The sequence below is a fragment of the Apium graveolens genome, chromosome 9 (genome assembly GCF_009905375.1).
Source record: "Apium graveolens cultivar Ventura chromosome 9, ASM990537v1, whole genome shotgun sequence".
In the NCBI taxonomy this organism is placed as follows: Eukaryota; Viridiplantae; Streptophyta; class Magnoliopsida; order Apiales; family Apiaceae; genus Apium; species Apium graveolens.
Genome location: NC_133655.1, coordinates 212809314 through 212881402, shown reverse-complemented (window position 1 = coordinate 212881402; position 72089 = coordinate 212809314). Strand labels below are relative to the sequence as shown.

Here is a 72089-nt window from a genome sequence, read left to right as displayed (position 1 = left end):
AATTTGGCTAGAGAGAGTAGGCTGTACTATTATTCAATATTGGTACATTTTAGTGTTGTTATGACTTAATTTAGTAAATACAAGTCTTTGTTCTCAGTGCCAAAGGATCATTAAACATATCTCATTATGCAGATTATAAACTATTACCTCTAATATTTGAAAACAAATAATAAATGGGAGTTATGCAACATTTGCTAGGGTATATATCGTACATGTCAGTAAGCAGGCGGTTGTCGTATAGTCTATATAAATAAGAGCCGTTGTTACATTTGTAAAGATCGGCGGCGCGATAAAAGCTGCAAAAGGTTCAATAAAAGGTTTAGTAGTCAACTCATGGCAGCTGCGGCATTTGCTGCTATTTCAGGATTAGAATCAATATCATGCTTCCAAGTAATGGTCGAGCAATTAAAATGTGGTGAGTTAATAGATTGCGCACATGAAATAACTACTTTATTTTTAAAATGACTTAGTTGCAAAACCAATTAAAGGAGTTTGAGGAAATGTAATCCTCAAACAGAAATTAGATACGTGATAACTACAGGAATAACATTAAAGATGAAAATTTGTAGGGTGCCATCAAGTGGATCAACAAATAAAAGGCAACTTAAATTAATCTCATGATTCACCTGTCGCAAGAATTAAATTATTATAATCACATGAACGTAAATCATTATTAATCTAATGACTTTACCCAATATTTTATTTTTTGGATAGTAAAATTATTTCGACGCAAGTGAAGACTTAAGGATGAAAGTTTTCTTAGTTATCTCGATCCACAAACCCAATAAATAAAGGTTCAGGCTAGATACGATTGAATAATGAAATCTTTAACAGCGTTCAGTATTAGTTTATCCACTTCATCTGAGAGTGTGTCACCCAATAGAATGTTAGGTCCCTAAATGTATAATAAACTTCAAATTTAAGTTTGACAACAGAACAGATGCTAGGCTAACTTAATGGAAAGAAAAAGTAAAAAAAAATGTTTATTAGCAATTTTACATCTACGGCTTAAAGTGAAAGATAACCCTTCTGCATAATTTTGGCATATACCTGTTTATCAAGCCCAAATACCCAAATTGACCGTGCAGCAAGCAAATCCCAGTCATACTCTGATTTGAAAAAATCACTCAATTTCTTACGCGGCAAGACAATGCTGACAACACCATTCTTAATGTCTTTGGCAAGCCCACTATCTAATGGCTCAGCAATCTAATATGATGCTATCAATTAAACTATGTTCCTACATTACATAAATAAATCAAAATGAATTGATAAAAGAAAAATACTATTAACATTTTATACCATTGTTATCTTACTTTTCTCGTTAGGTGTTTCAGCAAAAAAATTCATTGATGACTTAATCACTGTCTCATAACAGGATGTGCCACCTGAAATATGTGCACAAAAAAATTATATTTGTGAAGAAAAAGTAGCCCTAGGAGTACTAAATTTTATATTTGTAAAGAAAAAGCAGGAGTACACTTCCCTACCAAATAAGTAGAAACCAAAATATAAGAAATTAAATGATAAATTCATTAGATACCTTCACTTCCACTTCTGAGCAGAGCTCCCTCGGATCCTTCATTACAAAATCCAAGCCCCAACAACGCCTCTACCTCCCTCAGGATGAGAAAAAAATAACATCACTTGTTGTCTCGTAATTCAGAGAGCTGAATTTTCAGCCAAAATCTTGTCATAGCAAGCCCCAACAACGCCTACCTCATGCAAGAGATAATTACAATAAGAAAGTTTATTATTGTTTACAATCCAGTAGCTAGTAAAATGATAAAACCATAAAAAAGATAAAAGATTAAAAAAAGGTATTCACTCTAGTAGATATTTGCATTGGTTAATTCATTAATCTTCTCCAACAACTCCTCATTTGTCCTTGGTCTGATAAAAATAGAAACTCCAAAAAAGTGAATTAGTCTGTACCTAAAAATAATTTGCATAGTTGTAAACATACGAGATACATGAATTTAACATTTTTAAATTCAGTATCTCCGTGATTGCAGCTTAGGTCTTCATAGATTCCATCAACAGTTGCCTTTATTGGGTCGCCGGAGTATTTGACGTGTATCTACAATAAATAGACTAAAGAATATGACCATCTTGCACAAATAAGATAAACAAAAATTGTTGGAAGCGTAAACATATATATTCATTGTGCTATGAACAGTACTCGCCTATATTCTTCTACATTTCGGCAGTTTGGCTATATTTGAAGCCACGATTTCTATGGTAAGTCTATTTCTGATTTCCAAATATATAATTATGTACCCGATCTGTGTACATTGAATAACCCACGTTTTATCATCGCTATTGAATATGACCTAAAATTTCATGAAAAGTTATTCGTCGTGTAGTTATAGACTATGCTAATTTCAGATGCACAAACCTGGTACATTATTAAAACCTCCTTGCATCTTGTTTTTTAACTGCCAAGTAAGCAAAATCAAAGAACTTAATAACAATAATGGGAATTAAAGCAGACAATGGAAACATGATTAAAGCGTGTCATCAAGATCCCAGCTTTATAAGCTCAATGCAATGAAGAATATGTTCCTAATTTTTTTCACAACATTCACCATGTCAAAATATTAGTCCTAAAATACACTATCTACCTTTAAAATTTAATTTGAAGAAGAATATTTCATTACACATTTGCAGATAATAATCCATTAATTCGCTAACTTTTAATAACACTTAATTAAAAACCCACATTTTAAAATACAACAACTCATCTACAATCACGAGATTTCAGTTGCGAAACACAAACAATGGCAACAGAATAAAAGGGACTTATCAGGATCTTAGATTTTTAAGCTCATGAAAAGATATTTGTTTAGTAATATTGTTTAGTATTAATACTAAGCACTCATAAGTCACAAGCAATCCAAGAGCCAAACAATGTAACCAAGACAAGTTACTAAACATAAAAAAGGGCTTAAACACTCAATCAAATAACTCAATACATTAATTCAAACATGAACAATCAAGTTAATATCATAAAAACATGAGCTTTAGTACATTCATTATAAATTATACACACATAGTGCACATAATAGATACATATACACACATGTGTGTTTATTTCAGAAAAAGTGCTTACCCAATCCTGAAAAGATGTGTATAAGATGTGTGTTTATTGCAGGTGCCTTTTTCTATATTGTGAATGAAGATGTGCAATCGAAAAGAATTGATCTATTGCCTGCAAACAAAATCAAAATATGATGAACCATAACAATGTTAAAGTAGACGAAACATAAACAAAACACTCGTTCATCCTCCTTTATATACACATGCTCCGCCCAATTAAGGGAGGCAGAGAGTCCAAAACCGAATTATAAGGGTCGGCTGTTGATTTTCTAGGTTGTAATTGGAGTGTAGTTGCAAAGAGATGCTGATACAAAATAAGATAAATGAATGGGGCTTAAAAATGTAGAGAAAATAATTTAGACATGAGTGGGAGGTGCCACGTTAGCCGCATGTGATTTAATAATGTACCACGTCAACCTGGTACATTATTAAAACCTCCTTGCATCTTGTTTTTTAACTGCCAAGTAAGCAAAATCAAAGAACTTAATAACAATAATGGGAATTAAAGCAGACAATGGAATCATGATTAAAGCGTGTCATCAAGATCCCAGCTTTATAAGCTCAATGCAATGAAGAATATGTTCCTAATTTTTTTCACAACATTCATCATGTCAAAATATTAGTCCTAAAATACACTATCTACCTTTAAATTTTAATTTGAAGAAGAATATTTCATTACACATTTGCAGATAATAATCCATTAATTCGCTAACTTTTAATAACACTTAATTAAAAACCCACATTTTAAAATACAACAACTCATCTACAATCACGAGATTTCAATTGCGAAACACAAACAATGGCAACAGAATAAAAGGGACTTATCAGGATCTTAGATTTTTAAGCTCATGAAAAGATATTTGTTTAGTAATATTGTTTAGTATTAATACTAAGCACTCACAAGTCACAAGCAATCCAAGAGCCAAACAATGTAACCAAGACAAGTTACTAAACATAAAAAAGGGCTTAAACACTCAATCAAATAACTCAATACATTAATTCAAACATGAACAATCAAGTTAATATCATAAAAACATGAGCTTTAGTACATTCATTGTAAATTATACACACATAGTGCACATAATAGATACATATACACACATGTGTGTTTATTTCAGAAAAAAGTGCTTACCCAATCCTGAGAAGATGTGTATAAGATGTGTGTTTATTGCAGGTGCCTTTTTCTATATTGTGAATGAAGATGTGCAATCGAAAAGAATTGATCTATTGCCTGCAAACAAAATCAAAATATGATGAACCATAACAATGTTAAAGTAGACGAAACATAAACAAAACACTCGTTCATCCTCCTTTATATACACATGCTCCGCCCAATTAAGGGAGGCAGAGAGTCCAAAACCGAATTATAAGGGTCGGCTGTTGATTTTCTAGGTTGTAATTGGAGTGTAGTTGCAAAGAGATGCTGATACAAAATAAGATAAATGAATGGGGCTTAAAAATGTAGAGAAAATAATTTAGACATGAGTGGGAGGTGCCACGTCAGCCGCATGTGATTTTCCTTTATATAGATATATAAAATGATAAAACCATAAAAAAGATAAAAGATTAAAAAAAGGTATTCACTCTAGTAGATATTTGCATTGGTTAATCCATTAATCTTCTCCAACAACTCCTCATTTGTCCTTAGTCTGATAAAAATAGAAACTCCAAAAAAGTGAATTAGTCTGTACCTAAAAATAATTTGCATAGTTGTAAACATACGAGATACATGAATTTAACATTTTTAAATTCAGTATCTCCGTGATTGCAACTTAGGTCTTCATAGATTCCATCAACAGTTGCCTTTATTGGGTCGCCGGAGTATTTGACGTGTATCTACAATAAATAGACTAAAGAATATGACCATCTTGCACAAATAAGATAAACAAAAATTGTTGGAAGCGTAAACATATATATTCATTGTGCTATGAACAGTACTCGCCTATATTCTTCTACATTTCGGCAGTTTGGCTATATTTGAAGCCACAATTTCTATGGTAAGTCTATTTCTGATTTCCAAATATATAATTATGTACCCGATCTGTGTACATTGAATAACCCACGTTTTATCATCGCTATTGAATATGACCTAAAATTTCATGAAAAGTTATTCGCCGTGTAGTTATAGACTATGCTAATTTCAGATGCACAAACCTGGTACATTATTAAAACCTCCTTGCATCTTGTTTTTTAACTGCCAAGTAAGCAAAATCAAAGAACTTAATAACAATAATGGGAATTAAAGCAGACAATGGAAACATGATTAAAGCGTGTCATCAAGATCCCAGCTTTATAAGCTCAATGCAATGAAGAATATGTTCCTAATTTTTTTCACAACATTCACCATGTCAAAATATTAGTCCTAAAATACACTATCTACCTTTAAAATTTAATTTGAAGAAGAATATTTCATTACACATTTGCAGATAATAATCCATTAATTCGCTAACTTTTAATAACACTTAATTAAAAACCCACATTTTAAAATACAACAACTCATCTACAATCACGAGATTTCAGTTGCGAAACACAAACAATGGCAACAGAATAAAAGGGACTTATCAGGATCTTAGATTTTTAAGCTCATGAAAAGATATTTGTTTAGTAATATTGTTTAGTATTAATACTAAGCACTCATAAGTCACAAGCAATCCAAGAGCCAAACAATGTAACCAAGACAAGTTACTAAACATAAAAAAGGGCTTAAACACTCAATCAAATAACTCAATACATTAATTCAAACATGAACAATCAAGTTAATATCATAAAAACATGAGCTTTAGTACATTCATTGTAAATTATACACACATAGTGCACATAATAGATACATATACACACATGTGTGTTTATTTCAGAAAAAGTGCTTACCCAATCCTGAGAAGATGTGTATAAGATGTGTGTTTATTGCAGGTGCCTTTTTCTATATTGTGAATGAAGATGTGCAATCGAAAAGAATTGATCTATTGCCTGCAAATAAAATCAAAATATGATGAACCATAACAATGTTAAAGTAGACGAAACATAAACAAAACACTCGTTCATCCTCCTTTATATACACATGCTCCGCCCAATTAAGGGAGGCAGAGAGTCCAAAACCGAATTATAAGGGTCGGCTGTTGATTTTCTAGGTTGTAATTGGAGTGTAGTTGCAAAGAGATGCTGATACAAAATAAGATAAATGAATGGGGCTTAAAAATGTAGAGAAAATAATTTAGACATGAGTGGGAGGTGCCACGTTAGCCGCATGTGATTTAATAATGTACCACGTCAACCTGGTACATTATTAAAACCTCCTTGCATCTTGTTTTTTAACTGCCAAGTACGCAAAATCAAAGAACTTAATAACAATAATGGGAATTAAAGCAGACAATGGAATCATGATTAAAGCGTGTCATCAAGATCCCAGCTTTATAAGCTCAATGCAATGAAGAATATGTTCCTAATTTTTTTCACAACATTCATCATGTCAAAATATTAGTCCTGAAATACACTATCTACCTTTAAAATTTAATTTGAAGAAGAATATTTCATTACACATTTGCAGATAATAATCCATTAATTCGCTAACTTTTAATAACACTTAATTAAAAACCCACATTTTAAAATACAACAACTCATCTACAATCACGAGATTTCAGTTGCGAAACACAAACAATGGCAACAGAATAAAAGGGACTTATCAGGATCTTAGATTTTTAAGCTCATGAAAAGATATTTGTTTAGTAATATTGTTTAGTATTAATACTAAGCACTCACAAGTCACAAGCAATCCAAGAGCCAAACAATGTAACCAAGACAAGTTACTAAACATAAAAAAGGGCTTAAACACTCAATCAAATAACTCAATACATTAATTCAAACATGAACAATCAAGTTAATATCATAAAAACATGAGCTTTAGTACATTCATTGTAAATTATACACACATAGTGCACATAATAGATACATATACACACATGTGTGTTTATTTCAGAAAAAGTGCTTACCCAATCCTGAGAAGATGTGTATAAGATGTGTGTTTATTGCAGGTGCCTTTTTCTATATTATGAATGAAGATGTGCAATCGAAAAGAATTGATCTATTGCCTGCAAACAAAATCAAAATATGATGAACCATAACAATGTTAAAGTAGACGAAACATAAACAAAACACTCGTTCATCCTCCTTTATATACACATGCTCCGCCCAATTAAGGGAGGCAGAGAGTCCAAAACCGAATTATAAGGGTCGGCTGTTGATTTTCTAGGTTGTAATTGGAGTGTAGTTGCAAAGAGATGCTGATACAAAATAAGATAAATGAATGAGGCTTAAAAATGTAGAGAAAATAATTTAGACATGAGTGGGAGGTGCCACGTCAGCCGCATGTGATTTTCCTTTATATAGATATATAGATATAGATATATAGATATATAGATTAAATTTAAATTTAAATATACAAACAAAATTGAGAAACTTCTTACAAGTGTGCTGTGCTGTGAACATCAGTTGCCTTTTTGTATTGGCTTATTTCCAAACACAAAGTCCGGTTGGGGGCTGTGTCTCAGCATCCATGGGGAAATGTTAACAACCTTTGACTTGTTTAGGCCGTTATTCGATAAATAAATATCTTTGACATCGAAAAATTCAATTGAGATCAAAAATTCATTTTTTATTATATTGAAACCGAGAAAAAAATACTTAACCATATCATTCATTTTTCAAGATTTTACTAAAATTTTAGTGTAATCTATTGTAATCATTTCACTTACTAAGGTAAATAATAACTAATGATCTGTAAATGCATGTACTTCTCTCAATAGCGGATCTAAGTAGGGAACAACGGGGATCTTAAATCCGCTGAATTTAAGAGGAAGACTCGTATTTATGGTTTCAAAACTATATAAGGCAGTTGAGATGGAAATGAAATGAAACATGTTTAAAAATTATTAGAGGTGTGTTAATATACAGCAAAATACAACTCAGCAAAGGCCCACATCAGATTCAGAATGAGCGGGAAAATTAGTTAGTATATTGTGGTGCTAGTTCGTGATATAAATAGTCTCAATTCAGGAGAATATAGATCTAGTTTTTTCATTTTTTTTACACATTCAGATTTCTGTAACAAACTATGTGTAAAATAGATACAAACTCTTAGCTTACTACAATCATTTTCTTCTTGAATGTCAATTTAGAAGATGAATCTATATGAAATTATCATGGTATCAGAGCAATCCGTAATCATCTTTATGTTCTTCCACATCATCATCTTCTTTGATTGATTCATTCTCAAATCTCTCTTTCGATCTGAAATCTCTCTCAATCTCATCTCTCTCAAACTTACATTTCTCTTTTTGTGCTTATCAATTACTTGATAACAGAAGTAGATTTCACTTAAATAAAGCTAATTTCTGAGAAATTGTTTTGATTGAAGACTAATTTCTAGGGTTTGAGATATCGATTTGTGCAAATGACGACTTATGCTAATGTTGTTGCTAGTAATATTGGTTCTTCAAGTGCTGTTGTCATTGATTGTAACCATCCATATCATCTATCTTCATCAGATCATCCAGGTATGATTCTTGTGACTGTTACTTTGTCCGATCACAATTATAATCAATGGAGTAGATCGATGAAAATTGCCTTGTCGCCAAAGCTTAAGCTAGGATTTGTTGACGGTACCTTGCCTAAACCTGTCTCTACATCTACTTCATTGATTTACTGGAATAGATGTAATGATATTGTTACCTCATGGATCTTAAACACTGTTTCACCTGAGATTAGGCAGAGTATTATGTATATGGAATCTGCATTTGAGATTTGGAAGGATCTTGCTACTCGATTCTCTCATACTAATGTGCCTAAATGTTTAATTTGCGCAAAGAAACTGCCTATCTCAGTCAAGGAACTTTATCTGTCTCTGCTTACTTTACAAAGTTTAGATCTCTGTATGATGAACTTGAAACTCTTTCTGAATTGCCTAAGTGTGTATGTGTTAAGTGCACCTGTGGAATTAATACCAAACTGATGAACTATACAAAGACTATCATGTTATCTCATTTTTTGATGGGTTTAAATGACCAATTTTACGGTGATTCGGGGTCATATCTTGATGATCACACATCCACCTTCTCTGAGTGAAGCTTATGGTATACTTCTGCAAGAGGAACAACAGAGAGATAGGACCTTATCTATAATGTCTCCTGAAAATGCAGCTATGGTTGTTAAACAGTACAATGAGTATGGTAATAGAAATTACAAGTCTGTTAAAAAGACAGATAATGCAAACCTGTTCTGTGATTTTTGTCAAACTTCTGGGAATAACGAAGACAAATGCTTCTGTCTTCACGGTTATCCTGAATGGCACAAGATGTTTGGTAAACCGAAACCTAAACCTCGCAATCAATAAGCTAAAGGACAATTTCAAGCTCATAATGTAACAACTGTCAATGTGACACCTGCTAAAGTGTCATCTAAACAGTCCTCTCAGTCTCAAGGACAACAAATATATCACCCGAAGCTTCCTCTTCCTCTGGTTTTTCTGACTCTCAATGTCAACAACTTATGCAGATGATTCAAGCCAGCTTTAGGGAACTTAATCAAGCTTCCTCTCCTGCTTCATGGTCTACTGCCAATACTGCCTATACTACAGGTATTCATAATCATTTTGTTGGTTATCTACACTCAAGCACTACACCAGAATCACAACTGTGGATAATTGATTCTGGTGCTACTGATCATATCACTCCTTATATGCATCTTCTCAGTAATGTACATTCAGTGGATTCTGCTTTGCACCTCCCAAATGGTCAAACAGCTCAAGTCACTCATGTTGGTCATATTACTTTGGCTAACAATTTACAACTTGATAACGTCTTGTGTGTTCCTTCTTTTTCTTACAATATTCTCTCCATTACAAAGTTCACACAGACAAACAAGTGCTCAGTCATGTTTGATCAAAATCAATGTTATATACAGGACCCTGTTTTGAAGACTCTCAAAGAGATTGGTAAACATCATGGTGGATTGTACTTACTTAAGTCAGATTTGGTACCAGCAATCTCAAGCTCCTCTATCTGTAACTCTACTGCACATCAGCTTACAGAATTCTCTACATGGCATTCCAGACTCGGGCATCCCTCTCAGTCTTCTATGCAATTTTTACCTTCTCATATGTTCACTTCCGGTTTTCAGACTCAACATTGTGATATCTGTCATCTAGCTAAACAGACAAGGTCTGTCTTTCCTGATAGTCAAACAGAATATTCTAATCTTTTTGATTTGATACATGTTGATGTGTGGGGTCCTTATAAACATAAGACTCACGGTAACTGTTCTTATTTGATACTGGTTTTGGCTGCTGTGTTTGATTGGAGTGTTACTCAAATGGATGTAACGAATGCCTTCCTCCATGGGGATCTTGAGGAGGAAGTCTATATGACTATTCCCCCTGGTTATGTTGTTCCTACTCACCTGCAACACATTCCTAATCTAGTCTGCAAACTGATCAAATCTTTATATGGTCTAAGACAGGCTCCTAGGAAGCGGTTTATTAAATTCTGCAATGTTCTTATTCAGTTTGGCTTTCTTCAAGCGCATTCTGATCATAGTCTGTTTATTCTGAGAATAAAGACCTCTATGGTTGCTATCCTTGTCTATGTGGATGACATCATGGTCACTGGTAATGACCTTCATCTTATTGCTACTGTTAAAACTCATCTGTCAAAGCATTTTTTGATGAAGGATCTTGGTTCTTTAAAGTATTTTCTTGGGATTGAGGCTGCAAGATCAACTTCTGGTATTTTCTTAAATCAACGAAAATACACTCTGGATTTAATTAAGGATTTGGGATTCCTTGATGCTAAACCATCTGTTATTCCAATAGAACAACATCACACCTTATTATCCAATGATTCTTCTCCATTTCTTTCTAATATTTCACCTTATAGACAACTTGTGGGTCGACTAATCTATTTGACCATTACTCGACCTGATATTTCTTACCCTTTTCATGTTTTATCCCAGTTCTTAGCTGCTCATCGAGCTTGTCATCTAGATGCTGCTCATAAAGTTGTTCGATATCTGAAATATACCATTGATCAGGGAATTCTACTTTCTTCTTCTAGTCCTTTGACTCTTACTGCATATGCAGATGCAGACTGGGGCTCTTGTCCATTTACTCGTCAGTCATTGACTGGATATTGTGTTACTCTTGGCAACTCTTTGATTTCTTGGAAAGCCAAGAAACAATCGACTGCTTCTCGCTCCTCCGCTGAGGCAGAGTATCGAGCCATGGCTGATACCTGTTGCGAAATTCAGTGGTTAGTCACTTTGTTTAAGGAATTGGGCTGTGACAAATTAACTCCCGTTACTCTTTTCTGTGACAACAAATCTGCATTATACATTGCTTCCAATCCAGTGTTTCATGAACGAACAAAATACATCGAGATTGATTGTCATATTGTTCGTTCTAAACTTCAACAAGGTCTCATTCAGACTAGTCATTTGTCCACCAAGCTTCAACCTGCAGATATCTTCACTAAATTTTTGTCTGCTGTTTCTCTGCAGTTTCTCATGTCCAAGATTGGGGGATGTTAATATACAACAAAATACAACTCAGCAAAGGCCCACATCAGATTCAGAATGAGCGGGAAAATTAATTAATATATTGTGGTGCTAGTTTGTGATATGAATAGTTTCAATTCAGGAGAATATAGATCTAGTTTTTTCATTTTTTTACACATTCAGATTTCTGTAACAAACTATGTATAAAATAGATACAAACTCTTAGCTTACTGCAATCATTTTCTTCTTGAATGTCAATCTAGAAGATGAATCTATATGAAATTATCAAGGTGGAAGCTGTTGACAGAAGTATAAGGAGGTCATACGTCAACAAGACGGAAGCTTAATGTTCACGTAGCTGAATCTTTAGATGAATTTGCTCAGTAGTGCTTGAACTTGGCTATCTGAAATATCTTTTAAAGAAAAGAAATTTTATAAAAAAAAGGTTTTGCTGGAATTGTGGAACTTGTTCTGAATTTGCCAAGGAATATTGATCTGCAGGTACTTTCAAACTCGGAAAAGCAAATAAATGCCTTCATACTAAACATACTCGATGATTAAAAAAAATCGCTAAAACAGTTGAAAAATGAACGAGTTACTCCTTCTGCTGTATCTAGATCTCATCTACAGAAGATATCAATGTCATCCTCATCCTACTAACAATGATTCTAAAAATGACTGACAAAAAATAAAACAAACATATATATAACCTTTTTTTTACATCAGTAAGGTGTTTATATTTTTGGATAATGCATGTAAGAAAGTAGTGATGGCTTCTTCTTCTTTTCCTTGACCCCAAATATGAAAGAGCGCAATGGAATTCCTGGCTTGTTCACATTTTTTGCAGCATTTTCTGTTAGTCCGTATTCATCATCCAACTTCTTAATTGTATCCTCACATTCGGTTTGAAGTGAAGTTACACTATCTATGCCTCCCTGCAACTCGTGACTCACCTTATTGTTCTCTTGCTTCATGTTCAGAACTTCACCCTGATACTTTGCTGCTTGATGACTAGTGAACGCTATCTCATCTTTTTCAACACCTTCTTTTAAAGCTGTTGTTATTGTTTGTTGAATACTGCATAACGATGAAAATCTGCTTTGAAGTTCTTCCTTCAACGATTCGCTTTGTTCTAACCATACTTTTAATTCAGACTTTATCTCGTTAAGGTGCCTAAATACTGCACGCACGTCTGATTTAAGATCTAAATCAACTTCAGGTTTTCCTTCTTTTTTGTTGGCTGCTTCCCTTGTCTTAAATGTTGCTATTTCATCCTCTAAATCTTTTGTCCCGCTTTTGAATTTCTGTATCTGATGAAATGTAGTACTAAACCTTAATAAGAATTCAAGATTCTCATCCAGTATCCCGTCAATCTGGCCCCTTAGTTTTTCCTCAAATGGTGAGACTGGTTTAGATTCATTAATCAAACTATTGATTTCTTCCTCCACGTCTTCTGAATTAGTATGGGCATCTTCACCTTCAGTCAAGACTCCTGCTTCAGGTGCGTTCTCTTGTAACTTATTGCGCAAAGACTGAATTTCCAGGTCCCTCTTAGCCACAGCACTTTTCAGTTCTCTTACTTGTAGTGTTGTTTGAAAGAGGGCATCACTTGTCTTCTCTTGGTTAAGGATTTTCTTCTTGATTTCTTTGTAGTTCTTTAAAATTGTTGCATATTCATTCTTAAGAATCTTGTCTTTGTCTTCCACACCACTCAATAATTGTGGCAAGTATGTCTCCTCGACATCAGAGTCCATGTCTTCGTTTATTACATCGATACTGGCAGGTTTACTCCTAATTTCTTCACCTTCACTCTTCTGATTCTCATCAGGTGATGCACTTTGGATTTTTATGGTCGCACCTACTTGAGTCTTTTCTGTAATGTCCTTGTCTTCGCTATCTGATGCTTCTTGTGATTGCTCTCCCTCTTCATCTGGTTTTACAGTGTGAAGCTTCTCGGATATCTTATCAAGGCTACTATAGACCGCAGTGAAATGTGCTTCAAGTTTGGTGTTGTGATTCGCAACATTCTGATTCAAAGTCTGAACTGATTTTAGTTTTGCTTCCAAAACTTTCACTCTGTCGCCCGCATTTTGATTTCCATCTTCCATGGTGGCTTCATCATCTTCAAAGTGTTGTATGTGTAAGTTAAGATCATCTGCTTCTGTTTTAAGCCTGTTATTTAGAACATTCTGTGACGAAACTGAACTTTCCAAGTAGATCACCTGATTCACGAGTTCATTAATCTTCTCAGCCAGTTCTGTCACCGTGATAGAACCACTAGATTCATCAAGTTCTTTAATCTTCTCTATAATCTCCTCCAATTTCTGTCCCTCAGGGCCAATCTCCTCCCCAGCTAGTGCCTCTGGATCATCAGGTATTTCATCATCCAGGGGTTCATCAGGGAGAAGCTGGTGTTTGAGTGCTTTCAATTTTACACGAGCCTCCTCAAGCCTTTTCTTCTCAGCCTCAGCTTCCTTATTAGACTTATCTTGTTGAATTTGCAACTGAGCCAATGACTCTTGACAAGACTTGAGCGCTGTCTTTGCCATCAAATTCCGTGCATCGTGATCTTCAATAACGCTTGTAATACCAAACTCATCTTGCAATTTACTAGCCCTGTCTTGTTTCTCCATAATCTCATTCTCAATTTTGCGGAACTTTTCTAGTCCATTTTCATAAGAACTCTTGACAAATTCCTTCACAGTCTGCAATGCTAAAATATCTTTTTGAAGCATATCAACCTCTTCAGACGCCTGAGTCTCCGTCAAACCAGACTTAGGAGGAGGCTTAGGCTTAATCTGAGTATAAGTTGATTTTGCTGGTTTGTTAGAAAATTTCTTTGAAGCATCATTTATAAGACCCCTCAAGGTCTTGTTTGGAGCATCAGGAACCTTGGGTATATTTGGAGGCGGAGGACCTTGTGGAGGAGCGGCATTAGGAGGAGGTGTGCTGCCTTTTGGAGCTTTTTGACCTTTGACATCAAAATCATCATCTTCATCCATAGTATACTGAACTTGTTCCGGTAGACAAGTAGCAATGGTGGTGTTGGCATTCTGTAAATCAGTCGATAACTTGTCATATCTTCCTGCTAAGGCTCTATAAGCGCGGGCTGATTCTTCAACAAATTCTATAAACTCAGGCCTCCTTTTGTAGTACATTTCTGCCTTTTTGATAAAAGAATCTCCATCTTCTTGAAAGAGCTTTAGGATGTACTCCACCTTCTCTTCCATCTCTGCAACCAAAAAAAATAATCAACTAGGTACCTCAATAAATTACAGTCTTTTGGAATCTCATTGCATACTTGTTGTATAAATTTGTAAAAATGCACATAACACTCAAATTTTACGTTTTATCATTAGAATATCCTACACACAACACTCGAAATGTATACCACATGCAATAAATAAATAAATTATGTCATAGCTCATATGACAAGAAAATCTCATAACATCTGGCATCCGAGTTTTGATTTGATACTTGCTAAAAACTAATCTTACTCGAACTGAATTGACGTTAGGATAATCAAAAACTCTAAATAAGTTGTGAAAATTAAATAATGTAACGCGAAGTGAATTGACATTAGTACAATCAAAAACTCAAAATAAATTGGGAAAATTACCTTGCAAGCTTTGTTCGAGCCATTTGGATTGTTTGGTTCGAATGTGGCTAGCCCACCACCAGGAATATGCGTTGCTTGCAGCTCTCTGCAACATATTTTGTTTATGCTTAAAATTTTAAATATACATGATATTTATATTTAAATAGTTTTATCTAACCTTAAAAAGTAAGCATAGAGAAAGAAAAAGGGTCTGTTTGTTCAGTTGTCCTTCCAAATTAATAAAGACATCATTGTTGTAAATGTGAAAGAGAGTAGTGTTATAAGAATAGATTCTAAAAAAGAGGGGCAAGTAGAAAGAAAAAATCAAAACTACCAAGTTCTTATACAGTGCACGGCTGGGAGCTTCTTTCTCACACGAAATTAACGTTTCACCCCCTTTTGACTACTTAAACAGTGAGCAGTATTAGTTAAATTACTATTACTAACATATACCGGTGATCGTGATCCGGTTTGGTTCGGTTTTTATATTAAACCGGAACCAAATCACGTAATTGTGGTTTTGAAAAAATTCAAATTAATCCGAACCTTGTAACCTAACAAAACCAAACCACTCGACTCGGTTTTATTCGATTCGATTTAGCAGATGTTGAAGGTTTACTATATTTTTTATCGGTGAACTCGAAAAATAAAGTAACATTTATTTTTTCTTTATTTTTTCTAAACAACATTTCTTTTATTTAAATTTTCCTTCTTACAATTTACATAATTAATAATATATTTATGTATTCTTTCATATAAAGTATATCACTCGTATTACTTGCAAATGACTAACGTCTAATAACATGTTGATCAATTACTTGCAATAATAAATGTTCAATGTAAAAGAAATAAAAAAGTATTCAACATTATTTTTATAGAAAATTAATAGACAATCTAATAAAAAATATGATAATTTGTGATCATTTAATGAGATTTAACACAAATTTAGTTATTCATTATAGAATATAATTGTTTTAAGTTATATAATTATAAATATAAAATTTAGTGTATATATATATTGATGTGGTGCGAAATGGAAGCGGATTGAGTTAAGGTCAAATCAGGACCAACCCATTACCCGCGAATATTTTTAAAGTAGTTAAACACCATTTCAGTCAGTTCAGTTTAGCAACATCATTTTTGTTTGCTCAACCTTTTTTTTTGATAAAATTAAACTCATTACACAAAGCCCAACCACGATTAATTTTCTTGGGCTGGCCATACATACCAGATTTGGATGAGGCATCCTTGTTGGACTAGTTTTGTTTGCTCATTCTTTTGTTTCTTATTCTTTCCCAGGAAAGAATGAAATGTTACAACAAATATCAGTGGATTAAGCCCAAGTGAATCAACTCAAGGCTAATGTTGATGCTGCTATCCTTAAGACCTTAACGAGTTAAATTGCTTTGGTTTTGGTTGCTTGAGACCGCTATGGCTAGGTGATCAAGCTATTAGTGAATGCCCCGTACTCCTCTTGAGCTGAAGCAGTAGGGATTAAAGAAGCACTAACTGGATTAAAAAGAATGGTTGGGCTTGGGAGGACATTATAATAGATTCTGATTGTCTCACAGTTATTCAAGCCACACAGAGCTCAGTTGTTATGGACTTATGGTTTCATCATTTGGCTCTGTTTATTTCAATTGTTATGTAAAGCCTTGTTAGCTGGTTTTCGTAATTTTTCTGTTAGTTTTGTTAAACAATGTGCGAATAGGGTGTGCTCAAGAGCTTGTTCATCTCCAGTTTGTATTTTCATAATGTACGTGACAGACACATAGTATAATCATAATAATCAGTAACTAGAACTCTAGAAGTAAGTGGAAGTAACATACATTCAGATAATTAATACAGGGGTCCTTAACAACAATAGCAATGGAAATTAACCCCAAAGCGCTCACAGGATAATTAGTTAGCAGTCTAACAAGGCTAAATTTATAAACATCACGTAGACACTCATAACTCATGCAACTTATAACCTAATTAACTATCCAGGTGCATGCTAATACCATGCGCACCTAGCTAGCTTAATGTCCACCACCAAAATACCCTGCACCAGCGCCTGCACCAAATCCACCACCGAAAAACCCACCACTACCTAATCCGCCACCGCCAAATCCTCCACCAGCACCAAACCCTCCTCCGACGCCACTGTCGCCACTTGGACCTGCACCTTGACCTCCTATAACACCTCCACCTGCACCACCTCCAATGCCACCACCAACAAGGCCTACTCTACCTCCAAGGCCACCTCCACCTCCTCCACCAGCACCTCCAATCACCCCACCGCCAGGGTCTCTGACAACTCCGCTACCTGCACCGCCACCTAGACCTCCGCCTATACCTCCAACAGGGGTATCATATTTGCCACCAAAACCACCTCCAGCACCACTGCCTGCACCAAATCTTCTATTTCCGTTCTGTCCCACAACTCCATTACTCATCATAATTACTAAACTCGCTAGAAGAAACACGACAAAAAAACGACACATTCTCTATGTTTTTGCGTTAGGGTTTTAGTTTAAGAATAAGAAGTGACAATATGCTAGATATAATGTAATGACACTTATATAGAATAAAAAAAAACTATCTATAGTGGCATAATACAAGAATAAACGGTACAGTCACATAAGAGTGTCATTGGATTAGTCGAGCAGTCGAGGTGCACATAAGCTAGCCCGGACACTTGTTTACAAAAAAAAGACTACTTGAAGGGTGTATTTGAAAAAATAAACACTTAGAAATACCAATTTTCCATGGTTTTTTCCAAAATGTATTGAAATGTATATACCCTGACGATGAGTTTTAACTTTTAAGTAAGTGTTGAATAGGGGGGACCTCTTGGTGAAGAGTAAAATAAATAGCTTCAGCAGGATGGAGGGTCCGCGAACATATATAGTTACTCTTCAATAATAAAAACATACACTATATATGAATTATGAAGTACTAGTTATTTATATTTCCACCAACCCCAACTACTTCCCCTGTTCTTCATCATGAATTCATCTCCTCCAAATAATTCAAGAGTGGGATGTTTGACAAGATGGAGTATTATATTTTTGTAAAGTTTTCAAACTTGATTGTGTAATTGAGGTCTCAATATGGTATAAGTTTTGGAAATGTACATAAACGAATCATTTTTATGTTTCTCGTTTTTCAGTTTGTTTCTGTAAATTGCTTAGGAGATAAATTTGTATACAATTTGGAATTGCGTCTGATATTGTGGGTCTCACTTACTCCCCTGTATATGCAACTCATTCAAATGTTCACGAGGAAATTCAGAAGAAAACTGTCAGGCAACCAATAAATCTAGAGATCATCCCGCTTCTTGCATGTGTCATCTCTGTGATAATTTGAATGTAGAATTCAAGTTACTGACAGTAGCTGGCGCACACAGTGATTTCTTCCTCATTAACCTTATCACTGCTTGTGCAACTGTAGTTTACTTTGCCTTCGGTCAGTGAGATTGTGAGATCGGTTCTAAACTTCTGCACTAGTTTTTAACAATATATATCCAAGTCAAGTGACTATAAATTTTCACTAAAAAAATAAGTTCGAACAGTCTGAGTTAAGGGCCTGTTTGGCTGCCCATCAAAAAGTAGCTTTTTCGCTTGTAAGTTCGGAAATACTTATCGACGACAAGTTTATGTGAATCCAACTTATAAATTGATAAGTTAAATGTTGGTAACGATATACTTTTTTCAACTTATTTTGATTTTTCATTTTTTTATTAACTTTAATTTTAAAATATATGTTTTTAAATATTTTTCTAATTTTAAATTCACAAATTAAGATAATTGTATTTAAAATTTATTTGTATGTAAAAAAAATTCTGACTTTTAAATAAAATTATTCACGCTTACATAACTTATAACACTTACATAACTTATAAGTATTTATCAATTTATAACTTGTAAGTCATTTATTTATTTTAAATTGTAAATTACTTATTTTAAGATTTCTCGTAGTATCTCATTTCACAGTCTCTTTTCCGGTAGACATAGGTAGAAATAGAGAGGTACATATCTCTAAAAGATAAGTCTAATTTCCACATTTTGTCTATATTTTTATAAGAATTATATGTTATATTTTTTATCTTATCGTGTTTTAAGAATTTGAAGATTAGATCATTCTTCAACCAAATAATAGTGGAATGGTTTATACTAAAATAGCGTCACATTGCATGCATATAGGAGTATATAACAAGCGAGAAAGAAAGATAAGCATACAGTATACTGTTTCTCAATTGTTCTATAACATGTATTGTTTTTGCTTCCCTGCTGCAAAGATTGCCAAGTGAACATGTTCATAAATCATAATTTATAAATGGAAAAACACTGGCAGCACCAAAATGTAAATTCTGACAAATTGGATGTAACATACAACATAGGTAAATAAAATCTAATATCTTTTACCACTTTCCGCACTTCGGTTTTCACCATCAAAATTTATGATTTGAATACGCTGGGCTTCTGTTAATAGGTCATCGTCAAAAAGTTTCATCTGACAGGTGTCATATAGATAAGCATCATCAACATCTCCCAACATACATTATTATTATAAGGTCCGGAACAACCAACAGGTATGAATAACATTTACTTCAGAATGTTGCTGCAGTGTAAGAGACACCTTTCTCATCAAGCTGCTATGGATCATGTGCAGTTGATAAGTGTGGTAGAATACTGGTATCGCATTAGAACTATGAGCCTATCACCTCCCCCTTGACACCTGCTGCTTAGCATCCATCAATAATGTGGCACATCCTCACAATATAGGGCAGCAATATATTTATCCCATCTATTTAGTGTTATGTGTTGGCACACTTAAATAAAATTTAGTATTCTTAAAGTCATCCAGAAGAGGGTTGTAACCATCTTTGGTCCTTGTCTTTGTGGGCATACCAAATTCTTCCATAAATAAAGATGTATCAAGCTGCAAACATACCAAATATAAACATAAGGACAAACGCATGTGAAAAGATAAATCTTTATCTCATAACTAACTTGTAGAATTTCAGTAAGTAAATTACATAGTGGTGACTGAATATTACACACCCACACAATTTGATGGCTAATTGTTTATCCTTTGTCATTTGTTTATTTTGTCAATTTATTCTTGCAAGTTGTTGACTAAACTTTTGAACTGCCTTTTAAAATAGTGACCACATCAAGTTTCTGTCAACTCCGTAAAACATAATAAAATTAATTAATTAATTACATATTTATCAGACCAAATTCCCTATCCACTAGATCCCACACCAATTAATACGTTTGCTTTGTATGGGAAAAGCAGAAAAAAAAACAAGATTTAGAAACTCAGAAAGAAGGAATATGCTACTCTCAATGTTAAAAGTTCTGAATACATGAGTTTGCCTTTTATAAGCTATAGGCTAGTCCATAGTGATATCTACTCCTCAAAAATAGTCATATAATGACTTCAAAAAATTATCTCTACAGCTTCTTTATCATGATCTTTCAAACTAATTCTACTTATCCCAATAACTAGCAATCCAGAGATTTAAAAAAATAGAATAAATCAAACGACTTTGAATTATTATTCTAATAGAACAAAATTAATCCTACCCAACTATGTTCTTACACATTCTAATGGCTGTAATTCTTCGATAAGTTATGATAGACATTTTAGAGTAAATAGCCATGATAAGTCATCGACTTTCTCAACTCATTAAAACTAGCACTATCACACTTCTAAACTCACATTTACCGCACTATCTCATACAAATTCCTCAATTCCCTGACTCTGTCTCCATTTGCATTCTCTATTCTCCGATCCTTATTGTTACTAAATTTATTTTTTAATATGACCCTAAAATTCTCAATTAAAATTTTGGATTCATCATAAAACATCGAGAATAGGTTTGAAAAGAGGTACAGGTGAAATTTTTACTGGAGTTTCGAGAAACCAATTATAGGTAGAAAATGATAGAGGTAGTTGGCCAAAAGACGATGGGTTGGTGGTGTTGACTCTTCAGTGCATGAAGTGATCAGTGAGAGATAATTTGAAAATGAGATAGATAATCTCAATCTGATGTAAAAATTTAAACAAGGCGTTTTTAAAATTGTAAGCATTTGAGACATGAATTAAGATTTGATATTAAAAGAAAGATGAAGACATCTTTGAAAGCTTGATGAATCTAAGCTAAAGAAGATGAAGAAAGGCTAACAAATCACCATGTTTTCATTAAGAGAGATCATTACATTTAGTTTAGAGAATGTATATAAAGTTCTATATATGCAGAAAATGAGCACAAGACCCACTGTATAGTCTAACAAACTAACACAAGAATAACAAACTTTGTAACTAACTTTCCCTCCATTTTTAACCTCTGACTTTGACTAACATTGACTTGACTTAGCTTGACTTAGTTTGACCTTTATCTATATTAACATCCCCTCTCAAGATGGAGGGTTGAAACAGGTTGCACACTCCAATCTTGGACAATAGAAACTGCAGAGAGAGTGAAGACAAAGACTTGGTAAACAAGTCTGCAGGTTGAGATGCTGAACTCAAATGAGCAACTCAAATGAGACCCTGTTGAAGTTTGGAACGCACAAGGTGACAATCAATCTCAATGTGCTTTGTGCGTTCATGAAACACATAATTTGCTGCAATATAGAGTGCTGACTTATTGTCACAATACAAAAGAAAAGGTGCAAGAGAAGAACATCCAAGTTCAGTGAACAGCTGAACAAGCCATTGAATTTCACAGCAAACATCAGCCATGGCTCTGTACTCAGCCTCTGCAGAGGACCTTGAAACTGTATGCGGCTTCTTAGCTTTCCAAGAAATCAAGGAGTTACCAATAGTAACACAATAACCAGTCGATGACTGTCTTGATTGAGGACAAGAACCCTAGTCAGCATCAGAGTAGGCTGTAAGAACTAAAGAACTAAAGAACTAGAGGTTGACAACAGAATTCCTTGGCCTAAAGTATATTTCAAATACCTTACTACTTTATAAGCAGCATGTAGATGACACTCTCTAGGAGAAGCCAGAAACTAAGATAGAATATGAACTGAATAGCTAATGTCAGGTCTAGTGATTGTAAGATAAATCAAACGACCAACAAGTTGTATGTATTGAGTAATATTGTTGATAAAGGGTGAAGTTTCATCAGCTAGCAATGAGTGATGTTATTCCACGGGAATGAGAGATGATTTTCCATCCAGTAAGCCAACTTGAGTCACCAAATCCATAGTGTATTTTCTCTGATTCAAGTATATACCAGACACAGACCTAGCAGCTTCAATCCCTAGAAAGTACTTTAAAGTACCTAAGTCCTTTATTTTGAAGTGCTGAGCTAAGTAAGCTTTGACAGAAGCAATCAGAGGTTGATCATTGTCAGTGACAAGAATGTCATCAACATAGACCAAAATAGCAACAAAGGAGTCACTCTTAGAGAAGAGAAATAGACTGGAATCTGAGAAAGCTTGAGTAAAACCATAAGCCAACAGCACTGAACAAAATTTCAAGAACCACTCCCTAGGAACCTGCTTTAAGCCATATAAAGACTTAAGCAATTTACAAACAAGATTTGGAACAGACTGTAGCTCACTAGGAATGGCATAACCTGGAGGAATGGCCATATATACTTCCTCACTTAATTCTCCATGTAAAAAGGCATTTGTCACATCCATTTGTGTGACAGGCCAATTCTAAATAGCAGCAAGGGCCACCAAAACTCTTACAGTTGTCATTTTAGCCACATGGGCAATTGTTTTAAAATAATCAAGCCTTCTGTTTGAGTGAAGCCCTTTGCTACCAACCTAGCCTTATACCTGTCCACTGAGCCATCAGGCTTGTACTTAACCTTATACAACCATTTACAGCCAACCACTTTTCTATTTGGAGGAAGAGAAACTAGAGACCAGGTGTTATCCCAGAAATACACACTTAAGAGCCCTGTCACTAAACTTATACTTATGAGGAGACAAATTTTTCACATAGCAAAGAGAACCAAACACTTTAATATTTGAAAAATCAGGAGGTTGGTTGAATAGAATTTCACAAGGTGTAATACCTTTAAGCAGTGAAGAAAGTGTTCTATTGATAAGGTAAGTTGCAGTTAAGATGCAATCTCCCCAGAAGTGAATAGGCAAGTGTGACTGTTTTCTTAAAGCTCTAGCAGTGTTCAGAAGAGACCTGTGCTTTCTCTCCACAATGCCATTCTGTTGTGGAGAGTAAGGACAGCTAGATTGATGAACAATGCCCAGAGTCTGAAGTTCAGAAGCAAAGAAGCAAGAGTTTTGTTCATAAACTCAGTACCATTGTTTGATCTGACAACTTGAACAGATGTATGAAAATGAGTATTCACATAATACAAAAATGCTAGAAGTAAGCTTGCAACTTGAGTTTTATCAGAGAATAAGTAAGTCCAAGTAGCTCTAGACTTAGATTCAACAATGGTCAGAAAATAAGAGCAATTGTCATGTGTTTTATGTTTATATGGACCCCACACATCAGTGTGAATCAATTCAAACAAGGTAGTACTTTGAGTATGACTTTCAGGAAATACACTTCTAGTCTGTTTGGCTAGATGACAAGTATCACAGCTAGACAAATCTTCAAGCGAAGAAAACAAACCAGTAGGCAAGAGTAATTTCATAGCACTAACAGAAGGATGACCTAATCTTGAATGCCAGAGTTGAAAACTTGAACAAGCACTAGTAGTATTACACACAGAAGGAAATATAGAAGAGTCTTGAACTTGAATTGTAGCAGTGTGTAGAAGATAAAGACCACCTTGTGCTTTACCAATCTCTGTAACCTTCTTCAGTGAAGGATCCTGTTGAAAACATGATTGATGATTGAAAGTGACTATGCAATTAGTATCCTTTGTCAATTTTGGAATTAACAACAGATTATAGCCAAAAGAAGGCACACAGAGTACTTTTTCAAGTACAAGATCATAATGAATAACCATGCTACCAATATGAGTAACAGAAGCCTCATTACCATTAGGTAAATGAAGTAAAGAATTGGCTGGCATAATATTGGTAAGCAGGTGAGCAAAGGGAGTAATGTGATCAGTTGCACCAGAATCAAGTATCCAAACATTAGATTCTGGTACATTTTTAAAGTTAGTGCAGGCAAAATACTGAGAAATACCTGCAGTATGTACAGTATTTGCAGAATTCTAAGTGCCAGGTGCAGAAGTAGGCACACTAGAAGTGCTGTTCAGTTCTTTGAAACCAGCTTGGAAAATTTGCATAATCTGCTTGCATTGTTCATCAGAAAACTCAGTAGTAGACTTTGATGAGTGACCTGAAGTTGTGCCACCAGTAACAGACTTAACAGTACTAGTACCATCTGTAACAGCATTAGCATGACTTGACTTGTTTTGCCCTCTAGGTTTAGGCTTGGGTTTACCAAACATCTTATGCCAGTCTGGATAACCATGAATACATAAGCATTTGTCTCTGATATGACCTGATTGCTGACAGTAATCACAAAACAAGGTTGCAGATTCAGACTTCTTAGTGCTAGATTTAGTATTCCTGTTTCCATACTCATTATACTGCTTAACAGCCATTGCAGAGCATCAGCCACAACAAAACCAGGAGACTTATCTCTCTGATGCTCCTCTTGCAGTAATATACCAAAGGCCTCACTTGATGAAGGAGGAGGAGTCATCATAAAAATATGTCCTCGAGTAACAGTAAACTGCTCACTAAGTCCCATTAGAAACTGAGATAACACAACAGGGCAATCTCTCTGTTTCTGCTTACTTCACTAAATTGCGTGCTCTAAATGATGAATTAGAGTCATTATCTGAGCTGCCTAAGTGTATCTACAACAAATATGCAATTTCCTTTCGAAGATTGAACAATTTAGGTACATTTGTATGAGCAAATATAGTGGCTAAATCATTCCAGATTTCACAAGCAGATTCCATATACATAATACTCTGACGAATCTCAGGTGAAACCGTATTCAAGATCCACGAAATGATTATATCATTACAACGAGCCCAGTACATAAGCTGATTAGACGTATTAGCAGGTTTAACAAGCGTTCCATCAATGAAACCAAGTTTAAGCTTGGACGACAATGCAATTCGCATAGAGCGATACCACTGACTATAGTTGTGATCAGAAAGTGTTACAGTAACTAAGATCATACCTGGATGATCAGATGCAGAGAGAAAGTAAGGATGATTACAATCAATGATTGTACTTGTCGAACCTGCAGCAGTTGATGCAGTAGCAGAGGAAGAATACGACATAGTCATGAAGAAAAGCTTCGATTTTGCAGAATGAAGATGATGATCAACACTCGAACAAAAATTGTAGATGATGAGCACTCGAACAGAGATCGCAGTTACGATCAAAGATCAACAGCAACAAAAATCAACACAGAAACGTAGAGATCGAAACGAAAACGTAGAGATCAAAACGAAAAGCTCTGATACCATGAAAGCTTGATGAATCTAAGCTAAAGAAGATGAAGAAAGGCTAACAAATCACCATGTTTTCATTAAGAGAGATCATTACATTTAGTTTAGAGAATGTATATAAAGTTCTATATATGCAGAAAATGAGCACAAGACCCACTATATAGTCTAACAAACTAACAGAAGAATAACAAACTTTGTAATTAACTTTCCCTCCATTTTTAACCTCTGACTTTGACTAACATTGACTTGACTTAGCTTGACTTAGTTTGACCTTTATCTATATTAACAATCTTAGATAGGTTAGGTAAGTTGGCATAAATAGGTACGAGTATTAAACATGATTATTAGATAATTACTGAATGAATGAACATATTATTTATGCTTGTTAATTTAATAGGGAAGCATGTATTTGGATGACGAACACAAAACTTAAACCACCGATATGCTACAATAAGAATTTAGCCATCAAATTGTGAGCATCTCTTATGACCGGCTACCACTTCATAATTTACTCTATGCATAGGCACTCATTTTCTATAATGTTTTACACAAATACATTGTTCAAGCAGCACACTTTCTCTGTTCTGAATATTGAGATAAATTTCAAAATTTTCAGTTTTTTCCAGAATCCAATATAACCGGTATAGTGCCAGAGATATGAATGTGCGTGCATAACGACAATTTGGATAGACTTTAAAAATATACCATGATTGTTCGCCTTTTCTTCCCTTGCTTTGTTGACTTATCCAAGTCCGGCTTCAACCATCCTGAGCAATAGTGCTCCATGCGTTCCAAAAGCCCAAAGTCCGTCGGGAAAAATATATCAGCATCACCCTGGGAAATTAAAGTTAAATAAAAGAGAGTGATCAATATGTGTAGTCATTTCGATTGCATCATTCATGATAACATGCAACAAATTAAACAGAAGAATGAAGACAGGATAACTAACCTTTGCATCCAGATAACTGTTGTGGTCTTTACTACAGCCATCTTTCTGCAAAGAAAGATGATAGGATGAGCTGATCTTGTCAGATATACATAAAAAAACTCCACACCGTGAAAAATATCATATAAATCATACTATATTAGTGTTCATTAGACAAGTAATCACTAACTATGGAGAGTTGTGCCCTCGAGAGTCGAGAGTCGAGACAAATAAGTGGACATATATTTGAGATGTAGTGAAGGGGGTGAAGATAACAAAGAAACATACCAAATTTGATATATTGATACTGCCTACATAATTTTGTGCTAGAAAATAAACCACCTTATCGAAATTAACGGAAAGCCGCTCAATCATTAAAACCAAAGTTGCACCTAGTGATTTTGACCCGAATAGAGGGCAGATGCTTAGGGTTAATTAGCACTTCCTATGTTGTGACTAGAAACAAAAGTTTACCGAAGAGAGTTGCTCATACCACCATCCTGTGATTAGGGGCCATCTATTTCACCTTTTCTCTTTCACGTGTACTTGATAATGCCATAATTCAAAAAGATGTCTTTCTCTGGTCTAGTATATAAGGAATGTATTACAATCTAAGTCGCTTGCTCTCCATAATGTCTCTTTTACTGCGTTTAGGCAAGATTAATTTATTTGACATTGAGGACTTTTCAGATAGTCATTGCTGAGCTTTCACTTGATTCTTTCGTTAAGAAGAAACTATCATGTATATGTTGATGCGGACATTTTAAGTCAGTGTCTTAACTAGGTAAGTGCAATTTGTACATAGCAACATATGAAACAGAAATATTGATATTAAACGACAGCCCATACAGCCTATGTCACTATTTTGTGAGAAAACAGAGAATAAAAAATACAACTTCTGAAAAACTGATTGGTAGAAATTCTCATCATAAACACTTTATGGACTAATACCACTCTCGTCCTAAAAAGTATGTCCGGGAGTATTTAATACAGAGAACAGGATAAAAGCATGGATCCGAATGTACCTTGGTTGAAACCAATGGAGCTCTGTCACCAAGTATTCTCACATCAGGAAGATAACTAAAATCAGAAGCAATCAGAGACATCTTTGGCAGTGCACCATGCAAAACTTCAAGAAGCTCCTAAAAGATTTCAAGGGCCATCATCAACCAGACGTAAATCATATAGAATATAAATAAATCATTGATAAATGACAAAAAAAACATTTTCAAGCAAGTACAAGTAATTAAACAACTTTATAGCCATTTACCAAGCAACCAGTTGGTAGCCAAGATCTTTTAGGCTTGGGAAAAAGCTTTGCCCAAACATTTTTCGCCGCCAAAATTGTGCTGCTACCTTGTGTTTTTTGATCCTTGTCTAAATCCAATAACTCCATGCACTTTGTAATTAGTGGATCTTGTATTGGCTTAAACAACTCTGAAAGCTCTGACCTGCTAAAGGAGTATCACAGGCCAGTTATTGGTGCATCTTGTAGAGTTGAAATAAGAGTATTCCAGAAATAGTATTTATATCAAATCAGTGTTCTTAGTACTTCTTTAAAAGTTGATTGATTGATGAACAGTAACTTCAGTACACATAAAAACATGAACTAGATTTCTATGATGACGTGTAACTCGCTTAATGTCGTCCATCATACCGCTTTAGATATTGAAAACTTCAAGTTGCCCCAAATTTATTGAGAAGATGAATCTTCATAACTTGTCAGTTGTCACCATCAAAATTCAAGGGAGGCCTCACAAGTAAATATGAAATGGAAGCTGCTACGTCATAGGTAGGTCCAGCAGACCTTTTAAAAAGTAATAACATGGTTATTCTACTCAGCTTATGGTAATAAAATAGTTTGTCTCTGTATTTAGCAACTAAGAAAAACAACTCCCTTTTCTTTTTCAACTCTTTGCTATAGGGAGTGCAACATTTAAATGTATACAAGGAAAATAATCGAGAGTGGTTACGTAAATTCTAATTTAATTAAATTATAAAAAAAAAATTAAGACGGTTAGGGATGGGAAAGGAGACAATCTAGGGAAAGGATATTGGAGACCGACAATGCTTGTGGCATGTTTGAGTTCACTAATATATAAAGAATGATTGTAGCGACATAGTTCTGTAATAAAGGGTGTCTGATGACAGACTATAAAAAGAAGTTAAAAATTTACTCTACCAGCTAGAAGACGGTATCACATGATCACTAAGATTCCTAGCACCTATGTATTGTAGACAGCGGCTAGGAGGTTAGCTAAGTGATTCCGAAGTTGGAACCTTTGAAGGTTGTAAGGCAAGGTGTACATATATACCCCATCTTTCATGCACAAATGAACTGTAAAATTAAAACTAGAACTTAGCTCATATTATAACTACAAGTAACATTATAAAAGGCACTCTAAGATAAGAATATTAATATTATATCCGAGTAAGAGCATCTCCAACCGTGGTCATCTGTTAGCTTAAATATCTACATGTGTGATATACATATTAGGTAAAAATTATGTCTCTCCAACCATGAGACCTGTTAGCAATAATTATAGATATCATCTATCACATCTTCTATATTTGTTGATCATGTAGTCATTAGCTAAAAAATATGGATCACATCTATCTCATCTTCTATATTTGTTGATCCTGTAGTCATTAGTTAAAATATCTGGATCACATCCACGTCAACTTTTGTACTATATTAAACCTATAATTGTACATACATACGTACTTATATTTATACTATATTTAATACATATGGATAAAAATTATTATTTTATATTTAATATTTTTGGTTTATAGAATATTAAGTATAAAAATATTACTTTCTAAAATATAATATAACTATATATTTTATAATATATATAACAGATTTTATTAATTATTTTATTGTCATATTTAAATGTGTTATATATATTGAGTTTTAATATTTATTAAATTGCAATTATATTCAACATCTTTTCATTAAACTTATATTTTATTTACACTTTTATTAGATTAAATATTATAAAAAAATTATTTTATCATTTAAAATATGTATATGAGAACTTGAAAAATAGAAATAAAATAATATTTTTGAATATAGCTAATAGTTATAACTTATAACTAATACCATTGGAGTACACGTCCTTACAGGTTCAACAAAATTTTAGATAACCATGATTTGGCTAACCATTTTAGCTAATGGGGTTGGAGATGCTCTAACAATGTATATTTAGAAACTTTAATATCTCAATATAGTTGTTACACGGAAGAGAAGCTTGTGCAGGCAGGTAAGCAGAATCTTAAGCAGTCAAGAGACCTGACAAAGATTAATCTGTCACCTGCACCTTGTTTATAACATTGGACTATTCACAAGCTGGAAATGTGCCAATGATTAACGAAGATTACTAAGTATACTATGATCTGATATGAATTAAATTGTAAATCAAATTATGGAACATGAATAAATGTTGTCACCAGTTTGCCCTTATGTGCTTTGTTACCCGGACTCAGCTGGAAGTGCCGAACATGGATGTGTCCAAATGCCGGACTCGACTTTTAAAAAAAAAATTGCATGTTTTTGGCCTCGAATAAGTGTCTGAGTGTCCATACCAATGTATTAGTGTCAAGTGTCCAACACGGGTATTTGAGGTAAAATGAAGAGTCGGGGACTTGGGGTAATAGCTATTGTGGGCACAACATTCAATAAGATGTCTATAGGTTTGCATAATAGTGTTACAAGATGTAATTTGATGACAACATTTCTTTGGTAGTAATACAGATTCAATATTCGAGAACAGAACATAAATTAGTCTTGAAACTATACTTTATGGAAGCAAGTGCATACACCTAAAACATCAGTTACAGACTTACAGTATTGGGGATTGGGCTAACCACGGGATGACTTTATGGGATCTTACAAATGTAAAGTAGTTACTCTTTGATTTATGTAATTAGTTGTCGGATGTTAACGGCAATAAGTCATAATCCATATGTCAACTATATACGATAAATTAATCATGCATATATAGCAGCATTCATATAATAGAAAACTTCACCTATCCTGTTGCTTCTGTACCCACACTTCCTTCCATGGCGAAACTTGATTCTCCGTGTAGATGAGATCATGTGGAAGATTATCAAGCACCTACTGAATTGCAAAGCAGTTATCTAACATACGCCAGAGAAAATGCAGGCAAACACAGTGTTGCAAAAATTTAAAGTGTAAACAACCACCTACAGGCAACCCGAAGGTCATCCTACATGTTTTGATATATATATATAAATGAAAAGATGCTCAAGAAAAAAAATGCTCAAAAATTGTGAACGGGGAACATTATTTTTCGTTTTGTACATTTACATTGTTGCTTCAAATGGAAATGCATGGAAAATAATATGACTCTTGTACTAGACGTAACTTAACTTCTAAGTTTAAGTATTAAATAATAAGCGATATGCATGCATAATTCTTATGTTCGAAAAATAAAAATAAAAATAAAAATAAAAATAAAAAGTTTAAATTCTTCAAAATGGTAAAATATCAGATTGCTTACTAAATCACTATGATGTGAAACCTGGCCTCTCCCAGTCTAGATTTAAAAGGTATCCTTTATTCGCAAGTCAATCATGATATAGATCTACAAATAGTAAAAATACCTGTTATCCAACTCTTTCCGTCAGTTTTGAATGAAAACTTGACAGCAGCAATAATTTTTCCACAGTAACTCGATAAAGAGCATTTACAGTTCGGTAGGTAAGATATAGCCTCGTGTAGGGGTGTAAATGAGTTAAACGGTTCATAAGCTACTCGAGCTACGCTCAACTTGAGCTATTTAAATAGTTTACTAAGCCGAGCTCAAACTTCAAATTACTCAGTTCGCGTTACGTTATTTAGATATTTTTATGCGAATGTTCAATATTTATATATAAATATATATATATTTTACATATTTAATCGAGTCGACTTTGAGCTGAACTTATCACATTTGAGCTTTTCTTAATATTTAATAAAATTAATTCGAGCTTTTGAGCCGAGCTCGACGTAATGTGAAATTTATAGCTCAATCGAGCCCTAATTGTTTAACCGAGCTTGTTCTCGAGCCTGAGAGTGTTCCACTTGGCCCGGCTTCCCAACTCGTGATGGCTCTGAGCAGGAAATTTGAGGTTAACGTTTTAGAAGGATAGAAATAAAAGAGATGTCAACCTATTTCATATCGAGGAAATTTTAACGCTTCACCAATGCGTGCATAAAAGTAATTCCCTAAACACTGCATACAAGGTACATATACAAAAGAACATTCATAAGATATAAACAGCCTTCAATGGATTCAAAAATTAAGGTCCACAGTTGCAACCATGTTTATCAAAATAAAACACCTGTAAATTCAGTATATATTGTTTTTCAGCAGATGCACCAATTTCCATTGTTGATAATTCTTATGAGAAATATAATAATTTATGATGTCCATTAGCAGATTAAAGAAAAAGTAGCAGTATCAAATGCCTGGCGCTCATGAACATACAAATTCATAAGCAAGCAGTGGATCCCAAAGTGTGAACTTTCAAAGTTATAAACAAGAAGTAGTATTTTATATACAGTATAACTGCAAAGAAATTAGCTAACTCAGTGATTTATGAATTGAAGACGTAAAATATTCGGATAGAACCCACCTCAAGCATTATGACCCAGCAAGGCAGTTCTTCAGTACCTGTTAGAAAAGGAAAAAGTTTATATCTAAAAAATACCCGTGTATTAGAATTTCACACTGCAAACTGATAATAAAACAGGAACCCAAGATCTATAGTTGACAGTCGTGGTCTACACCGACTGGGATGATTTTGCTATAGATTATGAAAGCTATTAACAGCTCAAGATGTGATACCCCATCCACTACGATCAGTAGCATCACGGCACTCCACGTTAAACTTTGATAAGTGACTACCAACTTCTGCAACAGTTTCTAATTGTTTTTTAGCCAATGCCGGACTGATTTCTACTGAACTGCATCGGAAGTATTTTAAAAGGGTGTTAAGAGAATATCAATTTCAGTTTTCCTTTCTTCATTTTTAGAACATGATGCATAGTTATTAGAGAAGAATAATACATATTAATCTAATTAACAGCTTCATCAAGAAGAATGTACAGGTGTAATTGACTAGACATAACTGCAGTTTTTGACTAATTTAGCAAGGAGTGAAGATTATCATGTCAACAGAATGTAAGTAGACAAACTCATAATTTTATAACTAGAGGAGAGGAAACTCCAGTCTGATAGTAGTGCAAGGATCAACATAATGTGTCACCAGCAATGGAACCCAATAATGCAACCATTCATGGGGCCTATTAAAAGTTGTATCTACAGCTCCAATCTATAGTTTTCTACATTGATGTCTGAACATTTCTACCAAATACATAAGTTAATTCATTTGCAAAAGTTAGAAATATAATACTTCTTGAAAAGTTCATTAAATTTTACGAGTGCGAATATGAGGCAGCACAATAGAATATAATCTCCTCAAAATAATGACTGTATCAAACTTGTTAAAAGTTTAACAGGAAACAATTATGATAAAGAATTATATACAGTACAGCACAACTCACAAGTTCAGGTCAAAATAGTGAACAAATAATTGAAAATTAATTAAACTGTCAGGCTAAAAACCTAACTGTAAAAAAAGCAAAAAGATACCTTGAACTTGATATCAAACTTAATAATAGTAGCAATAGTGCACATACGTGTAGGTCATATTATTGTAAACTCTGGTGGGTGCATTCAACATCATGTAATCCATTATGCCCTTTGCACAAGTTCCTGATCCACCTCCGATTTCATATATCTGAACAGAAATAATAGCCAATATGAATATGTCTAACCTGAATATGTGTATGCTAATCAAGTAAATTAATTTTTTGTCTCAATTCTTTCCCCATTGATTAGAGAAGCATTCTTATTGCCACAAAAGTATTTTTTTTCCTGTACACAAACCCTAAGCAAATCAGAAGTTCATGATTAGACGGTGAAATTATATTATTTTTTTTAATAATAAAATGCTTGGTACACTAAAACAGATTAATTTCAAGAGAATGTATAAAGCAATATAAGTTAAAATTATATAAGAAGCAGCTTACCTTCAGGGGAACTGAAAGATTAGCAGTACGTAATATAGCTTCAGCAATCCCATGAGCATACCAGGGCTATACAAAGAGAAGAGTACGCATATAAATAAAAAAATTGAACATAATTTTTGACACCAATTTCAGCAACGAACAAAGGATCGGTATTAGAGTGAAAACCCCAGTCAAGTAACATCTCGAACCTAATATTTCGTCCCAATGTTGCATGCAGGACATGTAACAAAAATGTATCTACCAAAATCAAAACCCTCCTTTTCTATTATATAGAAAACAGAATGTGCATAAATAATCAATCCATATGAACTATAAAATATATTAATAGATGTTTTTAAGTACAACTTTGCCGTTATCCTTAAATATTGAATTTATATGATATATATAGAGACATATATGCAAAAGTTTAGTAGAGTATTCTTAAACGGAGATATGTTCTGCTTGCATAATATTGCGTAACATATTACAGGACATTTAGTACTTCTATTAGTACTCCATTGAACTAACCCATATATACACGCAATATATTTACAATCATTTAAACCTCTAGAATATCTTATCTCTTTTATATTGTATACCAGGTATGTTAAGTGCACTTTACTCTAAAATAAATAAGCATGTATACCGATCTATGTAAATAGTTTTTTTTTTTTTAAAAAAAATGCCCCTGTAATGTTTTTTTAAGGAATTTCTTAGAGTACTAACTAGCTGGTTCCATTTTAAACTATGAACATGTTTTTCTAAGGATCTTATCATTTAAAAACTAACTGAAAAAATAATAGAACTAAGTAATAAAACCCGAGTTCCGTACCTTCGGCCCTAAATACGTGCTTATATTCTATTTTGGGTTCAAATTTTAAAAACAAAGTAATAAAGCCATAATATAGTTACATGGGTTTTAATTAGAATATGTTTGTAAATAGTTAGACACATATGTGTTTTAATTAGTTAGGCTCGTAGCAAATAAGTAATAAAGCCATAAAATAGTTGTACCCTTTTTAATCTATCTATATGATAAATCCTGAATCCACAAATGAATACCCTTTTTACACCCCCTACCCCAAGACTTGCTATATAATTACAGAAAATGCCATTCAAAATACAAAAAATCTTACAGCTCAACAACTTTTGGCACAATAGCTTCACGTGATATGATATCTACATATACATACATCTGACTGCATTTTTGTCCCACATCAATTCAAATTCCTCATACCATTCTTCTATCCCAAATCAATTCAAATTTCAAATACTAGACTTTCAACTCGATTCAAATTTTAAATATACGCTTGCCTATTCTTCTCAACTATTATTTGAGATTCAAAATCACCATAGATTTTTTATTGCCCTTTCCTCTTTTACAACTCATATTTCATAGTTCAAGTTTCATTTTTAATATTTTGTTTGATTGTTTTAATGTATTTTGATTCTCTTGAACTTTGATTTGCAGGTACAAGAAAAATCATTGCAGGTAAGTAGGTAACCCATCGAAATAAGATGCATACTCTATGTTCGATTATCTTCTTTGCACACTTTTCAAGATTTACAATATGCAAATTTGAATTTTAATTTTGAAATTTGAGTTACCTTCTTAAATCTTACCCTCCCATCCTCCCCCCCTCTCTCTCTCATATTTTCAGAATTCATAGATAGATATTTCTATTTACATATGCGTTGTATGTTAGATAATAACATTGATACAACTATACAAGAGTTGATGTGTGTCATGAATAGAAATGAAATGAATGCAATGTGTTTGATAAAAATCCTAAATGAGAAATATGATATTTGACTTTTTATTTGATGGTAAAATATCATACTCATTATAAGGGTTAAGTACATCCTCATTCTGCAATTGTCTTTGCATAATTTTCTTTTACATTGGTTTGATTTAAACTTCAGTTAGTATTATTTACTCATTTATATCTCATTAATATTATTTTTGTTTGATAAATCAACTACAATAAAGTTCCGCTTGGATCATGTATTGGTACATTTGAGCACAAAAAATGGTTTGTGCACAAAACGGATTTGTGGTAAAAAATTTATGTCCATGAAATCTTTTAGATCATAGTTTTATTCGAATTATGACAACATTGTCATGTTCTTATCAGATATCTCAGTCCTTAATGTAATTAGTAAATTAATAGTATGTAAACTTACTTTTAATGCTTATGCAGGGTATTATAATCTGGAAGCCAAAAACTTTTATAGAATGAATGCTAGATGCATTTGGTAATGAAATTGAGAAACTATATATTTATTAAAATTTGCTAAATTGGTAATGTCACACAAATTGTATAATTGAATCTAAAAGTTTTTTTATTCTTACAAGTTTGTGTTTGGATTTTGATTATATGTTCCTGTTTCATATAAAAGTGTCGAAGTTGAAGTTGTTAGAATGTACATTTGTTCACTCTTTACAGCTGCTCACTTTGAATTCATATACTTAAATGTCAGAGTACTAATATGTTGTTGGATCTCGGTATGTAATATTGTTCTTTGACTGTAAATAATGTAGGTGAAAAGTAATTGGTTTTAACAAGGCTAAGTCATAGTATGATTTCTTTTTTCAATTTCTCCAAACCAGAGACAGTCGATTCAAGGTGGAACTGAATCTTTCTAAATGCCTCCAAAGATATATATTTCTGTGTGTGATGGTTGGAAGCTTTGCCTTGATTTTAAACTATAGTAAGAACAATAGTAGATAGATTTTATGTCCTTCAGATGGTTGGTACTGTTTTCATGTATTCTCTTAGTTGCAGGTTGTGCGTGATGATTCAAGTACGTTATCAAGCCTAATCCTGGAGAAGTTATCAAGCCTGATACGTTGATCATTAACATTTCTTCTGATTGTTCATTTTGACAATATTTCATGTAATCTCGGTCACTAATGCCAATATTAGGGTCTTGATATGCACAGACCAATTCAAGTTTATCGGTGACAAGGGTATGCTAATGTTCCAAAATGATTTCATGAAGGAAAATCTGTGTGATCACTTCAATGTTAAATTTCCTGATTTGTTGACTCTCGACGAGCTGAAGGCACTAGAGTGTTAGGAGGAAACACACACATATTCGAGATTCAATTCTACCAATACAGAGTACGCACACAAACACACAATAATATAGTTGACGTGAAAAACCCACGTCCCAACTTGTATTATTAATCAAAACAATTATCAATAATACATCAATACATAACACCTCAATGGTGTCCCCAAACTGATACTTGAGTCAACCAATGTTCAAGCATCTCTCACACGATACCTAAGACGACTACATCTCTTAAATATACATCAAAACAATAATATGACTATGTATATATAGCCATCACAAACTTAGCCAACAAGACATACTTAATCTGATTACAATAATAATTGTCTGCCCATACAATTATTACCCATTCCTGTTATGATAATAATTGTCAACACATACAATTATTACTCAATTCCAATATGATAATAATTGTCAACAAATACAATTATTACCTAATCCAATTATGTCTTGTATCACCAAGCTCATATCACATATTGGGTTTAACCCCAACATGGAGGCCATACTCCCATAAAGGCTTTCTCAGCAGACAACCTCAACGAAATTGGATAAGTGTGAAGATACAATATCGCATTATGTTAAATTTCGAAAAAAAATGGGAAGAAGTTTTGAGGTTTTGGACTAGGATGATGATATGCAAGTAGCTTAGAGAGTGCAATGTGCTCAGTAATTAATCTTAGAGTTTTGATAAAAATGGAAGTTATTGTGTTGTTGTGTAGATTATGTTTGTACTAACAACCGTGGATCCTATGTCCCATATTCATATATTTCAGCTAAAAATGTATTATTAGGATAGTACAAGATTGCTTTTGATTTTTTTACTCGAAATTATGAATGAATTTACAGTAATGAATTATATCTTTTATCAGTTGCAGGAGCAAAGATTTTCTTTTCTTAGCAAGAATAAAATATATATTTTTTTGGCTAGTAACATTTTAATTTGAATGATTTTTTTAAACAAATCAAAATATCACATGGTGAGATTTTCGTTTAGTTTTTAAATGTGCTATGTTTTGGTAGCCTATGTTTCTAAAATTTCTTTGTCAGGTACATTTCTTTGTCATGTACATGTAGTCTACATTTGTTATTAATGCATTCATATTTAGCTTAAAGTTATTGACCAAATGATAACTTAAGCTTTTTATTACTCATAGAATTGAAATGAAAGATTTCTTTTACCACTGAAAATATAATCTCACGAGCAATATTTTCTTATGAATATTTTTTAAATAAGTAAGTTAACTTTATGCAACTTTTAAATATTATATAAGAATTCAGGCGCCGTTAAAGACGGGCTGAAAAGACTCTTTATTGTTTTTTAAATTTCTAATTATAAAAGTTAATAAAATTCACACTGACAACATAAATTTTTTACTCATAAAGAATCAAGGAGTGGAGTCTAGTAAATTTTTGTTATATTTTAAATTTCTAATTATTAAAGTTCATAAAATTTACACCAACAACTTACTTTTTTACTCACATAATTAAAATAAAATAACTTTTTACTACTAAAATCATAAACTCACGGGCAATAATTTTTTATGAATATCTTTAAAATAATTAATTTAACTATGTTCGAATTTTGAATTGGCAGGTCGAAAATGGAGCTCAAGATGCTCTTTTTTATTTTTAACATTAAAAACAATTTTTTTTAAATTAAATTAAAAATAAAATGATATATTGGCAAACAATTTGAATAATGAAAATAAAAGTTTAATTTGTAAACGCCAAGCGTAGCGGGCAAAAATACTAGTTATAATAGGTTTGTAATCATAACAGGTATGTAAAATAGTTAAGCCCCTACAAAAATAAGTTTTAAATAATAAGATCCTTCAAAAAATAAAATAATTAGGTCCTAAATATGTGTTTATGTTTCATTTTTCGGGCCCAAATAATAAAAACTAAGTATTGAAGCCCGAGTACCGCACCGTTCGACCATCAAACTTTCAACGTTTCAGCTTTTATAGATAGTATATACGTATATAACTTTAAAATAGTTTCATTATTATTAATATTAGTTAGTTTTAGGGTTCTCCGATTAAGCAGATATAACCTGTTATTATTATCAATCTTTAATCGATCAGTCATGCAGAATTCAATCTCTTGTAAATGAGTTGCTTGCAATCCGTAAATAAAATTCACAGCCCCCGAAACTTCACAGACCTGCTGAAAAGCCGCAGAAATTTCTAAAATCCACTAGAAAAGACCTCGAATTTTATTAAATAATTTTATCTAAATCATAATCATTGTCTTCTGAAGTATCTTTAATTATTCTTTCAGATCCTTGTCTAATTTGTATTTATGGAAAATGATGATATATTTCTCGAAATTTAGATGATTTACAAGTAGGTTTTATAGGGAAGCGTGAACATATATGAATGTTAGTGTTAATTAATCTTTTGAAAATCCAAAAACCTTTATAAACTTTTGGAAATATGTATACAGTATGTATCTAGTGGCTAGAAACAAAATTTTAATTATTTAGAGAATAAAAAATACGAACCCCGCTTCATTTCTAAAGTAATACTTTTTTCGACTCCTGGGACATCACTTTGGTGGGGTTACTACTGTGACATCATTAAGAAGTAGATACTAAACTAGAAGTAGTTTACTGATCACATGTTTACTTCTAATTCTCCTATATAGGGGATATTAACTTCTTTTATCTACCTAATTGGAGTTAAAATATATAACTCCTTCAATAGATTATAACTTATCAGTTTTCCCCTTTCTACAATTGAGAAATTCTGGAGGCAGTATTTAATTTAGCAGACAAAGCACCCTAGTTCCTATACTTGAAGTACGCAATCTCCTTTCATAATTTCCTTCTTTTTAATTATTTCCAGCATCATGGCCCCAATTACAAATCTGTTAAATGGTTTTTATTCAATATTTGATCATTCTCTTAAGCATCTAAAATCTCATTTGTACAACTAGTTTTAAAAAATAATAGCAACTAAAAAAACAAAAAATAAACAAAACCATCTTTAATCCTCAATATCGTACAGTTTTGGTTCAAAAATCACAAGACAACATGTTCCCCATGTAGCATAGTCACAATTAGGATAACAATATTTTAGAGAATGTTAATTTAATGTAAGGTAACAATTTATTTGAGAATCTTCCTTGAAAATGAGTATATAATAACGTAGAAACATATATAATACCTTAAATAGTTCAACCGGAGTAAACCATGATATATCATGCTGCTTGTAGATATTATCCAAGTGCTTCATATAAGCTTTCCTGCCTAAAAAGTTCATGAATTTCAGTTGTAAAAGGATTATTGCTTATACTTTTCAAAGTTTAAATAAAGTGCAAACATAACATTTTATTGTCTAGCCTTCGTAAGAGAATCCAAAGAGTCATAAAAACCGTAGACATTAGGTCGTACTAAAATTAGACAATGATTCCAAATTTTGAGGTTTACAACTTACAATTTATAGTTTGTTCCAGTAACAAACAAAACAACAAAATAAATTTGGATTGACATATTTCGTGATGTGCGTCAAGATAAATTAGACTACCGTTGAACACTGAAATTCATACCTTTCTACAATTCAACAATCTTTAAGCAGAGAGCACATCTATATACTGACAACGGTTCGTCATTCCGGAATTATATTCACAACCAAAATGCATAACAATACTTTGTTTCTCGGAATTAAATATTAATTATTGTAGAATTGAGGTTTTGCATATGTAGCATTTTAATCACCCTAACTACTTCAATCATAATTTAAAAAAATGAATGAAATTAGATAACATAATATTCTAAATGATCAACATGAACTTAAAAAATAAAATGACTTGCTAGCTTAACCAGAGTTACGTAAAAACCATATTTCATTCGTAAATGAAATTATTGATATTGAAATTCCGGTCAACCAAGTAAACTATACCTACAAAATTTCCTCCAAATTAACCTCATGGTAATTAATAATATCCTTAAAAAAATTGCATAAAATGGAGATTTCAATACCTTGGAGATTATGAAACTTAATAGTTTGATCAAGCACGCCAACAGAGCTTGATTGTTTAGAAAAGTAACCATGATCGGGATCGTATAATGCGGAGTGTATAAAATCCCTAACCTAAAAAAGGCGGAACATTTTAAATAAAACTAAAGAAGCTGAAAATAACATGTACATAAATCCCATGAGCTAACAAGAATAAACAAAAAATCATTAAATTAATAGCTAAACAATAAATACATATAAATATATAGAGAGAGGGCGAATACAAGAATTGGAGAGTCTCCAACAATGTGTGTTGAGTAGAATGCAGGAGCTAATGGAGTAGAGGGTCCAAGAGATGAAACTAGAAACATATAATCAAATTGTTAGATAACAAAATTTAATTGTGTGTTAGAGAGAGAGGGAGGGAGGGAGGGAGAGAGAGAGAGAGAGCGAGAGGGAGAGGGAGAGGGAGGGAGGGAGGAAGGTACCTTTGGGAGTCTGAATACGGGAGAGGAAGGAGAGAGATTTAGGAGAGACAAGACGAAGAGAGACAACCATTTTCAGGTATGTATGTTTCTTTGTTTTGGGGGTTTAGACCCAAAGAGGGTTTTACTTTCCAAGTGCCAATACTACTGTTGCCTACGCCACATTCATTTGGCTGAATAGAAAATGACTAATTTTACTCTCTCGCACTCTTTTCAACCGGGCCTGGTATATTGAACCCAAATCGAAAAATTGAATCTAACCTTGCAAATTCGGTTCGGTTTTACTATTTTCAAAATTCGGTCTATTTGATCTGGATCGAATAAATCGAAATAAAATTCAGTTCAGTTCAATTTTTTAACAAATATTTTGGTCCGTACTGAATAGACCAAATCATAAATACTATAATTTCATATTATATACACTAGTTTTACACCTCGTGCGATGCACCGGTCTTCATTAATATTTTTATATTATTTAAAATTATAATAAATTTCTTTTTGGATCATTACATTATCAGTATTTTTATAAATAATAATATAAATATTTGTTGTTGGCGGGATTCGAACCGGAATCTTGGCTAGTATATAAATAATAATATAAATATTTTTTGTTAGTGAGATTCGAATCTAGGAGTTTTAGTATTGTATAAATAATAATATAAATATTTGATGTTGGCAGGGTTCGAACCTAGGAGTTTGAGTAGTGTAGATTCTTTTAGTAATTGAATCTAACGGTCCTTATACCTTGATTATAAAAATCTGACGGTCATTGATAAGTGAATTTTATATCTACTTGGAACGCTTCATTACGAGCTTAAGTTGGTGTTTTGGACTCAAGTTATTGGTATCTTTGATGTGTTTTTGTGTTATTGCATTATAGGCATTAGTTGGATGAATAAATGAGCTTTTCAAGGAAATATGCTGAAAGGAAGTCAGATTCTGAAGCCTAAGCCATGTTCATGTTGAAGAGAATCTCGATAGTTTCGCGTGGACTGTTGATTCGCTGAAATCGGATGAACGGAGCTCAAGTTACATCAGAAACAAGAAAATGAAGAAAAATCCAGAGGCACCGCGCGCCCGCGCGGGGATGCGGGGCGGCGGCGCCAGAGAAGCAGAAATTACGCGCCCACGCGAAGTGTGGGGCGACCGCACCAGAGTCCTGAGCCGGAATCTTGATTTGACTTGAATTTGATGATTTTGAAGGCCCGGGTCATCCAGAAGCATATATAAGCCAATAATAATTCGTTTTTTATAACAAGGAGCCAGGGGAGAGAAATACGAAGAGCTAGAGAGTAGAAGACGGCTACGGAGAAGAAGCCTTTTGTATTCTTCAATATAGTTGATACCTTGGATGCTTGTTTTCGATTTGTCTTTGAACCCTAGTACTCTTATATTGTTTATTATCATATTTTCATTGGAACCCATGGTGATGATGAGTTCGATTATGAACTAATCGTTGTCATGGGGTTCTAACGGATTTTTTTTATAGATTTCAATAGTTAATTATTTTATAATCCTTTGTGTGTGGTGATTTATGATAGCCTATTTTGGTTGTGCTTATTCGTCTTTGATGCGTAGCTAACATCTAAGATTGTTTGTTAATCTCTATTGAAGCGACAGTGAATATAGAGGTTTAGAACTTGTCGTGCTAGCATAGGTTTATGTATAAATCGACATGCATAATTCGTGGGTAGTTTTAACCATCTTATTCACCCTATGTAATCAAGATAGATAACTTGTACTTAAACCATTATATTTTCAATCTTTATAGACATATAGGGACTAAGCATAATTGGTGTCTATTCAACTTCTATCTTAATTGTGGATGTTTGATAGTAGGGTATTCGTATAACGAAAGTTAGCGTATACTAGTTTCGTTTTATCTGATTAGTTGTCATCATCATCACATGTTAGGGTTAAAGAACATAACTTTGAATGAAGTATTTAATGAAGTTAGAATCCCATGTTTATTCTCATATAATTAATTCAATCTTAATTATCTTAGTTAATGCTATTTAGTATAATCTCTTAGTTAAATCAAAACTCAATTTGTTATTTGTCTTAGTATTGAACGATAACCATACATTGTTGCATAAGTGCATAATATGAACTTAACCTAAACCAGTCCTTGTGGGAATAAACTTGACTTATATCTTATACTACTTGTGATCGAGTACGCTTGCGTGTATTTTCGCATTAGAATTACAGCGAACAAGTTTTTGGCGCCGCTGCCGGGGAACACCGGTGTTAAATTTAGTTTATGTGCTTGACATCAGTGGTTGTTAAAGTTCATTGACTCGGATATTTTACTTACTTATTTACTTTGTTTATGTTTCAGGTACTATAGAGAGTGTGTATGCGTACACATTCTCAATCTCGTAAGGAAACACTGGACGAAGTGGAAGTAGTTGAAGAAGTTGAGAAGGTTGAAGAAGAAGTTGTTATTGCAATGGGAGAACCAACAGCGAATCTGAAAGCTTTGATGGATTATTCTCAACCGAAGATCAATGATATTCAGTCTAGCATTTTCAGACCAGCCATTGCGGATAATACCTTTGAAATCAAGTCTAGCACGATTCAAATGGTGCAGAATTTAGTCCAGTTTGGGGGTTCTCCAACGGAAGATCCCAACATGCACATTAGAGATTTCATCGAAATCTGTGACACTTTCAAGTTCAACAATGTTTCTGAAGATGCTGTGAAGCTGAGGCTTTTCTCATTCTCACTACGGGATAAAGCTAAGTGCTGGTTGCATCCTCTACCACCAGGTTCTATCACTACTTGGGAGGATCTTTTCCAGAAGTTTCTTACCAAATTCTTCCCTATGGTAAAGACAGCTGCAATCAGGAATGCTCTTACTCAATTTGCACAGCAATCGGGAGAATCTTTATGTGAAGCTTGGGAGCGCTATAAGGAGATGCTTAGGAAGTGTTCTCATCATGGAATGCCTGATTGGATGATTATCAATTGCTTTTAGAGGTCGTTTGGAAACTTGAATTTCATTTCAAATGAGGAATTTCAAATGACAGGATTTGAGTTGTCATTTCAAATTCTCATGCTTATACTAATATTTGAATGTCCTGGATTTCAAATGAAATCCAAATCCAAATTCCCAAACAACTTATTTGATCAAATCCAGAATTTCAAATGAAATCCAGTTTCTCAAACGGGCCATTATAATGGTTTGGGAGCACAATCAAGACCCATGCCCGATGCAGCATCAGGTGGAGCCTTATGGGCTAAGAGCTATGATGAAGCTTATGAGCTAATTGAATTGATGGCTACTAATGAATATCAGAACCCAACTCAGAGACTACCTCAAGGCAAGGTAGCAGGAATTCTGGAGGTCGATGCAGCTACGGCTATAGCTGTTCAGCTAAAGGCGTTAACAATGAAAGTGGATTCTTTGGCTAATTATGGAGTTACTCAGATCACTAGTGTCTGTGAGCTTTGTGTAGGTGTGCACGAAATGGAGCAGTGTGTTATATGTAGTGAGTCTGCTCAGTATGTGAGCAACTTTCAGAGGTCGCAACAACCAGTTCCTGCCACTTATCATTCTAACAACCGCAACCATCCTAACTTCAGCTGGAGCAATAATCAGAATACGGTACAACAACCTTATCAGCAATTTGGAGCAAAGAAATTCAACCCTCCTGATTTTCAACAACATTATGCATCAAGACAACAACTCCAACTTCAACAGCAACCGCATGGAAGTTCATGTCAATCTACTAATGAAAAATCTGAATTGGAGGAGTTGAGTCTTATGTGCAAAAGCCAAGCGGTTACTATCAAGACTCTTGAGAATCAAATAGGCCAAATTATCAATACTTTGTTGAACCGTCAACCAGGAACTTTTCCTAGTGATACAGAAGCTAATCCAGGCAAGAGGGAAGTCAAGGAGAGTTGAAAGAAATCACCTTGAGATCTGGAAAGGTTCACGAGCCCCCAAATTCAGGAAGAGGAAGATTCTGAAGATTCTGTTCAGAATGCAGGTGCATCTACACCTTTGCCAATTCCTGAAAATTAGATTATAGCTGAAAAAGTTGTGCAGAAGGATGCCGAGGTGAAACCGAAGAAGAAAGCTGTTGAAAGCAATCCTCTTGAGGGTAATACAGGGGATAAACAGGTCTACCCACCTCCGCCATATCCTAAAAGACTTCAGAAGTAGAAGTTTGATAAGCAATTTGCTAAGTTTTTGAGGTTTTCAAGAAGTTGCACATTAACATACCTTTTGCTGAAGTTTTAGAATAGATGACGAGCTACGCCAAGTTCATGAAGGATATTCTATCTCGGAAGCTAAAACTTGAGAAGTTGGAAACCGTTGCTCTAACGGAAAAGTGCAGTGTTATGCTATAACAGAAACTACCTCCTAAGAGCAACTCCAAGAGTTTGGTCCAAATTTGGACTGAACCTCGGTCCAAATTTGGACCGCACCCCTCTCCAACTCCAACAGTTTGGTCTAAATTTCGGTCCAAATCTCAAAATGTTTATTTAAATATTTTAAGGTCTTATAATAATAAATATATTATTTTTGTATGATATAAGATATTATCTTTATATATTATTATTATTATTAATTACTTGTTTTATTTTAAAATTGTTAATAAATGAATAATAGAATTCTAATTAAACTTCAAATATATATGAAAAATAGTTACGGGCAATATTTTGACTATCTTGGAGGAAGTCGATTTAATTTGTCGGACTAAATTAATAATTTAGTTCTCATCGCATTTTCATTTATGTTGTGTTTCAAATTAAGTTTTATGTGTTGTAATCTTTATTTTAATGTTTAAATGTATTCGTAATTTGAATTCAAGAAATGCAATGATATTTATTTAATTACGTTTAAATATTTTTTAATTTAAATTATTATTTAAATAAACAATAATATCCTAATATCGGTTAATTGCATTTATAAATACCCGAAATCAAAATTTTATGTAATAAACTAAAAGAAATACATTAAAAACTATTATTTTAATCTCGGTCCAAATTTGGACCGAGATTTAGGCCACTGTTGGGTGAATTTGGACCGAAATCGGTCCAAATTTGGACCTTTGGCCTAAGCTTAAAGATCCAGGAAGCTTCACGATACCTTGCACCATTGGCAATCTGTCGTTTGATAAGTGTTTGTGTGACTTGGGAGTTACCATCAATCTGATTCCCTTGTCTATTTTCAAGAAACTTGAACTACCTGATCCTAAACCTGTGAACATGTCTTTGCAACTGGCTGACCATTCCATAACTTATCCGCGAGGAGTAGTGGAGGATTTATTAGATAAGGTGGATAAACTCGTCTTCCCTACTGATTTCGTCATTCTAGACTTTGAGGAGGATAAGAAGATTCCCATTATCTTGGGAAGACCATTCTTAACTATGGGCCGAACTCTTATCGATGTGCAAAAGGGTGAACTTACCATGAGAGTTCAAGGTCAGGATGTCACGTTCAATGTCTTCAATGCAATGAAATTCCCTACTAATGAAGATGAGTGCTTTAAAGTGGAGTTAGTCGACTCCGTAGTGACTTCAGAGCTTGATCAATTGCTAAGGACTGATACCTTAGAAAGAGCCTTAACGGGGGGTTCTGATAGTGAAGATGAAGAAGGGGAAGAGCAAATGCATTATTTAAATGCATTCCCATGGAAGAGGAAGTTAGACTTGCCGTTCGAGTCTCTTGGATTGGAAGAGCTGAAAAATTATCCAAAGCGTCTCAAGCCATCTATTGAAGAAGCTCCTACACTTGAACTCAAACCACTGTCTGATCACATGAGGTATGCGTTTTTAGGTGATGCATTTACTTTGCTTGTTATTATTGCATTTGACCTTTCAGGAAGTGATGAAGATATGCTCTTGAGAATTCTGAGAGAGTTTAAATCAGCAATTGGATGGACTATAACAGATATCAAGGGAATCAACCCTTCTTATTACATGCATAAAATTCTGCTAGAGGAAGGAAGCAAGCCAACTGTTGAGCAATAAAGAAGGCTAAATCCTATCATTAAGGAGGTTGTGAAGAAGGAAATTCTTAAATGGCTAGATGTAGGAATCATTTATCTTATCTCTGACAGTTCGTGGGTGAGCCCGGTGCAGTGTGTGCCTAAGAAAAGAGGCATCACAGTTGTAGCTAATGAGAAGAATGAGCTCATCCCTACTCGGACAGTCACGGGCTGGAGAGTTTGCATGGATTATCGAAAGCTGAATAAAGCCACAAGGAATGATCACTTTCCGTTTCCATTCATTGATCAGATGCTTGACAGGTTGGATGGTCATGAGTACTATTATCTTCTGGATGGATATTCGGGATATAATCAGATTTACATTGCTCCAGAAGATCAAGAGAAGACCACATTTACTTGTCCATTTGGCACTTTTGCTTTTTGTCGAGTCTCTTTCGAACTTTGTGGTGCACCTGCTACTTTTCAGAGATTCATGATGGCCATTTTCTCAGACATGATTGGCACTAACGTGGAGGTGTTCATGGATGACTTTTCCGTGTTCGGGACTTCTTATGACGAATGCTTGCACAATCTTGGGTTGGTGCTGAAAAAATGTGTTTAGACCAATCTGGTGCTCAATTGGGAAAAATGTCACTTCATGGTGCAACAGGGTATCATTCTTGGGCACAAGGTATCTAGCAAGGGTCTTGAGGTGGATAAGGCCAAGGTGGGGGTCATTGAAAATCTTCCTCCGTCAATCTCAGTTAAAGGAGTCCGCAATTTTCTTGGTCATGCGGGTTTCTATCGGCGATTCATCAAAGATTTCTCCAAAATCTCTAAGCCTTTGTGCAATCTATTAGAAAAGGATGTTCGCTTCAAATTCGATGAATAATATCTAGCAGCTTTTGAGATCTTGAAAAAGAGTTTGACTACAACACCTGTGATTACTGCACCTGATTGGAATGAGCCCTTCGAGATGATGTGTGATGCTAGTGACTATGCAGTTGGAGCAGTTCTTGGCCAGAGGAAGCATAACATTTTCCATATGGTTTACTATGCTAGTAAGACCCTTAATGGTGCTCAACTAAATTACACTACTATAGAGAAGGAGTTACTGACAATTGTCTATGGTTTTGAGAAACTTTGATCCTATTTGCTTAGGACAAAGGTGGCAGTTTGCACTGATCATGCTGCTATTCGCTATCTGGTCTCGAAGAAAGATTCAAAACCTCGCTTGATTCGATGGATACTCTTACTTCAGGAATTCGAGCTAGAAATCAAGGATCGGAAAGGTACAGAGAATCAGGTAGCAGATCATCTATCACGTTTTGAAGATAAAGGTAAAACTTCGGGGGATAAGACGTTGATCAATGAATCTTTTCCCGATGAGCAACTTTTTGGGGTACAAGAAGAAGAACCATGGTTTGCAGATATTGTGAACTATCTGGTGAATAATGTTATTCCCCTAGAACTCTCATATGCTCAAAGGAAGAAGTTTCTACATGAGGCGAAATGGTATCGATGGGATATGTCATTCTTGTTTAGACATGGAGCTAACCAGATTATTAGACGATGCATTCTGTATAGTGACACTGGGGGAATCTTACGAGACTGTCATTCTACTATTTATGGTGGAGAGAAGACAGCTGCTCGTATCCTTCAAGCAGGATTCTTCTGGCCTACTTTGTTTAAGGATGCTCATTAGTTCGTTTCGAGATGTGATCGCTGCCAACGAGTTAGTAATATATCCAAGAGAGATGAGATTCCTCTTAATGTGATGCTCGAAGTTGAGATTTTCGATGTTTGGGGAATCGACTTCATGGGGCCATTTGTCTCGTCCTACAATAATCAGTTATTATGTTGGCGATTGATTATGTGTCCCCAAATGGGTCGAGGTGAAAGCTTTACCAACCAATGATGCTAAGGTGGTGATTAACTTCCTTCATAAGCAGATATTCACGCGTTTCGGTACTCCAAGAGTCATAATCAGTGATGAGGGATCGCATTTCTGCAATCGCAAGTTCACTACATTGATGGATAAGTATCACGTGAATCATCGTATTGCCACAGCCTACCATCCTCAAACTAATGGGCAAGCTGAAGTGTATAATCGAGAGATTGAACGTATCTTGGAGAAGGTGGTGAATCCATAAAGAATAGATTGGTATTTGAAGCTAGATGAAGCTGTTTGGGCGTATAGAACAACATTCAAGACTCCTCTAGGTATGTTTCCTTTCCAGTTGGTGTATGGGAAGGCGTGTCATTTGCCTGCGGAGTTAGAGCATAAAGCATATTGGCCTTTGAAGAAGCTAAATCTTGACATGGAAGCTGCTGGAGAGAAAAGAATGCTTCAACTAAATGAGCTCGGGGAGTTTCGACTACAGGTTTACGAGAATAACAAAGTGTACAAGGAGAAAGTCAAGAGATGGCATGATAGAAGATTAGTGCGCAAGTCTTTTGTGCCCGGTCAGAAAGTTCTAGTGTACACCTCTCGTCTCCGAATTTTTCCGGGAAAACTTAAGTCGAGGTGGTCAGGGCCATTCATGGTCAAAAATATATTTCCACATGGAGCTGTGGAGATTTTTGATACGCATCTAGATCAAGCGTTCAAGGTGAATGGGCAGAGATTGAAGCATTAATATGGAGATATGGCGAACCTCGAGGTGGTGAGCGCCATTCTTTCAATAACTTGATTCGAAGATTCACGTCAAGCTAGCGACGTAAACCAAGCGCTTCGTGGGAGGAAACCCATGTTTGTTGTATAGTAGGTTCGTAAAAAAAAGCTGAAAAAATCATTTTTTCCAGAAGCATGGGGCGCCCGTGCCAGAAGTGAGGCGGTCGCGCGCGGTTGGCAGGAAGACGGTACGCCCGCGCCGAGATGCGGGGCGGCCGCGCGACAGTTCTAGAGAAAGAAAAAAAAACAGAAAAACAAAAAAAAAAAACCTCAACCCGTTTTTAACCCTTTTTCTTGTTAGTGTTTGTGCCCTAGAGACAACATTATGATGTTTTAGTTTAAGACATTAGGATTATTAATGTTTATGTTCTATCGATTATTCCCTTGATTAATTTATTAATTCTTAATTTACTGCGATATAAATGTTAGATTAATAAATGTCCTTGGAATATGATATGCAATTCTATATCTCTAAGTACGTGACTTAGAAATGAGATTATGAGAATAATATCAATATTCCTAAAGGTCCTTAGTCGAGTATTATTATTAGGGGACAATAATAATGCATTAAGACTGGTGTGTTTGTTGACTGATGATCACATCTCATTGATCATAGGTATGATGATACTGTTAGTGTTTGTGCCCTAGAGACAGCACTATGATGTTTTAGTTTAAGACATTAGGATTGTTAATGTTTATGTTCTATCGATTATTCTATTTATAATTTATTAATTCTTAATTTACTGCGATATAAATGTTAGATTAATAAATGTCCTTGGAATATGAAATGCAATTCTATATCTCTAAGTACGTGACTTAGAAATGAGATTATGAGAACAGTATCAATATTCCTAAAGGTCCCTAGTCGAGTATTATTATTAAGGGATAATAATAATGCATTAAGACTGGTGTGTTTGTTGACTGATGATCACATCTCATTGATCATAGGTATAGTGATACTAAAGTAAAAAACACAGGCATATGTACATGTACATGGTGCTGGACAGACCCAATGTGAGATTCTACTGTCTGTTGTGTCATAAGTAATTCTCACAGTGATAATGATGTAATGGTCCTTAGACCTGAAATCATTATATTTCTATACGAGAATTAATATACATTGATTCCATTAAAAGTTATCCTTGACCGGGTAATGATAAAAGTGGACATTGGGTATATTTTAAATCATATGAGAAATATGAATGATCTAGATTTGATTTAACCCTCCTATTTTAGGAGTGATATTATTGGCCTCTTGTGTGAGATAGACTATGAAATGCGTGACCATGCTCAAATGTTGATATGATATGTTAGTCTACTCATTGATCAAGGAAACTTGGATTAAACTATGATGAGGATGACACATTACATGCCTCTAGTTTAATCTATAATATTTGGTTAAAGGGATTATATTACATTGTACATTATTCACAAAAGGTTTAATCTGTTAGATATATTTGATAATGTCATGGCTAATATGATTTATGTTTAGTTTTCAGTTCTTACTTAAACAAGATAAATCAGTACTTACTGGAAGTCAGGACTTAAGAATATCAGTATTTATATTATCAGAAGATAATCATCAGAAGATGGATATCAGAACTTAAGTACTGAAGGACGTTCAGATAAGGACATCAGCTGATTAAAGGAAAGAAGATCGAGACAAACATAAGAAGAGATATGCATGAAGAAGGAATTCTATGAAGAATAGAATACTTGGAAGAAAAGATATCTGATTGATATATTTTAGGAAGCAGAATTATATTCCATATCAATTAGCGATTATCTTGTAACTGTGTAGTATATAAACACAGACATAGGGTTTACACTATAAGTGTTATCATATTCGAGAAGTTTATTCATTGTAACCCTAACAGCTCTCGTGATATTTGTTCATCACTGAGAGGTAACAGTTCCATACTGTAACAGAGTTTATTGTTTCAATAAAGTTTGTTTTCTGTTACTTGAGTTATTAAATTTTGATTTGATTGTACTATACACTGTATTCACCCTCTCTACAGTGTGTGTGTGACCTAACAAGTGGTATCAGAGCCTATCTGTTAACGCACAAACAATTTAAGATCCAAACACAATCATGTCTGAAACAGAAACTCCAACTAAGCCCACCAAAACTGAAGAGCCTCCTAAGACACAAATTCAAAGCCGATATGAGACCATCAGAGTTCCCATATTGAGACCATCTGAATATCCCATATGGAAGGTGAGGATGACCATGTTTCTGGAAGCAACAGATCCAGAATATCTTGATAGAATCAAGGAAGGGCCTCACAAACCAACCAAGCTCGCGGTTGCAGTTGCAGGTGAAGCAGCAAAGACTGTACCAAAGGAGAAAAGTGATTACACTGCTAAAGATATCGCATCAATTGCTAAGGATGCTAAGGTACGACACTTACTGCATAGTGCCATTGATAATGTAATGTCAAACAGGGTAATAAACTGCAAGACTGCAAAGGAGATATGGGATGCCCTGGAAACAAGGTGTCAGGGAACTGATACGATTAAGAAGAACAGGAAGACAATACTCACTCAAGAGTATGAACACTTTGACTCAAAGGCTAATGAGTCATTGACTGATTTATATGATAGATTTGTCAAACTCTTGAATGATCTGTCACTGGTTGATAAGGAGTATGATCTTGAAGATTCAAATCTTAAATTCCTGTTAGCTCTTCCTGAATGCTGGGATTTGAAGGCAACAACAATAAGAGACAACTACAATCTTGATGAAACAACTCTTGATGAAATTTATGGAATGCTCAAGACTCATGAACTTGAGATGGAACAAAGAAGCAAGAGGAAAGGTGGAAAGTCAAGGACAGTTGTTCTTAAGGCTGAAGAAGAATCCCCCAAGGCAGCTACCTCAAGGAAAGACAAGGGTAAAGCTCTCTTCACAAAGTCTGATACTGAGTCATCAAGTTCTGAAAGTGATGATGACTCAGAATCTGAAAGCTTGCCTGAGATGGATGCTGATGAGGAGATGATGAAGCTGTGTGCTCTTATGGTGAAAGGGATCATAAAGATTGCATACAGGAAGTTCAGGAAGGGAAAGAAGTTTTCCAGGAAAGGCACAAGTTCTGATAAGAAGAATTTTAGAAAATTTGAGAGCAGAGGAGGAAAGTCTGACAGAGGAGATTATACAAATGTCAAATGCTACAACTTTGGTGAGAAATGCCACATATCTCCTGATTGCAAGAAAGTGAAGAGTGACAAAGGCAAGGCTCTTGTCACAAAGAAGAAAAGCTGGTCAGACACCTCAGATTCTGAAAGTGAGGAGAATTATGCCTTGATGGCAAATGCTGATAAGGCAAGTGCTGAAAGCAGTCCTGAAGCTGCTGAATCAAAGGTACCTCAAACTACTTATGCCTTTCATACTGATGATATAAATGAGTTGAGAAGATATCTTAAAACCATGTTTGTTAGTTATAGAGATCAAACTTTAACATGTGAAAGATTAACTTCTAAAAATCTTGCTTTTAAGAAAAGAAATGATTTCTTAGAAAAGGAGTTAGTTATGTTCCATCAAACTCAGAAAGATAGAGATGATGCTTTTTATGTTAGGGTTGAAGTGCTAAAAATGAATGAATCTCTAAAAACTGAGTTAGAAAAGGAAAGAGAGGTTATCAGGACTTGGACTAACTCTGGCAGAACAACTCAGAATTTGTTAAGTAGTGAAAACTGGAAAGAGGGCTTAGGTTATGGAGAAGATAAGAATGATAAAGGAACTGAAGGTATTAAGCCTGTAGTTGTTAAACAAAAGCCAAAGTTTAAACCTGTCAAGTTTGTAGCTGTAAAGTCTGATAATGAGAAATCAGAAGTTAAAAAGGAATTAACTTCTGACAAACTAAAACAGGAAAAGACAGATGAAGTAAACATAGGCTTAATGACAAAGAAGCAGCTTAAGCATAAGCTGAAAGATGTTAAGAATGCAAACAAGGTAAAATCACCTAGGAAAAATAGGAATGGAAAGGAAGGAGTGAATAAAAGCAATGATTATAAGCCTGTTCCTGAAGCTCCTAGGAAAACGTGTCATAACTGTGGAAGTTCTAACCATCTGGCTTCTTTTTGCAGGAAGAATAAGAACATAAACTCCTTACCTTCAAAGTCAGGAGTTAAGAGTCAATCTGTTAGATATAAGCCACAAAATCCTTGTTTTCATTGTGGTAGTTTATGGCATTCGATTTATACTTGTAAGGAATATCATAGTTTGTACTATGATTATTATCAAATAAAACCTTCTTTAAAGAAAGTTTCCATTGTTCCTTCTAGTGTAAGTTCTGATTCAAAGTCTGATAGTGTAAATTCTGATAAGAAAAATGTTAACATAAACTCTGATGCTAAATCCGCTGCAAATGTTAACAAACTTAATAAGGCCAAAGGATTCAAGCAAGTCTGGGTCCTTAAAACTAATCATTAGTGGTCTTTGTGATTGCAGGGCAACAGGAAAAACATCTAGTTCTGGACAGTGGATGTTCAGGACATATGACTGGAAATAAAGCCCTGCTATCATACTTTGTGGAGAAGGCTGGCCCAAGTGTTTCTTATGGAGATGGCAACATTGAAAAAACATTGGGATATGGCAATATCAATCTTGGGAATGTCATCATTAAAGAAGTAAATCTGGTCTGAGGACTTAAACACAATCTGCTAAGTATAAGTCAAATCTGTGACGGTTCTACAATCTGTCTGATGAGTAGAGCATCAATTGAAGAAAGCTGTAATTGGCACAAGAAACTCTCTCATTTAGATTTCAACAATATAAATGAACTAGTCAAGAAAGATCTTGTGAGAGGACTGCCAAAGTCAGTATTTGCTCCTGATGGCCTTTGTGATTCTTGTCAGAAGGCTAAACAAAGAAAATCCTCATTCAAGAGCAAGACTAAATCATCAATTCTTGAGCCTTATCACCTACTACATATTGATCTATTTGGTCCAGTAAATGTCATGTTTATTGCAAAGAAGAAATATGCTTTGGTCATAGTGGATGAGTTCACCAGATACACATGGGTGTATTTCTTGCACATAAAAAGTGAAAATGCATCTATCTTGATTGATCATGTCAGGCAACTGGATAAATTGGTCAAAGATTCAGTAAAGATAATAAGGAGTGATAATGGTACTGAGTTCAAGAATTTGATAATGGAAGAGTTCTGCAAAAACCATGGAATCAAGCAGGAATTTTCTGCTCCTGGAACTCCACAGCAAAATGGAGTTGTTGAAAGGAAGAATAGAACTCTCATTGAAGCTGCACATACAATGCTTGATGAAGCAAATCTTCCAACCTATTTCTGGGCTGAAGCTGTGCAGACTGCTTGTTTTACTCAAAATGCAACACTCATTAACAAGCAAGGAAAGACACCATATGAGATGGTGAAGAAAAAGAAGCCAAATCTGAAGTATTTTCATGTATTTGGATGCAAGTATTTTGTTTTTAAGACTCATTCTGAACAGTTATCTAAATTTGATTTAAAAGCTGATAAAGGAATTTTTGTTGGATATCCACTTTCCATAAAAGCCTTCAGAGTCTATAACTTGAGAACAAGAGTGGTCATGGAATCTATCAATGTCTCTTTTGATGACAAGAAGATTACCGGACTTGAAGATTTTATTGATCATGATCAGCTGAGATTTGAAAATGAAGACTCAAATTCTGATACTGGCAATCTAATTCCTGATACTGCAAACTCTGATGGATTAAACTCTGATGTTATTGAAACTGTGGTGACTACGCCAAAGGAAGATGCACCTATGCAGGGGGAGCATACTCAAGATCTTACCACATCTCAAGAAGCATCAGAACATACATCTGGCTCTTCAAGTTCTGATTCGTCAAGTTCTGATAAGCCAAGTTCTGATAGGTCTAAAAATCTAAATTCTGAAGAATCCAACTCAGAGAGCATAGTTTCAGGGGGAGGATCAGAAAATGAAAATGAAGACAGCATGGATCATGGGGGAGCATCCAGTTCTAGAGAAAACCTTCCATCTGCAAGGAAGTGGACTAAATCACATACACCTGATTTGATAATTGGAAATCCTGATGCAGGTGTCAGAACTAGAACAAGTACTTCAAATGAATGTCTTTACAATTCTTTTTTTTCTCAGACTGAGCCAAAGAAAGTGGAAGAAGCTCTTCAAGATGCCGATTGGGTGCAAGCAATGCAGGAAGAGTTAAATGAACTTGAAAGAAATAAAGTCTGGACCCTAGTACCAAGACCAAAGAACAGATCTGTTGTTGGTACAAAATGGGTATTCAGAAACAAAACTGATAGTGATGGGATAATTACAAGGAATAAGGCAAGGCTGGTTGCAAAAGGATATTCTCAACATGAGGGAATTGATTATGATGAAATATTTGCACAAGTTGCTAGATTAGAAGCCATAAGGATATTTTTGGCTTATGTTGCTCACAAAAAGTTTACTGTCTTTCAAATGGATGTGAAAAGTGCTTTTCTCAATGGAGAATTGGAGGAAGAAGTATATGTTGAACAACCTCCAGGCTTTGTAGATTCAAAATATCCAGATTATGACTACAGGCTTGATAAAGCACTTTATGGACTTAAGCAAGCTCCAAGAGCATGGTATGAGACTTTAGCTCAGTTTTTTCTGGAAAATGGATTTAACAGAGGAACTATAGACAAAACACTGTTCTACCTCAACCATGGAAATGACTTACTTCCGGTCCAAATTTATGTTGATGATATCATTTTTGGTTCTACAAATGACAGACTTTGCAAGAAGTTTGCCAAACTGATGCAGTCAAGATATCAAATAAGTATGATGGGGGAACTTAGCTATTTTCTGGGCCTTCAAGTCAAGCAGAATGAAGAAGGCACTTTTATTTGTCAAACTAAGTACACCATAAACTTGCTGAATAAATTTGGAATGCAAGATTGTTCAAGTGCATCCACTCCCATGGCCACTGCAACAAAACTGGACAAGGATACTGGTAAATCAGTAGATATTACTGATTACAGAGGTATGATTGGCTCTCTACTCTATCTAACTGCTAGTAGACCTGATATCATGTATGCTACCTGTCTTTGTGCAAGATTTCAAGCAGATCCAAGAGAACCTCACTTAACAACTGTGAAAAGAATATTCAAGTATCTTAAAGGAACAGCTGATCCGGGATTGTGGTATCACAGAGAATCATATTTTAAACTAATAAGTTACTCAGATGCAGATTTTGCAGGTTGCAAAATTGACAGGAAAAGCACAAGTGGAAGCTGCCAATTTCTTGGAGGCAGATTGGTTTCTTGGTTTAGCAAGAAACAAAAGTCAATTTCCACATCAACTGCAGAAGCAGAGTACATTGCTGCAGGAAGCTGTTGTGCACAGATTCTTTGGATGAAGAATCAGTTACTGGATTATGGGTTAACATATTTCAAAATCCCTATTTACTGTGATAATCAAAGTGCTATTGCTATGACAGGTAATCCAGTTCAACACTCAATGACCAAGCACATCAGCATCAGGTACCACTTTATAAGGGAACATGTGGATGAAGGTACAGTGGAATTGCACTTTGTTCCAACAGATCAACAACTAGTAGATATCTTCACAAAACCACTGTGTGAAGCTACTTTTACAAGATTAGTAAATGAACTTGGCATGGTTTCAGGTTCTTTCTCTAAATCTGCTTAGTTTTGTTTTGATGCATCAGACTTTATGATCAGTATTTACAGAAATTACTCTCTTTGTGTATTCTGTGCTTAATTGAAAATTGCTTAAGTACTGAATGTTGTCTGATATGACTTTCTAAACTCTGACAGTGATATGACTGTTTATGTAACTATTCAATCCTATGAGGATACATGTGCTAGATGCTGACCTAGTAATCTTCAATATACTAAAGATCCCATGTTAGAAGTAATTATTTCTGTGGAAATCTATTAACACAAGCAAATTCTGACATTGAGCTTAGTTGAGTTTACTTTGTCTATCTTATTACTAAGTCACAAACTATAATAATGCTTCTCATATGTTAAGTTCTGATGCTAGTAAATCTGTTGAATGTACTAAGTGCTGATAAACCTCACTTATCAAAAGAAAAAGAAAAGGAATCAAGGATTAAGATCAGGTACTCCTTTGAGATCTAGAGTAAAAATGTGGAAGGGACGACCCAATTGCATTGCTGGTATTAAGTAAATATGCATCAGAAAAGTAAAATATTTTCTTGGTGACTTTTCACACTCTATGATTACTGGAGAAATACTCTGATAATGGCATAAATTCTGATAAGCAGTCGTGACTCACTTACACTGAGAAGCCACTGTACAATGGAATTTAAAAAGATGCCCAAAATTAGCACAAAACAAGTGAGGTGAACTCAAGTATATACTCATTCAATAGTAGGCCTCAGAATAATGACAGGTTTTTAGTAAAGTTTTAGTTATGCCTTATTTCTAAGATGTACTGAAGTGAATCAGACTTTACTCTTTGTCTGATATTTAGCTTAATGCACACAATAAACACTCCATATAAATGATGAAAATTCCTGTGGTGATCTATGTTATTTTAGATGAACAATTTATGTATCAAATTGCATATATTCTGAGGACAAGTTCTGATTGAACGTTCTGATGATTAAGTTCTGTAGAATCTATATCAGAATTTGTGTGATGAATTACAAAGATAGACATTCATTTTTCGAGTTAAGAAATTATGTTCTGATGACTGTTAAGTTCTGATATAAGTCTAAATTCTGATATTAAACTCCGATCCTTTACTTGACTTATTTGTGGATAAAATCTAAAAACAGTCTCATTTTAAATCAGAATATGTTTGGATAGAATATTAACAGTCAATATCATTAGGGATAGTGGTACACGTAATGCACAGTAATTTTTTTTACTTGTTACTTGTGCGCATTAAACCCTGACTTACACTTCCAATGACTGTTTTTCGTCTTCCCAAGTCTAGGGAGACGAGGTAGAATTAATTCTACCTGTCAGCATTAAATTTCTTTGCGTCTCCTGGCATTCTCTTGCCTATATAAACGAACACTTCACATCAGCCTATACATCAATTCTTTCCTCAAACACTTACTCTCTTTTCCCTCATATACACAACATCATGGTTAACTACAATATGTTTTTAAACTATGAGACCTTCAACATGGAGTTAAGCTGTGAAGCCTGGCAGCAGGAATGGCACGTCGCTGCCATTTCTGATGAGATATGGGACTCAGTTCCCCAGGAGGTACTCACCCACCTCCTGTTCTTCTATATGGACTACCATCGCCATCTGGAGCGATTGGAGGAGGAAAGGCTGGAAGCTCTCCGCCAGCAAGAGCGAATCATCAGACTCGCTATTCTGTTTGTCGAGAGTAGGAAGAAGAAATAATTTATTTTCTTCTTCCTGTTTTTCTTCATCGTCAGCCTTGCCCTGCATCTTGAGCTAGGACAAAGGCTGTTGATGTTAGGTTTAGAATCTTAGGACAATCTTGTAAAGCTATGATGTAATTTAAATTTCATGAATGTATTCTCTTAATATATTAATGGAATTTCTACTTTTTGCAAATTTTTGTCTCTGAGATGTTTGTAATTTAAATGCACTGATAAATCCCGATATATCCATATTCTGATGACCATTTCAATTTTGATTTAAATTAAGTTCTGATCTTACAATATCAGTACATGTTTACTTCATTTATTTTGGTCATTCTCACTCGATTTTTTTTTCAAAATATTGGTGTTGCAGTGAAAAATAATTGAATAAGTGGGAACAGTTTAAATTTTGAATTGAAACTGATTTACCTCGATTAATGGAATTACTGGGTAAGTGGAACGGTTTTTCCTTGAAAAACCGCAAGTAGGTAAGTAATGATTACTGTTTTCCCGTGCCCATTAACTATTCATTATTACTGCATGTCTGACAGGTGTCCAACAGTTATATTTTTTTTTAAAGTATAAGTAAGACAGAGAGAGGATTTTCTAATCTTTTATTCACTTTTACACTTTATCTCTCTATTTGCTTTTACTCTCTTTCATCTCCTGACGTTGGTTTTTCATACAGACATTTTATCAAACACCTAACAGGCACTCTTAAATCTCAATTATTCTCATGGCACCTAAGGATTTGATCATTGATGGAGCTAAATTTGTTCCAAATAACTATGCTGCAATTCTTGATCATGCTGAAGCTCCGTCTGAGTTGCATTTTGTGCAAGATCTTCTTGCACATAGTGAAATTGGGTATGCATTGACCCAACCTTCAACCTTTTCGAGCCAACAAGTTCTAATATTTTGGCGGACTGGGCACTTTGATAATGGTGGTACAAATGGTACTCCCAGTATTGTTTTCGAAGTGGATGATTCTACACATGTGGTAACTCCTGGTACAATTCGCAAGGCCCTACATTTACCAGAAGGATGTACTTTTTCAACCCCGGAGGAATCAACTCTTCAAGAGTTAATGGCCAGTTTGGGATATGAGCAGAGTTTGGCTAAGCTTGGGCAGTTGAAACAGGCTCATATCAGAAAGGAATTGAGCTTCTTCTTCGACTGCATCATTAAAGCTTTTGGGAATAAGTGTTCCAACTTTGATGCCATCCTTATAATGAGTCAGCACATCGGGTATGCTATCATTAACCAAACTCATTTCGATTTTGCAAATGTTGTGATAGGTTTTATTGGGGATAGGATGACAGAGGATAGGAATGTAGTTTACTTTGCTAGATTCTGTCAGCTTATATATAGTTTCTGTTGTGCTGATGAACCCTAACCTGCCAGTACCTTAACTCCACCTTTCAAAATTGTAAAACGAGCCTTTAATGACCTGGTAAATGCTGATGTTAAGAAAAAGGTGGTTAAACCTTTACAGATTCCTCAGTCTGTAAAACAGATCTTGGTAAATGCTGATCCTGAAACCTATAGATCTGTTTATTCTGATATCCAACCAACCACCGCCTCCCAAACACCATAGCAACCATCAGAACATACCACTCATACTACTCAACCTACCCTCAGAACATATCTCAAATCATATCTCTTAACTTCACAGACAACCCAACCTTCATCCTCAGGACCTACTGTGAAGCCTTCATCTTCCAAGCCCAAGAGGACAAAAACTGTTCCTCAAACACCTCAAAAGAGAAGGAGGATTGTTTTGAGAGATGAGTCTGATAGTGAGGAACAGGTTTCTACATCAGAACCTGTTATCAAAGTAGCTGAGAAAGTTTCTTCTCAGAAGGATTCTGAAATTGGGGAATCTAAGCTTCTCAAAAGGCTTAGAAGAATGACTTCTGTTGAACCTCCCAAGGAATCCCCATCTTCAAAGAGATACAAGAAATAGAGAGCAAAAAGGCCAGTTTCAGATGATGAGGAAGCAGCACCTAAGGAAGGAGATCAGGAATCTCTGATCTCACAAGAAAAGGAATCTGCTCAAGCCCCTGCTTCTCCATTAACTCCAACTAATGAAGCAGCTACTGAAATGGCTAACACACCATCTGTGTCTCCTGTTCACAAGACTGTATCTCCTGTTGATCCAGACACAAGTGCTAAAATTGATATTCAGAACCTGGTTGTGCCTGAGGTACTATACTTAGAAGCTCCAACAACAACTAATCCATCAACAACACCTGTTACCGATGCTGCTCAAACTCCAGAATTATCTACTACACCTTCTCTGCATCTAGATGATGATGATCAGAATAAAGGTGAGCATCAGGATATGGCTGTTGATCAGAACTTGGATCCAGATCAACACTTAGAGGATGATGCTGAAGCCTCAATTGCTTCTCATACTGTTGTTTTATCAGAAGATGCTGATTCTGAAAGTTCTAATGCTGCAAATGCTGGAGATACTGGTGATGCTGCTCCAAATGCAGATGCTGATAAAGCAGGTCCTTCAGGACATGCACCTCAACAAACTATTCTTAAATCTAAACTCGTTAAGAAGTTTGTTACCAGAGAAGCACCAGTGCCTTGGAGTGAAACTCCTGCAGGACAGGAGTGGACTAAGGAATGGAACTCAGTTACCTGTGTTCCATCTGCAAAGAATCTTGCCGAGCACTTGACAAAAGCTGATGAGATGTTAATCACTGATGATTTCAAAACACAGCTTAGAGTCACTGCATTGAGTACTAAAAATCTACAAGGACTTCATTCAACTACTCATGCAGAGATACATAAGATTCAGGAAGAATTAATGAAGCAAGAACAAATTCAGAAGATTGATAAGAAAAAATTCTTCCAACCTACCTTTGACAGAGTTGCTTATATTGAGAAGACTCAAGAGAAACAACAAGCTCAGATTGATGATATTCTGAAAAATTAAGCTTCTCAGCAATCTCAACTTAATGAAATCCAAGCCTCAGTGGAATTGCTTGTCTCTCTTCTCTTACCTGCTGATGCCAAAAAGGGGGAGAAAGTAAAGTCCAAATGCAAAACTGATAAGACACTGAAGGGGAAGGATGATGAAAAAGATGACCATGGAAACCCAGGAATGGGTAGAGGTCATAGTCAAGGTAGAGGTTTCTCATAAAGAAAAGCTGAAATCACATGTCACATGACAAGTTCTGATACTGGAAAAAGAATCACTTCTGCTACTGGTAAAAGGATAAGTTCTGATGAACTTTTAGATCTTGATGAAGAAATGTCAAGACAGTTATTTCTTCAAGAAAATCCAGGAATGGACTTGGAGAGTTTAATGGAAGAAGAAGCCAGACTTAAATCAGAAAAAGTCAAGTCTAAATCTGAAGCTTCTGGAAAAAATACACTTTCAAACTCAAAGGCATTGTGATAAAAGAAAGGATAAATCCTGAAGCAACCATGGCTAAATCACAACTGCAGATAGATCCAAGGTCCAAGGGCAAAGAGAAAGTTGGTGAACCTATCAAGGTTTATGTGCCTCCTGTGAATGAAAAAATTACTGATGAAGATGATGATCTTGCTCTGACTTCAAGAAAAGTTTTTAAGATAACCTCTGACATGGCTCAAGTTGTTCAGAGTCAAGAGATAGTAAGTTCTGATATTTCAATGAAGCAAGTAACCTCTGACATAGCTCAAGTTAACTTGATATCGGAAGATAAATCAAAGACACTCCTACCAGGATTTACTAAAGCAAAATAGACTCAACCTTTGAAGACTGCTGCAAGTGGTTTTGAAGCAAGAGTGGTTACTGGAAAGGAAACAAGAGATAAAACTGGATTGGGAAGTGCTGATGAAAGAAGAATACAAAACACTACCAATGATCCAACTTCCTTAAGTGAACCAGGTATTGGAGCAACTCCTGAGAGATTGAATCAACTGGAATCTGTACCAATGGTTTACCATACCTACTTGAAAGAACACATCTTGTTGTACTTCATGACAGATGGTAGGGTTTATCATATAAGGGAAAATGCCATTCCATTGAAGTATTTTGAAGAACTAGAGCATGTATTATTCTTACTTCAAGTGAATGACAAAATAACAGAAAGTGCTGCAAACTATTTGAAGAATCAGATTCAGAGACAGAAAAGGCTTTATTTTGTTAAGTCTGACAGCACATATCTTCCAAAGTACAGAGATCACAAGGGTGATATAGTTGAAATGAAGCCCAACACTGCTAAGATTATAACTACCATTCTGGGTTACAGGGCTGTGGAATTCAATCTTGAGTCTGATAAGGCATATTTGATCAGACTGGATCAGGATATAAGAAAAGCTAGAATTATGATCTCAGGGCTGTAATCTTTCAAATTGGTGAAGATACTGCAGAACTTAAAGATGCTAAAAGGAGGATGATTGATGAACTCAGATATGCTGAGAGATGTTTGTTGAAGAACTATCTCAGAACAACTCCTGATATCAGAGAGATCAGAAGATGAAGCCAAGTCAAGATCTACAACTGCTTAAATTCTGATATGAATACAGACTGAAGTTGTTATCAGAAGTTAAAGACTGGTAAAGCTTTAAGGACTGTAAGTTGTAGTTATCTAGTCTAATTCTCATGCATTTGTAGTTAATATTTTTGACATCATCAAATATTTGTTAAACTTGTATATTATGCTAATTTACAAGTTGAGGGAGATTTTTAGATATATTTGATAATGTCATGCCTAATATGATTTATGTTTAGTTTTCAGTTCTTACTTAAACAGGATAAATCAGTACTTACTGGAAGTCAGGACTTAAGGATATCAGTACTTATATTATCAGGAGATAATCATCAGAAGATGGATATCAGAACTTAAGTACTGAAGGACGTTCAGATAAGGACAACAACTGATTAAAGGAAAGAAGATCGAGACAAACATAAGAAGAGATATGCATGAAAAAGGAATTCTATGAAGAATAGGATACTTGGAAGAAAAGATATCTGATTGATATATTTTAGGAAGCAGAATTATATTCCATATCAATTAGCGATTATCTTGTAACTGTGTAGTATATAAACACAGACATAGGGTTTACACTATAAGTGTTATCATATTCGAGAAGTTTATTCATTGTAACCCTAGCAGCTCTCATGATATTTGTTCATCACTGAGAGGTAACAGTTCCATACTGTAACGGAGTTTATTGTTTCAATAAAGTTTGTTTTCTGTTACTTGAGTTATTAAAGTTCGATTTGATTGTACAATACACTGTATTCACCCCCTCTACAGTGTGTGTGTGACCTAACATAATCGATCACCAATTCAATTATTATTATTTGGGTAGCAATGATGTATTACTAGATGCCGCTCATTGTTTATGATTTTAAATTAGATTTAAAATTTGTTGCCAACGTAATAGTAACCTATAGGGTCATACACTAAGAATGCTTGAAGAATTATTTAATTTAAATTGGATTTAAATTATATTAAAGTAATTCGAATTATTTATAATATTAATTAAGTATGACTTAATTTATTAGATAAATAATGATATTCAAATTTACTAAAATTAATTATGAAATTTATTTGTTAAATAATTAAGTGAGACTTAATTATAATACAAATAGAAATTACGAATTAATAATAACTCCTAATTAGTTAAGAGTTATAATTTGTTTTTATACTCTATATATAATATCTCTTGTGTGGCTGATTTTAAAAGCAAGTTTTTTACTAAAACCCTAGTCACCAAGGGAGAAGATGGAGAGAGCGAGAAGAAACGAGTTTGTGCTAGTACACATCCAATCCTTGAGTTCAAGCATTCGTGTGGATACCGATAGAGCGTAGATCGCGAGAGCGGGATGCGTGGTGATTGAACAAGCTTTGGATCTCCATTAGTCAACCAATTGGTAAAGCTTCTTAAGGTAAACAATCTGATCTATGAATTATATATATATATTTTTTACATGGATTCTGCGGTGGGTTTCGAAAATTCTGTTTTGTTTACATTTTTAATTACTGTTTCCGTTGTGTTTATGTGCTCGAAACCTTCAATGGCATCAGAGCTACTTGCGAAAAGTGTTTAATCCGTTTATGTGTTTATTGGTTTTATGATGATAACATGTATACAATATTCCATGACTGTTATGTATGCGATTTTGTATGTTTTACATGTTGTTATGTTTATATAGTGCGTATGCATATATATGTTTTGAATATATGATATTCATGAGAGTTGTATAATCATATGATGATTATATAATCTGTATATATACTGATATATACATGTTTTGTGTTTGTTCTTATTATAAAATCGTATTTGATACGATTCTGAATCGGATGCAGCGGATTTGCTAAAATCTGGGTCTGTTGTCCGATTTTGGCGAACGAATATGCTTTTTCATATGGAATCGAGCGTATGAACAAAACAGATAGCTAAAACTATCATTGGCTGATCTGTAAGGCGTTTGACGTCGTTTAGACCTTGTAATCTGCGATTTAATGTTATCAGATTTAATTTCGAATTTTCGAATTTTTGCTATATTTAGTTTTTATGATTAGATCATGATGGGTATGATATGTTAAGATCATATTATGTGTTTTAACATGTTCTTATGTGTTAATTGAGCATGGTGGATGATTATGGCTTATGACCTTAGGATAATGGTTTTGGTTTTTTAAATACAGCTTGCATGTCGTTTGATCTTGTAATTATTAAATCTCGAATGTAACTCGAGTTCTTATTGTAAGTACATTAGATTAGTTTTTATTTTTCATTCATGTAATGTACATGAAGACATGAAGATTTGAAGATCAAGGAAGGGTAATCTCACATGGAGGCCATCCAAGGAAGCAATACAAGAAAGAAGACATGTAATAGTTAGCCTGTATTTATTTTTCACCTTAGATTGACCTAGATCTTTGTCATTAGCTTGATGAAGATCACATAGGATAAAGCCATAACCAACCACGTTTATTTATTGCACTTTACATATATATGAGCATATAATGAATGCATGTGTAGAGTAGTTTATAAAGATGCGTGCTTAATTAGGTTAAGGATGTATGTATTATATACGACACCCATGCCATGCTTTCTAAACAAGATAAAATCTGTAACGACTCAAGATTTTAAAATGAACAAACGATTATGAGATTCTCGTGTTTATGAAACACGAAATAAAATACAAATTTTCTTTATTTCTGACATGGGGCGATTTTGTCAAAAGCAAGTTCACTGAACTTGTAAGGTTGTGGGTTTTAAGCGGGACCGTTGTGACTCCCTCACTACCTGGAAATTAAACCATTGACGAATATTAATTTGAAGTATTTTATTCAAGGAAAAATTGGGAATCTCTTTATGATGGGATCATGATCGTTTTAAAATTAACAAACCCTAAAGTTAATATTAAGTTGATCAGATGCCTTCCAATGAGTCCAATGCGTTAACCCCTAGATCGACCAGGAGTGGGTTCGCCAAAGCGAAGTACTCCTATCTATCATGGGAGATGTGTTGAAGTATATTGATATTTTTTGACTATTGGGTTTGACTTAACTAAGTTACCACCATAGGATTGTGAACTTAGAGGCATAGAGTTTGACGAGATTTATTAGATAAATATGAACAAATGTTGTTCCACCAAGCTATCCAAGAGTTATATTGTTGATATAATTGACAAATGTTGTCTACCTAAATAATCATGTTTTAGGAGAAAAGCCAAAGCTGACCTAACGCGTGGTGAAATATGGATCTTGGCTCACTAGAAAGGATATAGAAGATATTTTTTCTGAATTAATAGTTAGGGCTATTGATTTGATAAAAATAGTGGGAGATATATATTGTGAATATATATATATATATATATATATGAATAATCACTTGAACATAATTTAATGATCATCTGTAGACTAAGTCATTTTATGCACTTTAATATTGTAGATATCAAATGACAAATAACACAAATAACTTCTCTATGTAATAGTCCCTGAGAAGGACAAGCTGACATGAAATAATTTCCTCAATTGACACGAGAACTTGAGGATTATCCGGTTGGACCACATGTTCTAAAGATGATAGGTGTATGTACCTTGATATTTTGGGTTTCAAGAATAGTCTAGAGACTCAGCTTGATTTGATCAAACAATCTTTGAACAACTTCTATTCTTAGTTTGTTAAGAACAAAAGGAATGAGATAGACAGAACACTCACTGAGTTGTTAAGCATGTTTAGAACTGCTGAAAATAACACGGTAAAGGCATGAATTACGTCCATATTGATTATGTACACATGGAATGCAAATGGGAAAGGAAAGTGGACAGGCAAGGTGAAGATTTGATCTTATTCGGTGCCAAACCAAAGTCCAATACCAAAGGGCTTTTGAAGCCTAATAGTGGTATTGCTAAAGGAGATGATTGTCATTTCTGTGGAAATAACTGGATGAATGGAAGTTAAATAGTCTAGCTTATTTGGAAGATCTAAAGAAGAAGACTAGCAATGGTCAAGCTTCAGGTATAGGGTTAGAATTGGAGCAAAAGTTGTTATTCTAGTTGAAGGAACTCGATACCTAATTTTTCCCATAAGGCGAGATTGAGAACTTGATAAATTGTTATTACGTGCCTGCTTTAGCGGATACATTAAGTCAATTTCTTGTCAGGACAAGAAAGGTTTTCATTTTAATTAAATAAACAATAGTGGTTTATTCTATTTTAATGATAAGGCTTGTAATGTTGCACAATTAGTTAACAATTTATATGTTCTAAGATGACTCAAATCAAACATTACCTCTACCATTGTCATTAATCCATATTAATGAGAAACGCATTTCTGAGTTACATAGAGATGGATATTTGGATAAGTTTAATTTTGAATCATACAGAAGATGCGAACTTTGTCTCATTGGCAAAGTGACTAAAGCTTCTTTTACCTGATCAGGTGAAAAGTCCACCGAACTATTATGACATACATAATGATGTATGTGGTCGAATGCGTATGATGGCAAGGGGCTTATACTACATAACATTTACTGATGATTTCAGTAGATATGGATATGTGGTTCTTATGAAGAACAAATCCGATTCTTTTGAAATGTTCAAAGAATATAAGGCCGAAGTAGAAAAGAAAACAAGGGAAAAGTATAAAAGTTTTACGATCAGATCGTGGAGGAGAATACTTAAACCTCAATTTCAAGAGTTTCTTGGAGGAGTGTGATAGTGTATCATAACTTACTCTTTCTGGAACACCTCAATGGAATCGAGATTCTTAGAGGAGAAATCATACCTTGTTGGACATAGTGCGATCGATGATGAGTCAAGCGGATCTTCCATTCAGTTTCTAGGGTTATGCTCTAGAAACGGCTGCATATACACTTAACCAAGTTCCGACTAAAGTGGTTCAAAATACTCCGTATGAGATATGGACTGATAAACGTCATAGCATGTCATTTATGAAAATTTGGGGACGTGAAGCGTTTGTAAAATGTTTAGCCTCTGACAAGCTTGGACCAAAATTAGATAGATGCTATTTTGTGGGATATCCTGAAGAAACTAAAGGGTATAGTTTCTATAATCCTACCGAGAACAAAGTGTTGGTTGCTCGAACCGCTGTATTTCTTGAAAGAGAGTTACTTTTAAAGAAAATTAGTGGGAGGACTATAGATCTCGATGAAGATCGAGTTGTACAAAATAATATTGAACCAGAGTTGGAAAATGGGCAAGAAGTACATCAAGATGTTCCTGCTCCGGAAACACAGGTTGTTCGTAGATCTACTAGGGCTCGTCATGAGCCAGAGAGATATTATGGATTTCTCTTAACTCAAGATGATGATGTAATGCTCATAGATAATGATGAGCCTCTTACCTACCAAGATGCTATGAACAGTCCAGACTCCGAGAGATGGCTAGAGGCCATGAAATTTGAAATGGAATCCATGTATCAAAATAAAGTATGGACTTTAGTTGATCCACCTGAAGGGGTAAAACCTATAGGGTGTAAGTGGGTTTTCAAGAAGAAAACTGACATGGATGGTAAAGTTCAGACCTATAAAGCGCGACTGGTGGCAAAAGGTTTTAAACAAGTTCATGGTATAGATTGTGATGAGACCTTTTCACCAGTTGCAATGGTCAAGTCCATCAGGATTTTGCTAGCAATAGCTGCTTACTACGACTATGAGATTTGGCAAATGGATGTCAAAACCGCTTTCTTAAATGGGAGCCTTGAAGAGGATGTATACATGATACAACCTGAGGGTTGTGTCGATCTCAAGTTTGTTAAGATGGTCTGTAAGTTGCTTCGATCTATTTATGGATTGAAGCATGCCTCAAGGAGATGGAATCATCGTTTTGATGAAACAGTCAAAGAATTTGGCTTTATTCAAAATGAAGATGAACCATGTGTTTACAAGAAGGTTAGTGGGAGCCACGTGGCATTCCTAGTACTATATATAGACGACATATTACTAATAGGGAATGATATACCTTCTCTACAGGCTGTTAAGGCTTGGTTGGGAAATAGTTTCTCGATGAAGGACTTAGGTGATGCTACCTATATATTAGGGATCAAAATCTATAGAGATAGATCCAGGAGATTAATCGACCTAGTCGGAGTACATACATTGATAAAATATTGCATCATTTTAGGATGCAGGAGATAAATAAAGGATATGTTTCGATGTCTCATGGGATAATGATCTCAAAAGATAATTGCCCCCTAAATCATTAGATGATAAGGGCTGTTTGAGAAAGCTCCATCTGCTTTAGCAATTGGATCTATAATGTGTACAATGATATGTATTTATCCTGATGTTTCGTATGCTTTGAGCATGACGAGCAGATACTAGCCTAATCCAGGTGAGGGTCACTGGATAATTTTCAAGAATATTCTTAAGTACTTAAAGAGGACTAAAGATTTATTTTTGGTGTATGGAGAAAATAGGGAACCGGTTGTAAAGGGTTACACCGATACTAGTTTCTTAACCTAATTTCTGGATAGACAAGGATGATTATGTGTCTATGTCTGGTTTGTGTTTTGTCTAAATATAAGTGATGTTAGCTGGAATAGTTCACAGCAAGAACATTGATGATTCTATAAAGGATGCCGAATATATTGATATTTTTTGAAACAACCAAGGAGACTGTTTAGGCATGTCCTTAGGCGATATCACCTTATTAATGAGATTAATGATCAAGGAGATATAAATGTAAAGTGCATAGTAATGATAGTGTTGCAGACCCGCTGACTAAGGCTTTGTTGCAACAGAAGTACGATGGTCATACTAGTTCCATGAGTATTAGATACATGGGTGATTGGCTCTAGTGCAAGTGGGAGATTGTTAGTGTTTGTGCCCTAGAGACATCACTATGATGTTTTAGTTTAAGACATTAGGATTATTAATGTTTATGTTCTATCGATTATTCTATTTATAATTTATTAATTCTTAATTTACTGTGTTATAAATGTTAGATTAATAAATGTGCTTGGAATATGATATGCAATTCTATATCTCTAAGTACGTGACTTAGAAATGAGATTATGAGAATAGTATCAATATTCCTAAAGGTCCCTAGTCGAGTATTATTATTAAGGGACAATAATAATGCATTAAGACTGGTGTGTTTGTTGACTGATGATCACATCTCATTGATCATAGGTATAGTGATACTAAAGTCAAAAACACAGGCAGATGTATATGTACATGGTGTTGGACAGACCCAATGTGAGATTCTACATGTCTATTGTGTCATAAGTAATTATCACAGTGATAATGATGTAATGGTCCTTAGACCTGAAGTCATTATATTTCTATACGAGAATTAATATACATTGATTCCATTAAAAGTTATCCTTGACCGGGTAATGATAAAAGTGGACATTGGGTATATTATGAATCGTATGAGAAATATGAATGATCTAGATGAGATTTAACCCTCCTATTTTAGGAGTGATATTATTGGCCTCTTGTGTGAGATAGACTATGAAATGCGTGGCCACGCTCAAATGTTGAAATAATATGATAGTTTACTCATTGATCAAGGAAACTTGGATTAAACTATGATGAGGATGACACATTACATGCCTCTACTTTAATCTATAATATTTGGTTAAAGGGATTATATTACATTGTACATTATTCATAAAAGGTTTAATCGATCACCGATTCAATTATTATTACTTGGGTAGCAATGATGTATTACTAGATGCCGCTCATTGTTTACGATTTTAAATTAGATTTAAAATTTGTTGCCAACGTAATAACAACCTATAGGGTCACACACTAAGAATGCTTGAAGAATTATTTAATTTAACTTGGATTTAAATTATATTAAAGTAATTCAAATTATTTATAATATTAATTAAGTATGACTTAATTAATTAGATAAATATTGATATTCGAATTTACTAATATTAATTATGAAATTTATTTGTTAAATAATTAAGTGAGACTTAATTATAATACAAATAGAAATTTCGAATTAATAATAACTCCTAATTAATTAAGAGTTATAATTTGTTTTTATACTCTAAATATAATATCTCTTGTGTGACTAATTTTAAAAGCAAGTTTTTTACTAAAACCCTAGCCACCAAGGGAGAAGATGGAGAGAGCGAGAAGAAACGAGTTTGTGCTAGTACACATCCAATCCTTGAGTTCAAGCATTCGTGTGGATACCGATAGAGCGTAGATCGCGAGAGCGGGATGCGTGGTGATTGAACAAGCTTTGGATCTCCATTAGTCAACCAATTGGTAAAGCTTCTTAAGGTAAACAATCTGATCTACGAATTAAATATATGTTTTTCGCATGGATCCTGCGGCGGGTTTCAAAAATCCTGTTTTGTTTACGTTTTTAATTACTGTTTCCGTTGTGTTTATGTGTTCGAAACCCTTCAATGACATCAGAGCTACTTGCGAAAAGTGTTTAATTCGTTTATGTGTTTACTGGTTTTATGATGATAACATGTATACAATATTCCATGA

At 34.5% G+C, this 72089-nt stretch overlaps 2 protein-coding genes, 2 long non-coding RNA genes and 1 other non-coding gene across 9 annotated transcripts in view; all 5 read right to left on the bottom strand.

Moving 5' to 3' along the window:
* Positions 1-4592, bottom strand: part of LOC141686693 (uncharacterized) — a 4637-nt gene extending 45 nt beyond the window's left edge. Inside the window, exons 1-6 of one of the 4 annotated variants that reach the window (XR_012560775.1) lie at positions 4232-4592; positions 3517-3556; positions 1936-2080; positions 1544-1715; positions 1317-1388; positions 1-1240 (exon numbers count right to left, since the gene is read on the bottom strand). The exon at positions 1-1240 is cut by the window's left edge and continues 45 nt beyond it. This is a non-coding gene — a long non-coding RNA (uncharacterized LOC141686693). Of the gene's footprint in view, positions 1241-1316; positions 1389-1543; positions 1716-1935; positions 2081-2398; positions 2439-3112; positions 3472-3516; positions 3557-4231 lie in introns of those variants that run through there. The other 3 variants (XR_012560774.1, XR_012560776.1, XR_012560777.1) reach the window with 3 other exon arrangements.
* Positions 4593-4795: 203 nt separating this feature from the next.
* Positions 4796-6325, bottom strand: LOC141682991 (uncharacterized). Its single transcript, XR_012560038.1, has 3 exons — positions 5968-6325; positions 5254-5293; positions 4796-4935 (listed from the first exon to the last, which is right to left on the bottom strand). It is a non-coding gene; the product is annotated as an uncharacterized LOC141682991 (long non-coding RNA).
* Positions 6326-12219: 5894 nt separating this feature from the next.
* Positions 12220-17724, bottom strand: LOC141685923 (kinase-interacting protein 1-like). The gene is made up of 4 exons (XM_074490999.1): positions 17282-17724; positions 17068-17161; positions 15260-15344; positions 12220-14872 (listed from the first exon to the last, which is right to left on the bottom strand). Exons 1-4 carry the CDS (start codon positions 17722-17724, stop codon positions 12375-12377), a joined length of 3120 nt encoding a protein of 1039 aa, XP_074347100.1. The 3' UTR covers positions 12220-12374.
* A 1722-nt stretch (positions 17725-19446) lies between these two features.
* On the bottom strand, positions 19447-41354 carry LOC141684525 (protein arginine methyltransferase NDUFAF7 homolog, mitochondrial). 2 transcript variants are annotated; one of them, XM_074489546.1, is made up of 14 exons: positions 41184-41354; positions 40980-41056; positions 40719-40830; positions 39904-39986; positions 33680-33745; positions 33287-33387; positions 32433-32551; positions 32221-32258; positions 30609-30697; positions 27845-28028; positions 27600-27716; positions 26599-26643; positions 26355-26483; positions 19447-20164 (listed from the first exon to the last, which is right to left on the bottom strand). In XM_074489546.1, exons 1-14 carry the CDS (start codon positions 41251-41253, stop codon positions 20030-20032), a joined length of 1365 nt encoding a protein of 454 aa, XP_074345647.1. In that variant the 5' UTR covers positions 41254-41354; the 3' UTR covers positions 19447-20029. The 2 variants fall into 2 exon arrangements, with proteins under 2 accessions (XP_074345647.1, XP_074345648.1); XM_074489547.1 differs by having other exon boundaries at positions 27845-28025; positions 41184-41353.
* A 2665-nt stretch (positions 41355-44019) lies between these two features.
* LOC141688449 (small nucleolar RNA R71) lies at positions 44020-44126 on the bottom strand. Its single transcript, XR_012561891.1, has one exon. It is a non-coding gene; the product is annotated as a small nucleolar RNA R71 (small nucleolar RNA).
* Positions 44127-72089: the final 27963 nt, after the last annotated feature.

Bases quoted from the DNA above. Each gene is read 5' to 3' on its own strand.
- LOC141685923 (XM_074490999.1), bottom strand. From the start codon at position 17,724: ATGTGTCGTTTTTTTGTCGTGTTTCTTCTAGCGAGTTTAGTAATTATG. The intron at 15,345-17,067 runs GTATGTTACTTC...AATATGTTGCAG, and splicing joins CCTGTATTAATTATCTGAAT to AGAGCTGCAAGCAACGCATA. The intron at 14,873-15,259 runs GTAATTTTCCCA...TTTTGGTTGCAG, and splicing joins GCTCGAACAAAGCTTGCAAG to AGATGGAAGAGAAGGTGGAG.
- LOC141684525 (XM_074489546.1), bottom strand. From the start codon at position 41,253: ATGGTTGTCTCTCTTCGTCTTGTCTCTCCTAAATCTCTCTCCTTCCTC. The intron at 32,259-32,432 runs GTATCACATCTT...CTTTTCTAACAG, and splicing joins TACTGATCGTAGTGGATGGG to GTACTGAAGAACTGCCTTGC. The intron at 26,484-26,598 runs GTTAGTTATCCT...TTAATTTCCCAG, and splicing joins ACAGTTATCTGGATGCAAAG to GGTGATGCTGATATATTTTT.